Source organism: Excalfactoria chinensis, chromosome 22 (assembly GCF_039878825.1).
Source record: "Excalfactoria chinensis isolate bCotChi1 chromosome 22, bCotChi1.hap2, whole genome shotgun sequence".
In the NCBI taxonomy this organism is placed as follows: domain Eukaryota; kingdom Metazoa; phylum Chordata; class Aves; order Galliformes; family Phasianidae; genus Excalfactoria; species Excalfactoria chinensis.
In genome coordinates, this window is record NC_092846.1 from 22,215 (window position 1) to 79,161 (window position 56,947).

The following is a 56,947-nucleotide window of genomic DNA, read 5'->3' on the forward strand; positions in this document are numbered from 1 at the left end:
TTTAACTCTCTTTCCTTTGCACACTATTCCACTATTTGTGCCCTCAGTTACATTTCCACATACCCTCAGTTATACTTCTGTATCATTAACAATTACACTTTCTTATACCATCAAAGCAGTTTGTTCCATTCCCTTCAGAACCCACAGAACAAACAATACAGTTTTTCAGTTTCCACAAACACCCTTAGTACCATATAACGTTCCTTTAGCAATCCATAGTGTTCAGTTCCTTGGGCTGTTCCACCCTTATTTTTATGGCCTTATTGCATGTTTTTCTTGATTCCCAACTTCATCTTTATCCCCTAGTTTTAATTCAGTATTCTCAAAAATTGGTACTGTCATCCAGGTTCTCTCTACCCCTGATAACTTTAAGGCCTCATTTGTTAATTTGAGTCCTGATACCTTATGGGCCAGCAATGAATGAGCTGCCCCTGTATCAACTAAAACCACAACTTCTTCACCCTCAGGTCCCACTTTTATATTTACATGGGGCTCCTGGTGGGACCAACATTTTGAAAGTCCCAGGAATTAATCTCATTGTTTTGCTACTCTTATTTAACTCATTTTTTTATTTATTTTATTTTATTTTATTTATCTCAATTAAAGATTTCATTTCCTTCTTAAAATTTCTAATTTCTCCACTAGTGAGTGGGAGTTTACATAGCATATTTGTCCTTGTCCCAGTGGGACCTCCCATAAGGGGTACACTGAGGTGTTGGTACAGCTAGTGTCCCTTTCACATTGTTTTAATTCTCTTCAGAGCCCAGCATGCCCCCCTTGTCTGTGAAATGACCCTATGTGCTTTACCATTTTCTCTTACTGGGGCAGTGCCTGTCTCCCTTTGTGCTACATTGGGGTTACATGGGGGGAGATTCTCTAGAGGGTCCCACTGATTAGGTTTGTTTTTTTGTTTGTTTGTTTGTTTTGTTTTTTTCCTAATTCCTCTCCCTCCTGGTCCCAGACTTTTTCTTTTTACTAATTACAGGCTGATTTCTTGTATCCAACAGGCAGCATATTCTGATTCCTCTTTTGAAAAGGGGTTTTGTTCTTATATATATACATATAAATTCAAGACCTGACAAACCCAAACTTCATCAGATCCATATTTGGCCAAATATTGATTTTCCCTGTAGTGGCTCTCTAGGCCATATCTGTACACAATATTTAAACAACTTTTTCCTGTCCTTTTTCCTGATTTTGGGATTTATTTATTTATTTATTTATTTATTTATTTTCTTGGGTATCTCTTTCCCTTGTGTCCCCCCCCATTACTCTGTACACACAGAACGAGGGGGAGCAATAGTTCAAAACAAATTCCGTAAAGTTAACACGTTAAAGCGGAGGTAACACAACCCTATTGTTTCTCTAATCTGAGTCTTTATCACCCTTAAACCGCGGCATTCTCTACAACAAAAGCAACAGGGTCTCGATAATAATTGTGGTTCGCCTTTGAGGACCTTTTCCACCGCCAGACTTCGTATGCGCTTCGCTAACAATTGCCGCAACGCTACCAATAATTAATAAGACAAACACACAGCAACATACAGAACATGAAAGAAACTTTTGCTTCGTCCGTCCCCGGCCGTTTCCCTCGCGGGAGGACGGAACCGCGGGTCGGGACTCCGCACTCGCCCCGCAGCTGTGCTGCGTCTCACTCACACCACACTCACACAGACTGCACAAGACCGGTCTTTACACAGTTGAAGGTACAACATTTCTCAGAAAATATCAAAGTTGTTGGTTCGACACTTAGTTCAAATGTACAGTAACAAGCGCTAATAAGAGATGTTAATAATGGCCAAATACACAACAATTCCTGCTAATACAGCTAGGAAAACCCAAGTTAGCGTTGACAGAGTATCCACTATACTTTGTCACCAACCAACAAAACCCTTAAGGGGGAGCAAAATAGCTCTCCTCGTGCACGTACGGTAATCCCGGTGGGACTCGAACCCACAGCTGAAACTGCCTTAGTGGGACCCAAACCCACAACTAGAACAGCTCAGACCGCTTCAGTGGGACTTAAACCCACAACTGAAACGGCTCAGAGACCGCTTCAGTGGGACTCGAACCCACGATCTACACGGCCTCTGATCGTGATTACACAACCAACAACCCGGGCCCTTTACCAAAGGGGAGAGCTTTACAGCTCACACCTCCTGCGTAGGACGTCTCCTCACGACTTACGGATTCCCCTGTACCCATTAAACATACCTTATCCGCTGATAGACGGTCCTTGTCTGCTCCCGCAGTGATCGGATGAGGGAAGGGAGTCCTTCCGAGAAATCTCGGGGCGCGCCAAAGGTGTCCCCTCTCTCAGCCGGTCCTGCAGCCGAACAGAGAGGGTCCCATCTGGGTCGCCAAAATGACTTGCGGAATCAAACTCTATAATCCAGAGATGGGTTATAAAGCAGGTATGTTTATTCCAGCGCTGGGTGCAAGGGGGATAGCTCCTCCAAACTTGCACACCAACTGGTAAAACCGTGATACAGATATAGGTACACCTCATGCATAGTCAATGATGTCCCGTAATTCTGATACATATTCTTTATCATGCAGACCCCCTCTTGTTATCGCCCATCTTGTCAGGGAGATGCAACTCCTCTTTTGATATTTACAACCCCTAATCCCCTCCTCGCCAGATGTCTCAGGGAGTTCTCACTCCTTATCTGCTCTCCCAGACCCACTGTCTCCATTCCTTGTTATTCTACCTAACTAAATCATTTTCTGTAAACTCCATTCCTTGTTATTCTACCTAACTAAATCATTTTCTGAAAACTACCTTTAACTATCCCCCTTCTAGCCCCCCTTTATTCTGAATTCCAGCAGAGCATCTGTTTTCTGCTTCCCTATTCAAACCCATTTCTGAAGGGAAGTGGAATAAAAAATACAACAAAATTGACACAGTATTTATTTTAATGGAAACAGACATTTTGGGGGCAATCCCACAGGGACAAAGCAGAGCGAGACCGTGTCACTATGTGACATTGTCCTCAAAATCCCCATTTGAGACCTCTGGAAGACTCCAGGAACCCCTGGGGAGCCCCTAGTCACCTTGAAACCCCTCTGGGACATCTCCAGACCCTTCCAGAGGATGACATGACCCCTTGAACCCACCTGAGGACCCACTGAACCCTACAGGATCATTCCGGGATATCTCCAGACCCTTCTGTATGAATCCAGGGACACCCTGGACCCATGTAGGGACCCTCTGGATGCCCCAAACCCCTCTAGAACATCTCCAGATTCTATTGCATGACTCCTGGGGTGGATAGGGGAGGTTGTTGGAGGGAGAAAGGGGTTAGTGAGGCTTCTGTGGGGTGCACAGGGAGTCTGGGGGAGACCTAAGGATGGTACTGGGGGGATGGAGAGTGGGGTCTCGATGGGGTCGAAAGAGAGTCTGGGGGGGAACTTGGTGGGTTTTTGGGGAGTTGGACTCGATGATCTCTAAGGTCCCTTCCAACTCGCACGATACTGTGATACTGTGTGATACTGCGTTTGTGAGAGGGAAAGGAGGGAACGGAGTCTCTACAAGGCAGAAAGGGCATCTGGGGCCTGAGGGAAGGGTGGGAGAGGAGAGCCAGGGGCTGTTTGGGGCTTCTATTGGGCAGAAACAAGGTCTGGTGAGAGGTCACGGCCTCACTTCCGGGCCGCGGCGTCAGAGCGCGGTCGGGAGGAGCGGGCTGTGCGCTGCGAACGGGGTCGGGCCTCGGTGCGGGGGCACGGAGGGGCTGCCGGGGGAGGAGCTGGCGGCGCTGCCGGCACCCAGAGGCGGCTCCCGGGCGGCTCCACGGTCTCGCTGCAGAGTCGGCCGGCCGGCCCCAAAAGCCTGGAGGCAGAACCTGAGCCGGCCCGGATCGTGCGGGGCGGCTCCGGCCGTGCTGGGCTGCGTAGAAATTATCATAGATTGGTGACAAAATGGTATTTCGGAGAGCAAGCGTCTTATTACGCAGAAAAGATGAAATTTGTGTTGCGAATGTCTTCATATGGGGATGAAAAGCGGTGTTTTGTGAGGAAAAAGGCTTTTTTTTCCGGGAAAAGGTGTGATATGTTGGTGAGATCACTTTATTTCTGGGATGAAAAGACATATTTGAGGGAAAAGTGTCTAGATTTTAACATAAATTGTTCTTAAGGAGAGAAATTGTCATTTTGGAGAGAATAACGGGAATTCTGAGGAGAAACATCGTATTGTGCAGAAAAGAGTAAGATTGTGTAGAAACTGTCTTCTTTTGGGGATGAAAAGCAGTGTTTTGGGGAGAAAATGTCTTTTTGGTGGGATCAAGTGTGATATTTAACAGAAAATGTTTTATTTCTTGGATAAATTGTGATATTCGGGGGGAAAATGTCAAAGTATTGACATGAATTGATATCAAGGGGAGAAACTGTCATATATTGGAGACAAAAAAGGGTATTTTGTGGAGAAAGTGTCACATTGCACTAAAAAGATGAATTTTGTGTAGTTTATGTCTTCTTCTGGGGATGGAAATCAGCATTTTGGGCAGAAAAAAAGTCTTTTTCCTGGGATAAAGTGAGATACTATGGTGAGATCAATTTATTTCAGGGTTAAATAGTGATATTTTCAGGAAAAATGTCTAAATTTTGACATAAATTGATAATAAATGGTGAAATCATTGCATTTTTAATATTAAAATATTTTGGTGAGAAATCATCTTATTGTGCTAAAAGAGGAATTTTTTGTGAATAAAATACTTTTTTGGGAATGAAATGCATTGTTTTGAGGAGAAAATGTCTCTTTGGTGAGGTCAGTCTATCAGAGAAAACTGGTTATTTCCGGGATCAAATTGATATTCTAAGGAAAAATGTCTATATTTTAACATAAATTAAGGTTAGGGGGAGAAATTGTCAAGTTTTTGAGACAAAACTGCGTGTTTGGGGGTTAAAGCATCATATTCTGCTAAAAAGAGGAATTTTGTGTAGAAAATGTCTTATTTTGTGGATGAAAAGCAGTGTTTTGGTGAGAAAATGTCTTTTTGGTGGGATAGAGTGTGATATGTATCAGAGAACATGTTTTATTACTGGGATACATTGTAATATTCAGGGGGGAAATGTTGAAATGATGAAAAATTCATATTAAGGAGAGAAATTGTCGTTTTGGAGAAAAAACAGGAAATTTTGGAGAGAAAGCCTCATATTGTGCTACAAAGAGTTATTTTGTGTCAAAAATGTATTCTTTAGGGATGAATATTAGTGTTTTGAGGAGAAAATGCCTCTGGTGAGGTCAAGTCTGATATTTATCAGAGAAAATTTGTTACTTCTGGGATAAATAAATGATGGGAAAAAATGTCTAAATTTTGACATAATTGGATGATAATTGGAGAAAATGTCATATTTTGGAGGCGAAAATGTGAATTTTGTGATGAAAACATCATCTTATGCTAAAAAGAGGATTTTTGTGTAGAAATAGTCTTCATTTGGGGATGAAAAGCAGTGTTTCGGGGAGAAAATGTATTTTTCCTGGGATAAAGATTGATACTTAAGACATTTTCTCTGTTAAATATCACTCTTGATCCCACCATAAAGACATTTTCTCCCCCAAATACTGCTTTTCATCCCAAAAAATTAGACATTTTCTACACAAAACTCTTCTTTTTAGCATAATATGACGCTTTCAACTCAAAATATGAATTTCTGTGTCCAAAATATGACAGATTCTCCCTTAACATCAATTTATTTTGAAATTTAGACATTTTTCCTTAGAATATCAATTTTTATCCCAGAAACAACAAATTTTCTCCAACAAATATCACACTTGATCCCACCAAAAAGACATTTTCTCCCCAAAACACTGCTTTTCATCCCCAAAAGAAGACAGTTTCTACACAAAATTACTCTTTTGCACAATAGGATGCTTTCTCCCCAGAATAATTTTTTCTCTCCAAAAATACAGTTTCTCCCTGTAATATCAGTTTAAGTCAAAATTGGGACGTTTTTCACCCTAATATCACTATTTATCCCAGAAATTAAACATCTTCTCTCATGAGTATCTCTCTTTATCCCAGCAAATAGAAATTTTCTTCACAATATCCTCCTTTTCATCCCCAAAAGAAGATATTTTCACCACAGAATGACACATTTCATCACTATATTCTTGAAATACAAGAAGGAATTTACAGAGCAGCAGCTATGGAGCAAGATAATGACTTCACAGAGCAGCAGCTGCGGAGCAGGATAAACAGCATAAGAACCAAGGACACCTCTAGGAAAAGAATGAATGGATCGTGGCTTTGAAGGGGGTTTAGGGTTCTTATTGCAGTAGATTTCCTCCAAATAGCATGTGTGTTTTTTGAACATCCTCGTCTGTCTGCTATAAAAGTACAGCTTTTCAGGCAAAAAAGGGAAGCGTGATTTAAACGCTGGCGGAAGTCATAACTTCAGCCATCTTTGCTGACAACACCTTCCAAGCCAAGCCGTTGTATGATTCTGCATGTCTATGATGCAAGCAGCAGCCCCACGCAGCCCCGGTGCAGCGCATCACAAGAGCAGCAGCCTGCGGGGAGCCGCCACCCGGAATCACAGAGCCGTGAGGTCACAATGCCCCGTCCTATGGCTGTGCTGAGCTGTGCCATGAGCTCACAAGGCCTGGCCGCAGGCTTGGCTCTGTGTGACACTCACTGTGGCTGCAGCGGTGGTGTTGGAAGCATGGTGCAAGTGTGGGGGGCCATGGACCCCATGGGCCCTGCCCGCCTTGTCCTCTTCCTCCTCTTGGTGGCCATGAGTTTCCAGGAGAGCTGTGCTGCTCCGTGGCGAGCACCGGGAGCAGGTGGGTGGGTAGAGCTGGGACCCAAACTGAGCAGCGCTGGCAGCAAGAAGTCGGGCTGTGTCCCCACGGCCCTGTACTACACTTCCCTGGGGCCTGCCTTCCACGGGGGTGTTGTTGGCTAGGGGGTGATGGGCAGCACTGCGGGAGCCGGGCAAGAGCCCGTGGCTGCGCTGCTCCCCAGGGCCGGCTCCATCCATGCCGGGCTGTGGCTCTGCTCATTGCTGGCTGGAGCACAGCCTTTATCCTGGGAGATGCCCGGGGAGAGTTGAGAAGAGGCGTGCTGGGCGTGCACGAGCATTTCTGCTTCAGGCTCATGGCACTCCCCAGAGATGAATCCCAGTTTCCAAGCCAGAGCCCCAGTCCACAGCCCAGGGGAAGAGACAGGTGTGCTTTCCTCCAGTGCCTCAGTGTGACCTTCCCGTACATCAGAGGCCTCCCAGGAAGAAAGCCCTGGGGGGCTGCATCTTCTTCCCCGTCATCTGCGAGAGATGTGGCACGTGGCCTGGAGAGAGCACTGCATACGCTGCCAGGTGCCAGCCTACGGCTCATCCCGTCCACCCCGCAGCTTTGGAAATCATGACCTGAGTTATTCATCCAGTTACTGAGGGAGAAGGAGATCACACCATGGAGCTGGAACTTCTCACATCTGTTCTTGATTCTAGATGATGAGCTTGGTGCTCCCTTTCCGGATGATCCTTTGGATCCGAACTTCATGCCTGTGCCTGGGGGACAACCCAGGGGTAAGTTGTGAGCGTCTGTTTCCTTGGAGGCTGAACCGTTCCTGCTCTCACGGTTCACCTGGGTGCAATTTGACTGAAGATCCTCTCCGGGTCTTCCAAGCCTGTTTGTGCCTGGAAGGGCTTCCACAGATGAGCCATGAGTACTATGTCTCTCGGAGAGCTGCCACGTTTCAGTGGGAAGCATACCGCTGCCCCTCTGCAGCCGAGGGAGCCCAGACCTTTTTTAAGTAATAAATAAGTAATTAAGGAATAGGCTTCCCAGAAAAGTGGTTAAATCACCATCCCTGGATGTGTTTAAGAGCCATTTGGATGTGGTGCTCAGGGCTATGAGTTAGCAGAGCGTTGTTAGAGTTAGGGTTCTATGGTTAGGCTGCGGTTGGACTTGATGATCTTCAAGGTCATTTCCAACCTGGGTCATTCGATGATTCGGGCTGTGGCATTCCCCAGCCCACCACCAGACCCTACAGGTCACTCAGGGAAAAGGAGGCCCCCACATGTGCCGGAAGCTCTCCTCACCTGTGTCTGATCTCAGTTCTGCCTGCAGGCCCTGCTGGTGAATCAGCAGAAGAGAATCCTGCCTATGATCCCGAGGGCGACGCTGGAGGTAAATCAGCAGGCTTCATTTCCTCGATATTTGTTCATATTTGGCTGGGACAGTTCATCGAGGGTTCCGCCTTTCACCGGCCAGAGGGTTCTTCTGCCCGAGAAGCGTGGATGGTCATCGTTTCTTGGGAGCTGTCAGCATTGTGTTGGCTTTGTCTGCGTATCTCTGAGGTCTCCCAGTGAGAAACTCTCAAGGGGCCAAATGGTCTTCCATGAGGTCCCTGAGAATTGTTTCCCACGGCCTGGAGAAAGTATTTGGAAAGCTGTGGAATGCCAGCCAGCAGGTCACCTGGCCTCTGTGCAGCTTTGGAATTTCCCCCCCCCCCCCCGCCCCGTGTCATCACCTGAGCCACTTCCAGCACTGCAGCTCACTAAGGAAACGAGAGATGGGCACACGCAATGGGAACATTTCTCCTCTATGCGTGATGACAGCTGTGTCTGCAGGCAGTGGCTTACCAAAGCCTAGGTTTACCCCGCTCCGTGCGGTTGAGTTTAGAGCAGGGGTGAACTCCAGGAGGGCGTTCCTCTGGGCAGCTCCGCACAGCATTTGTTAAGTACGATGGTGAGGCCCCTGGAGGCAGCCAGGAACTGTTTCCGAGGCGCTCCCGTGCGGAAGGGAGAGAACAGTGTTGTGAAGGAATCCCTGGCTTTAACTGCATCCTGCGTCCTTCTGGCCGAAAGGATGCTCAGTAGCAGTTGCTCTGTCCTGCGTTTGTTTGCAGATGTGACCAGAGGAGGCGATCCAGGTTATCCTCTGATTTCCAGAACGGAGACTCTGTCGGATGGCGCAGGTAGGTCATAGCTTTGAAATTCTTCAGAGAGCTTTTGCTGCCCGTTTCAGTGCCATCTCATGGCACGATCCCCTGTACGCTCTGCTACTCAGTGATGCTGTAGTGTGTGACTGAAACTTTTTGTGGGTCTTTGGTTGCAGAAGTGCCCCCAGTGTGGGCCTTGCCCGGTCATCCGTTTCCTCCTGCGCTGGAGCCCAGCTGGAATCCCAGCAGTGAGTAGTTTGTCTTCACTGACTTGGCTGAGTCACCGCTGATCTTCAAGACTTCATGCACAAGATATTTAACTTCATACGTTCTGTTAAGGTCGGGAAAGAGAAGAGGATGAAGCCAAAAGTGGAAAACACTCCCAGGGCTCATCCCGGCTCCTGAAGCAGCTGCTGAAGGAAATGAAGAAGGCAGAGCGTGGTGGGTATACTTCAGTCTGTTCACTGTGGGACCTGGGAAGCTGAGGTCTGACGTACGTGTGTGGGCAGGCTGTAGCCTGCACAGCAGGAAGGGATGGCTCAGAGCCGTGCTGCAGCCGTGTTCCATGTAACACCTTGCAGGTGCTGTCAAGCACCAGAGCTGGTCTGCACCCAGCCAAGAGCCAGAGGCAGCTGCTCCCCCAGCACAACCATTACTTGTCAGAGCTGCTTTGTGCACGTGACATCCCAATCCTACTGCCCTGCTTTCTTTCTAAAGGAACGGACCAAGAAACTGAGCAGGGTTCACGGCAGGAAGGCGGATATCCCACTCTGCCGGTCCCGGACAGAGGAACGCAGGCAGCAGCAACAACTGGCATGCCAGGTAATTTCTGTCCCGTGATCATGTGGTGTCACTAACCAGAGTCACTGCGTGCCTGCAGGCTCTTGCTGCCAGCTCTTGCACACCAGGTCAGCAGCCAGAGCTGAGCGTGTGAGCACAGAGCAGATGTCAAAGAAGCCAGGGCTGGCTCTCTGAAAATGGCTGGCCTTAGTGGGGTGTGGAGAGTTGTTCCAGCAGTGTGCCAGAGAAGGTACTTGCAGACCTCTGTGACGCTGCTCAGCTCCCACCGCTCCCGGATCCCAGAGTTGTGAGCGAAGCCACCTGAGGGTGATGAGCAGGGTCCTGCGTGGTAGGAGCCTGCAGGAGCGTTTCTCCCCTGGGCTGGCTCTGGCTGTGCCCTGTGCTGGCTGAAGCCTGACCTTCAGCCTGGGGGGCGTCCCACAGGAGAGCTCAGGACACGCACGCCGGGGAAAGCGTGAGGGATTCTGCTCTGTAGCTCTCCCCACAGACCAAGCCCAGACCCCAGGGTACAGCCCCAGCTCTCGGCCCAGAGGAGGACACGGGTAGTGCCTGTGCAGCCTCTCCCTACCCAGCGAGAGGTGGAAGCAATCCTTCTTGTCCTCCGGTGCTTCGGCACCAGAGACGGAGGCACCCACTGACAAAAAAGACCTCTGGGGTCCGTGAAGCACACTGAGAGATCATCTGTAGCGCAGCTGAAGGTAATGTGGGACATTGTCTCGTTTCTTCCAGGGATGAATGCAGGCGAAAGCACAAAGGCTGGTGCTCACAGACCTGGGCGGAAGCGCCACGTTCCGGTGATGGTCTCAGCGGTGCTGCTGCCTGTGCTGGTGCTGGCCGTTGGTGCTGTGATATGGCTGTGCAGAAACTACCTGTGAGTTGGCCTTTCCCCAGAACACCTGATTGCTGCATTTGGCAATGGAGCATTTGTGGTGCCAGGATCCTGGGCGGCCAAATCGGCTGCTGGCAGTACACTGCCAGGACTCAGGTTGCAAAGTCTTTCAAGTTTCCCCTTATTTCCTGTCAGTGAGTAGTGCTTTCTGAAACTCATTCTCACAGAGTGCGCAAGAGGGAAAAGAGAGCAGCAGAAGAAGAAGCTCCTCCTGATAGCAACGAGGAGATGGTTCCAACTGGAGATGAGAGCTGGGAAAGGCAACAAGACTCTTGCCCAATCGAACAAGAATCTCAGCAATAGTTCCAGTCCGTTCCATTCTGCCACTGGAGAGGCCAGAAGTCTTCCAAGTTTTATTTTATACTAAAAACAAACAATCCAACAACCGTCCCACCCCCCCCTTCCTCCCTCCCTCCCCCCCCCACCCCCCCAAAAAAAAACAACACAAAAAAACCAAAAAAGAACAAAAACCCAACAAAAAACAACCCACCCTCAATAAAACAAAAAAACCCCCAAAAATTAGAATCTCAACGCTGTTCTTTTTCTTGGGTACACTGAGGTGACGCTTCTTCTAGCTGAGACTTTGCAATGAGTTTGTGTCACGCAGTTCTCTCTAGAGCTCACTCGGTGACAGCGGGAACAAACCCGGGCAATACAGTCCCCTTCCCCACCTCCCCTCTGATGCTGTAAAGCACAAGCTGTCCCAGCCATGACCTGCCTCTGACATGCTCAGCCTGCAGGGAGAAGATCTGCCTGCGTGTCTGCAGGCTGTGCTCACTTTGCCAGGCACAAGGTTCAGTCCAGAGCTCAGCTCAGTTTACCTACAGCAGAAATCCAGGCTCTGCCAGCCCTGCTGCAGAAACACTGAAGTCCCGTTCTTGCAGTGTCACGCAGTTCTCTAGATCGATCCATGACATTGACAGGAGGGCAGTAGGCCCGTGGGCCCCTCGGGCCCCTAAAATGTGAAGGGAAAAGGGAAAAGGGGTAGGGAGTTGGGAGCTGGGCTGTAGGGAGCAAGCAGCAGTCTTTCTTGCTTACTATGATATCGGAATGCAAGATAACACAATATAAATGACCTTCTCCTGACCCTTGTCCCTGCCTCCCCCTGTCCTCAGAGTGCAGCCACCTGCTCTTGAGGAGGGTAAAGAACTGGGATAATTTATACTTGCTTATCCTGGCACAGTCTGTGGGCCGCTAAGAGAAATCCCTGCATTCCCAAAAACAGAGACAAAAAGGGACAGGCAGAGGAGTGCCTAGTGAAGATGGAACGATGCTTTCAGCTGTGGTTGCTATGGCTGGATACAACCGACCACCCAAGGCTGAGCACGCTCTCCTGTCTCAGCCCCAGTTCTGGAAATAGCCAGAAGAGCAAGTGTTCTCTTGCCTTCCTTTACTGCTGTGAGCCATTCTGAAATGCACGTTATCAATAGAGCAAAATATCAATTTTTAGCCCCAAAATAAAATTCCTCCCTTAAATAGCACTACTTATCCCCAAAATAGGGCATTTTCTACACACACACACACAGACAAACACACACACACACACACAAAACAAAACAAAACAAAAAAAACCCCAAACCATTTTCTGCTGTAAATATCTTCTTTAATGCATTTCTTTGGAGCTGTTTGCCTTTGGAAGACAGTGCTGGCCTGTGACCAAAACCTCACTCCAGCTTTGTATAGAAGAACTGGGGAAACAGTACCATCGTCCCCTGTGAAAAGCAGGATGCAGGTGGGCACCTCCCTTTCTGCTGAGATCCCCAAACCAGAGGCTGCCACTCTAAAGAGAGCTAACTCCACCTCTGTTGGACTTACAAATAAGTTGGGACAGTCGCCATTGGCTTTGACTTAACAACACCTGATGACCCATCACTACTGAAGATCAACATCTGGACTCCCATGGTAGCGACCATCTCTCTCTTGTTTCCTACAAAGACTGCTTGCTTTTATTTCCAACTTTTTCTATTGCCCGTCTTCCCTTCCACATCTCCCTAAACAACTTGATTTGCAATAGACTGGACGGGCTAACATTTAACTCCTTGTGTCTCAATCTCTCCGTCGGGTACACGTATATTAAAAGAACCTCCCTCTCACTCTGATAGTAGGAGCGAGAGAGTGTCGCCTCCCTGAAGAAAAGCAGAGGTAGAGGGACAATGGGGACTCCTCCTTCCGAGACCCCTTGGCTCTGACAGACAGGGTGCCTGCATTTCTTGGAGCCTCGGGTCTCAAGTCAAGGCAGCATTTGAAAGGCGTAGCTGTGCGTGAGGCTGGGCCTGGGCTGGAGATGAGACTGTTCCCTTCCAACCTGCAGCTCCATGAGATCCCGGGTGGGAAGAGAAGGGCTTTTTGGGAGACTCGGGTATAGCTGAGGAGCAAAACACTGCAGCTAATCAACTTGGGAAGGGACAAAGAGAGGCAGAGAAACGGCTGCCTCCCTTCAGTGCTCTGACCTGAAGGCACCCCCGGGGTTTGCATCTGGGCACAGAACTGCCCTGTGTTTGGAGAAGAGTCTGCCTTCTTTGTACAGAAACCCATCGGCTGTTGGACTGCGTGGAAAGAGATGGAGTAAAATACAATCAAGGCCTTGCAGAAATCGGTCCTTTGCTGCGTTCTGGCCATTGGTGCGCTGAACAAGCCCCACAGGGATGCACTTTCTCCCTGAAACACAGGCCCCAAGGGAAACAATTGCAGCTCCTCACTTAATAGAAGGATCTGCATTCTCTTCCAAACTGTACTTTGAGTAAACACTAGTCCTGCGTCCAAACAGATCGTTAAGGTGCCATGTTGCAATTGAAAATCCAGACCCTGGCTTTGGAAGCCAAAGAGAAGCCAAAGTCTGCTCCCCGACTCCCACCCCGGTCAGGCCCTCAGGCAGCCATCTTAAGAGGGCATGGCTGTGCTCCTGCCAGGCAGGCCGTACCCAGCGGTGAACGTGGCACCGGGAGGGGTGGGATGGGGCTGCCTGGAGCCCCCACTTCACACGGCTGTCCCCTCCTCAGCCCTCAGGAGAGCCGCAGCTCAGCCGGCGAGCTGTGTGTGGGAAAGGCTGTGTCACAGCCAAGGGTCCTGGCTCGGGGCTGCAACATGTGCCTCTTCTGAGCAGTGCAGTGCTGAGCATTGCTCCAGGAACAACGGGCAGTTACTGGGAACATTTCAGAAGCAAGAAGGAGAAGGCCAGAGGCCTGGAAACATGGCCTGTGGAGGAGCTGCCCTGAGCACCCGAGCGCTGAACTTCCAGCACTCAGCGCTCACTCAGCGAGAGCAGCTGCTTTGGACCGGCCCGGCCAGAACCGGAGCCAGAGATCTCAAGGCAGGAGCGGCCTTGGAGCTTCACACTGTGCCGCCGTGCAGCAGATGGCAGCAGAGGGGCAGCCTGGTGGAGTGCGCTCTGAGGAGCTGTCACCTTGCAACAAGGAGCAGACAGCAAGGAGCCTCGTGCTTCTGCTTAGAAATAGAGAGGCAAAGTCCTCAGCACCAAAACACACGGGATCACACAACCACCAAGGTTGGAAAAGACCTCCAAGGTCATCCAGTCCAGCTGTTCACCTGCCACCACCATTTCCCACTAAGCCACGTCCCTCAGAACCACATCTAAACGTTCCCTGAACACCTCCAGGGATGCTGACTCCAGTCCCTCCCTGGGCCGCCCGTCCCAGTGCCCAGCCACTCTTTTGGAGAAGTTTTTCCTAATATCCAGCCCAAAACACCCCTTGTTGCTTTCAAGGTTCTTTCATTTCTTCACAGAGTTGCTCAGAATCGTCGCCTGGGAGGATGCGAACCTAATGAGGTTCAGTAAGGTGAAGTGCAGGGTGTTGGGCCTGGGTCGGGGCAGTCCCAGGTATACGTACAGCCTGGGAGAGGACACGGTGACACGGCCACCACCATCAGCTTTGCACTGTCACCAGCTCAGAACAACCTGCGCCAGCGGGAGTGACCCGCTGTCACCTTCGCTATGATGGAACGTGCCACTCCCCACCTCACTGTGCTCACAGCTACTGCTTGGTCTCCAGAGATGCTCAGCAAGGGTCGATGAGTGTCAGTGGGTGCCACGTTTCCATTTTACTTGTGCTGTGTGCAGGAGGTTTGATTGGGCAGGACCAGCTTGATGCTCAGATCCCTGAGCACTGGCTACCCAGGTGGCCTTTGCTACACGTGCGTCCCAATGTCTGTCTGTCTCAGCGCCCATTGCCCTCGTTGTAGTTGTTAACAGCACTGCACTGTTTGATTTTCCCAGAGGCTGTGCATGATGTGATATATGCACTCGATGCCGCACTCTTTGGCCCAGGTGGTTATGAGATTGTTTTGGAAACGAGCCCCGTTGTCTGACTCCGTTCTATCTGGGGTGCCGTGTTGCCGCAGGATTTGCTTTTCCAGGTCCCAGATAGTATTTCAAGCAGTGGCATTGGGCACGGGAGATGTTTCCAGTCATGTGGTCGTTCCTTCCGCCACTGGAGTTTGTGGGAGTTCATGGGAGTGTGATACAGCCCACCTGCCAGGCCTTTCAGGTCCAACCTGAAGGGTCAGCACCGGCCACGGGGCCTGAAGCCCCAATCAAGCAGGGCAGCACCAACCCGAGGGCCTAAAATCACGGCCTGAAAGGCTGGCAGCAGTCATAGAATCATACCCTAGTATCATAGAATGGACTGGTTTGAAAAAGACCACAATGATCATCTGGTTTAAAGAGGGGGGCCATATGCTGGATCGCCATCCCCCAGACCAGGCTGCCCAGAGCCGCATCCAGCCTGGCCTTGAATGCCTGCAGGGATGGGGCATCCACAGCCTCCTTGGGCAACCTGTTCCAGCACGTCACCACCCGTGGCGTGAAAAACTTCCTCCTAAGATCCAACCTAAACCTCCCCTGACTCAGTTTAAAACCATCCCCCTTTGTCCTATCACTGCCCACCCTCGCAAACAGCCGTTTCCCCTCCTGTTTATACGCTCCCTTCAAGTATTTGAAGGCCGCAGTGAGACCGCATGGAGTCATCCAAACTGAGAGGAATAATATAAGGGCATTTATTGAGAGCTTTCTTAACAACTAACAACCAATTGGGGGTAACATTGGCTAATGGGCCAATTATGATGAAGAAGTGTTAGAGGCCGTTATTGTAGGCCATGGCTGCTTTGAGGAGTTAAAGAATGAAAGAAGACCAAGAGAAAAGACAGAAAACGGGGAAAGAGGGACAGACAGGCAGCAAAGCGAGGCGGTTCAGCGCTGGTAGATCCAGCCACGTCCTGCTGTCAGGTGCGGATCTTCAGTCTGATGGGCCGTCGGAGGTTTGTTCTTCAGCTGACAGCGACTCCCGATGACAGTGCAGACTGATTTCCAACAAGTCCAACGTGGTGGCACTCAGCCGCCTGCCAACACTGCCCCACTGCTGTGCCTGTGAGCCCCTGGGGGCAGGATCACAGGAGAGGCTCCTTCCATGGGGACAGAGCCCTGTCCCCTGCCCCACTGCGTAGCCCTGAGCTGGGAGGGGTTATTGAGCTGGGTGGTCAGATGGGCAGCAGCCCATCACAGACCACACGCAGGGTCCTGCTTGCAAAGTACACCACGTAAGCGTACATTGACTGGGGCAGCACCCGCAGCAGGAGCCGATAGAGCAGCTCCTGGTCATAGAGCCGGGCGTAAAATAGGGCAGAGCCCAGCACGGCAATGAGCAGCAGCTGGAGACAGACGAAGATGAGGCAGATGGTCCTGTGGGGCAAAAGAGGGCCGGGAATGAGGCGTCCCTACCCCATGGCAGCACAGCCCCACACGGTGCCACAGGGGCTGTTTGGGAGCCCCGCTGGCTGCAGAGGGGTCCAGGCCATCAGCCCACTGCCAGGAGCACGGCTGCTGGTAGCGGCACACAGGGCAACAAAGGGATACTCACTGCATCCAGAAGGAGAGCCCACATCTCCTCGCCCGCTCCTTCTTCTCCTGTAGGTGAAGATGGGGCAGGGATGGTGGTCAGGGCCTGCTGCGCAGCTGGAGTTCATGCAGGACTTGGGAGCCCAGCAGCGCAGCAGCACAGCGCCAGTGCTGCAGGGAGCCCTGTGTGCGGAGAGATCCCCGTTGCATGGGGTGAGGGTGCCGTGCGTTCTGTACCTGACCAGCTGTGCCTCCACCAGCTCCGGCAGCACAGCCCCAGGCACGCGCTCTGCCTCCAGCTCCATCCGATGCTGCTGCCTGTGGGCAACAAGGCTTGGTTGGAGGCTGCCGGCCTCTGCCACCGCGGTGGCTCCCCAGCAGTGTGTGCCCACCCCAGGGCTGGGACGGGGCTGCTCTGCCACGCCAGGCAGCGAAGAGAACCCGAGCCCCGACCCCAGCAGCGCTGCAGTCCCACTGCAGCAGAGAGCCCCGTGTGCAGGCGTGGGGTGCAGGGCCCCGTCCCACTCACCAGGCACCCTCCAGCTCCAGCTCCTCCCGCTCCTCTCGCAGGCGCTGTTCCTCCCGGCGCAGCACCTGGCAGACAAAAGCGTGAGCGTCTGCTGCAGCTCTCCTCCAGGTCCACAACATGGAGTGGGCAGCCCTGCTCCCCTCGCCCCTCCGCACTACCTGGATCTCCTCTGTCTCAGCCTTCAGCTGCTCCTCCAGCTGGGCAATGAGCTGCTTCTCCTGCAAGACAACGGGTGTGCCACGTGGGGTGGCTGCGCTGGGACCCATGGACCCAAGGGACTGGAACCAAGGTCCTCCTGCACAGCCAGGAGCCAGGTATAGCTTACATATATATATGTATTATATGTATTACATATATATATACATATATATATTCCACTACAAATAGTGGAATAGTGTACAAAGGAAAAAGGGTTAAAGAGAAAGTGAGTTTGGTATGAGAGGAATCCCCCTGCACTGTTTCCCCTCATTCCCCCCCCCTTGAACTCCCCCACCCCCCGCAAGAACTCTTGGAGTGAGAGAGAGCCGGGGACAGAAACTGCTGCTGTAAACAACGAAGGGGGAGGTGGAGAGTACGGGGCAATGGAAGTGAAAAGAGCCTTCATGTGCAGAGATCTAGGAAACCTGAAATCCCGGTATTAGCACTGGACACCTCTGGAGAGAAGGAGGTGAAAGTGAGATAGGATGTTAGTAGTTTATGTAATGATGAGAGTTTGGAAAGTGAGAAAGTTTGGGACAGACACAGGCTGAAGAAAGCAAGGACTGGCAAGGTATAGCAGGGATGTCAGGACTGAAGAGAGGTGAACGATATGAAAACAAACCAAACGCAAACTGACTGACAAACAGGTAGTAAGGGAATTGGGAATAAGAACAGCTGTTACTGTTATGGTGCTAGAATAGGGCTGTAGGACCCAGAGATCCCCTCAGGGAGAGGTGATGGGGTGGGGGCTTGAAGAGCCCAGGGAGGGCTCGACCCCACTGGAAGGAAAGCAGTGTGCAAACTGCAATGGGAAATTGCATCTAGGGAAGCAGGATAAAGAGCTTTATTTTCTGGTGGATATGGGTGCTTCTTACTACTCATAGAAGGTTTTGTAACAGTAGTAGAAGCTACTGCCCAACAAGAAAAGGATTTTTTATTTATTTATTTATTTATTTTGGATCAATTAAATATAAGCTAAGAAAACAAGTAGGAATACAGAAATTCTTGTACCTGCCAGGCTACTCTGGCAAGAAATTTAATAAAACTGGAGCTAAGGGTGCAATGATATTGACTGATTAAAAACTGTAACTCTGGCTTTAACACAAACTGGGCAAAACAATGTTGTACCCCCAGGAGTTACAGCAATCCCAAATATGATGCACTTAGGGGTGTGGGCATCAGCACCAAAAATGAAGCCCTAAACAGAAGTTAAATGCAAGAGCTTGCCCAGTCAGGGTAAAGCGGTGCCCTATGAGGATATGTAACTGTAGAAGGATAAAAGAAATAATAGATAACTTTTTGGAGTCTGGATTCCAATTTTGATAGCAAGTGCTGTAGTTTGGTATGAGACTTGAGGGCAAGTAATAGAATTGTTGAATGGATACACTCAGTGGTGACAAATCCATGCACTTTATTAACCAAGTTAAGGAATGAATAGGTGGAATTTTCCTTCTGGATTTGAAGCATGTCTCTTCTGCCTGGTTTGGCCAAAGGAAGCCTAAGGTTATTTGCCTTTGAATACAAAAGCCCTAATATGGGGAGAAGAGTCTTGGTTAACCTGAACAGTGTTACCCAGGGTTGCAAGAACAGCTTTATGACGGTCAACTCGTGAGCCTGAGACCTGGGATCCTCCATCCCAGGGTGGAACTTTACTGCAGCACGTGGATGCCACAGCAACAAAAGAGAACTGTGCAATGGACTGTGAGTTTGCTGAGTTTCTTGGTTTACAGAAAGCACAACTAACTCAACAGCAAGTGACATATTTGGGATATGGGATTACAGCTGGACTTTGAACCTTAAGGACTGCCAGGAAAGAAGCCATCTGCCAAACCCCTGAGCCACAGACTGCCAGGGAACTCCATACATTCCCAGGAATGACAGGATGGTGCTGACTGTGGATACACAGCTATGGACTGATCGTTAAGCTCCAGACAGCTTGATGAAGTGAGTAAGGGATGGCCAGGGTGCCTGAGGGCGGTGGCTGCACTGGTGCTCAATATTCAAGCAGCCTGTAAATCTACATTGGGCCAAAGAATCCCAGTTTTAATATCTCATACAGTGTTTACTGTATTGGAGGCAAAAGGGGAACATTGGCTCTCACCCCAAAGATCCCTGAAATACCAGGCCCGTCCTGATAGAGCAGAATGTTGTAGAAATAATTGTAACTAATATTGTCAAGCCAGTATCTTTCCTTAGCGGAACTCCTGCAGAACCAGGACTACATGACTGCTTTGAAACAACTGAAGCTGCACATTTCAGATGGTCAGTCGGACCTGAAGGACCAAACCCTTAGAAGATGCAGAAGTTCCTGGTTTACTGACAGCTGCAGTTTTGTGAAACAAGGAGACTGTAAGGCAGGATCCAGTCCCCGGCTTGAAATAGGTGAACTAGAGATTTCAGAGATGATGTTTGTGCTTATAGTCCTTGGATCCTGGTCAGTAGCAGTTACTGCATATCCTGCCTTACAGAAATGAACGGGCGCCCGTTGCCCGGGCTTGCCCTCGCCACGACTGCGCACGCGCAGAGCAGGCGGCCGGCGTGCGCGCCGCCGTCCGATCGCCCCTCCTGCCGAGCTTTAAGTGACAGCCGGGACAGCCAATCGGCTCTGCAGGGCGGGAACGCGGCTCTCCCGGAAGAAGGGCGACAGCGAAAGCCAATAAGATGGCCGAACGGGGAAGGGCTGGCCAATAGGAGGGCTGGAGGCCGTGCCGGGGGAGGGGCGTGCGGGAGGCCGTGCCGGGCCGCAGCCTGGGCCTGCTGTGCGTCGGTCTGTCCGGCGGTGCCGCCCGGCGTGCGCTGCTGCTCCGGGCCGCGCGTGCCGGGGAAACGTCTCTTCCTTCTGTGGAAGCCGCCGAGCGCCTCGGCCTGCACTCTGTCATAAATACGCGGCGATGAGCGGCTCGGTGCGCACAGGGCGGCCAATCCGCTGCTGGGACGGCACTGCCGCTGTCAGACCGCGTCCGAAGTCGCGGTCCCTCCGGCTGTGAGCTCCCTCCGAGGACGAGCAGGCCGCCATCAGGTCTCCGCAGCGCCTTCTCCGGGCCGCACGAGCCCGACGATCTTGACTTGCGGAATCAAACTCTATAATCCACTTTAACCCAGTGTGTTTCTCAAGAGCTGTGTGTATGTATGTCAAGGTTCCAGCCTGGTACAGCCTAGAACTGAGACTGATGGGCTGGAGGCACCCACAGACCCACACACCAGGGAAGGGGCTTACTCATTCAGCACCTCAGCTTTCTCTTCATCTGTTGGAACCAGCTCTCCTTTTAAATTTACCAAGAAGGTACACCCATTTTGGCCTGTCTCTTCTGGCCAATGTGCCTGTAGAATGTCTTTTTATTGTTTTTCACATCCCTCGCCAGGTTCAGTTCTGCCTGCGCCTTGGCTTTCCTGATCCCATGCCTGCAACTCCAGACGGCATCCCTGTATTATTCCTAGGTGACACAGCCTTGTTTCCAGAGCTTGTACGCCCCTTTCTTGGCCCTCAGTTCACTCATCGGGTCCTTGCTGAGACATGGCGGTTTCCTACGTCATCTGCCCACCGTCTTATTCAGAGAGATAGAGACCTCTTGTGCTTTCAGGAGGGTACCTTTGAAGAGTAGCCAGCTCTCCTCAACATCCTTGTCGTTAAGGACAGCACCCCAGGGGATCTTGGCCAACAATCCATTGAGTAGCTTGAAGTTTGCTCTTCTGAAGTTCAGGGTCCTGGCCCCATTCTTTGCCAGGCCCACAGCCCTCGAGATCACAAACTCGACCAGGGCATGGTCACTGCAGCCCAGGCTGCCTCCAACCTTGACGCCTTTGATGATCTCCTCAGCGTTGGTGAGCAGCAGGTCCAGCAACGCTTCATCTCTGGACAGTCTGTCCACTACCTGGACCAGAAAGTTATCATCAATGGATTCCATGAGCCTTCTGGAGCTCTTGCAGCTCGCCGTGTGGTCTTTCCAACAGATGCCAGATGGTTGAAGTCCCCCATTAGGACGAGAGCCCGTGAGCATGACGCCTCCCGCATCTGGAGCAAGAAAGCCTCGTCAACAGCCTCCCCTCGATCAGGTGGCCTGTAGTATACCCCTAACACCAGGTGACCTTTATTAATCTCATCTCTAATTCTAACCCACAGGCTCTCAATCTGTTCCTGACGGTTGAGATCACACTGATCACACTGATTACCTGGATGAACCTCAGCAATTTTCACATTCCCAGTAGCACTAAAAGAACAGAAGATTTGAAAGTGTAAAAGCATTGCCTACTTGAAAAAATAAACATCATCGACATAGAATCATCATAGTCACCAAAGTTGGAAAAGGCCTCCAAGATCATCCAGTCCAACAATCAGTTCATCACCAATATTTCCCACTAAAACATGTTCCTCAGTATAATGCCTAAACATCTCGTGAACACCTCCAGGAATGATGGCCAATCACCTTTCTGGGCAGCCCATTCCAGTGCCTGACCATTCTCTCAGAGAAGAAATGTTTCCTAATATATTTCCAACAACTTAGCCTAGATGCCAGTAATAAAAGGTAAATAAACATACTAGAGGCAGAAAATTTGCAGTATTGACGTTTTACCTTTTATGCCATGCTTTTCACATGAAAAAAATCCATTTGCATTGAGCTTACTATATAGTCTGCTTACCTTTCACACTTAGGTAGCAACTTACTATTAGAAATCAAAATGTTCTTCATGAGGCAAAAGAGTCATTGGTATGCCACTTGCATTTGTTTCTGTCAAGATCTGCATAGGTTACATGCTCTAAGGCTGCTGTGTTTCCTTAGCCTCATGTGACTGCTGGGAGCTGTGCAGCTGACACCCTTTGTAAGCTTAGAAAATTCCTCCTATTCATCAGTATACCTTTCATCCTCCTGCATCTCCTTGTTTTTGCCTTCACGGAGAAAGACAGATCTCCATCATTAACTCATTATTATAAACTCAGAGGAAGCTCCTTGCTATTGGATTGAGATTTCTACTCTCTCTTGCTCCAGAATCACAGCAAAGCGGGGTCTCTTTTACATCTACAGTAAGATCAGGAATTTCTTGCCTGAGCAGAACACTCAATCTCCCTTAAGCACTGGAAAACATATGTACCGCCCAGCTGTTAGTAGCCTGGTCTGTAACACTCATCAGAGGTCTTACAAGAATATTTGTGAATGACATCTGAGAACGGCTCAGCTTTTCGCGCAGCACCCACCACAATTAATTTGAGCACTGCACACTGCTGCACTGTCCTGTCTACGTCTAATGTGTGTGTCATCTCATTTAACTAAGTTTAAGTCACAGACGTCTGTGTGTATAGTAAAGGTTTGGCCCTGTCGACGGTTTACAGGCTGGTTTGTCCCAGTTCCATGACTGGTGGAGGGGAGGGATTCCGCAAAATCTGTGCCTCCAGAAAAGGGAAACAGGACTGTGGGAATACAAGAAGGAATTTACAGAGCAGCAGCTATGGAGCAAGATAATGACTTCACAGAGCAGCAGCTGCGAAGCAGGATAAACAGCATAAGAACCAAGGACACCTCTAGGAAAAGAATGAATGGATCGTGGCTTTGAAGGGGGTTTAGGGCTCTTATTGCAGTAGATTTCCTCCAAATAGCATGTGTGTTTTTTGAACATCCTCGTCTGTCTGCTATAAAAGTACAGCTTTTCAGGCAAAAAAGGGAAGCGTGATTTAAACGCTGGCGGAAGTCATAACTTCAGCCATCTTTGCTGACAACACCTTCCAAGCCAAGCCGTTGTATGATTCTGCATGTCTATGATGCAAGCAGCAGCCCCACGCAGCCCCGGTGCAGCGCATCACAAGAGCAGCAGCCTGCGGGGAGCCGCCACCCGGAATCACAGAGCCGTGAGGTCACAATGCCCCGTCCTATGGCTGTGCTGAGCTGTGCCATGAGCTCACAAGGCCTGGCCGCAGGCTTGGCTCTGTGCGACACTCACTGTGGCTGCAGCGGTGGTGTTGGAAGCATGGTGCGAGTGTGGGGGGCCATGGACCCCATGGGCCCTGCCCGCCTTGTCCTCTTCCTCCTCTTGGTGGCCATGAGTTTCCAGGAGAGCTGTGCTGCTCCGTGGCGAGCACCGGGAGCAGGTGGGTGGGTAGAGCTGGGACCCAAACTGAGCAGCGCTGGCAGCAAGAAGTTGGGCTGTGTCCCCACGGCCCTGTACTACACTTCCCTGGGGCCTGCCTTCCACGGGGGTGTTGTTGGCTAGGGGGTGATGGGTGGCACTGCGGGAGCCGGGCAAGAGCCCGTGGCTGCGCTGCTCCCCAGGGCCGGCTCCAGCCATGCCGGGCTGTGGCTCTGCTCATTGCTGGCTGGAGCACAGCCTTTATCCTGGGAGATGCCCGGGGAGAGTTGAGAAGAGGCGTGCTGGGCGTGCACGAGCATTTCTGCTTCAGGCTCATGGCACTCCCCAGAGATGAATCCCAGTTTCCAAGCCAGAGCCCCAGTCCACAGCCCAGGGGAAGAGACAGGTGTGCTTTCCTCCAGTGCCTCAGTGTGACCTTCCTGTACATCAGAGGCCTCCCAGGAAAAAAGCCCTGGGGGGCTGCATCTTCTTCCCCGTCATCTGCGAGAGATGTGGCACGTGGCCTGGAGAGAGCACTGCATACGCTGCCAGGTGCCAGCCTACGGCTCATCCCATCCACCCCGCAGCTTTGGAAATCATGACCTGAGTTATTCATCCAGTTACTGAGGGAGAAGGAGATCACACCATGGAGCTGGAACTTCTCACATCTGTTCTTGATTCTAGATGATGAGCTTGGTGCTCCCTTTCCGGATGATCCTTTGGATCCGAACTTCATGCCTGTGCCTGGGGGACAGCCCAGGGGTAAGTTGTGAGCGTCTGTTTCCTTGGAGGCTGAACCGTTCCTGCTCTCACGGTTCACCTGGGTGCAATTTGACTGAAGATCCTCTCCGGGTCTTCCAAGCCTGTTTGTGCCTGGAAGGGCTTCCACAGATGAGCCATGAGTACTATGTCTCTCGGAGAGCTGCCACGTTTCAGTGGGAAGCATACCGCTGCCCCTCTGCAGCCGAGGGAGCACAGACCTTTTTTAAATACTGGAATAGGCTTCCCAGAAAGGTGGTTAAATCGCCATCCCTGGATGTGTTTAAGAGCCATTTGGATGTGGTGCTCAGGGCTATGAGTTAGCAGAGCGTTGTTAGAGTTAGGGTTCTATGGTTAGGCTGCGGTTGGACTTGATGATCTTCAAGGTCATTTCCAACCTGGGTCATTCGATGATTCGGGCTGTGGCATTCCCCAGCCCACCACCAGACCCTACAGGTCACTCAGGGAAAAGGAGGCCCCCACATGTGCCGGAAGCTCTCCTCACCTGTGTCTGATCTCAGTTCTGCCTGCAGGCCCTGCTGGTGAATCAGCAGAAGAGAATCCTGCCTATGATCCCGAGGGCGACGCTGGAGGTAAATCAGCAGGCTTCATTTCCTCGATATTTGTTCATATTTGGCTGGGACAGTTCATCGAGGGTTCCGCCTTTCACCGGCCAGAGGGTTCTTCTGCCCGAGAAGCGTGGATGGTCATCGTTTCTTGGGAGCTGTCAGCATTGTGTTGGCTTTGTCTGCGTATCTCTGAGGTCTCCCAGTGAGAAACTCTCAAGGGGCCAAATGGTCTTCCATGAGGTCCCTGAGAATTGTTTCCCACGGCCTGGAGAAAGTATTTGGAAAGCTGTGGAATGCCAGCCAGCAGGTCACCTGGCCTCTGTGCAGCTTTGGAATTTCCCCCCCCCCCCCCGCCCCGTGTCATCACCTGAGCCACTTCCAGCACTGCAGCTCACTAAGGAAACGAGAGATGGGCACACGCAATGGGAACATTTCTCCTCTATGCGTGATGACAGCTGTGTCTGCAGGCAGTGGCTTACCAAAGCCTAGGTTTACCCCGCTCCGTGCGGTTGAGTTTAGAGCAGGGGTGAACTCCAGGAGGGCGTTCCTCTGGGCAGCTCCGCACAGCATTTGTTAAGTACGATGGTGAGGCCCCTGGAGGCAGCCAGGAACTGTTTCCGAGGCGCTCCCGTGCGGAAGGGAGAGAACAGTGTTGTGAAGGAATCCCTGGCTTTAACTGCATCCTGCGTCCTTCTGGCCGAAAGGATGCTCAGTAGCAGTTGCTCTGTCCTGCGTTTGTTTGCAGATGTGACCAGAGGAGGCGATCCAGGTTATCCTCTGATTTCCAGAACGGAGACTCTGTCGGATGGCGCAGGTAGGTCATAGCTTTGAAATTCTTCAGAGAGCTTTTGCTGCCCGTTTCAGTGCCATCTCATGGCACGATCCCCTGTACGCTCTGCTACTCAGTGATGCTGTAGTGTGTGACTGAAACTTTTTGTGGGTCTTTGGTTGCAGAAGTGCCCCCAGTGTGGGCCTTGCCCGGTCATCCGTTTCCTCCTGCGCTGGAGCCCAGCTGGAATCCCAGCAGTGAGTAGTTTGTCTTCACTGACTTGGCTGAGTTCAAGACTTCATGCACAAGATATTTAACTTCATACGTTCTGTTAAGGTCGGGAAAGAGAAGAGGATGAAGCCAAAAGAGGAAAACACTCCCAGGGCTCATCCCGGCTCCTGAAGCAGCTGCTGAAGGAAATGAAGAAGGCAGAGCGTGGTGGGTATACTTCAGTCTGTTCACTGTGGGACCTGGGAAGCTGAGGTCTGACGTACGTGTGTGGGCAGGCTGTAGCCTGCACAGCAGGAAGGGATGGCTCAGAGCCGTGCTGCAGCCGTGTTCCATGTAACACCTTGCAGGTGCTGTCAAGCACCAGAGCTGGTCTGCACCCAGCCAAGAGCCAGAGGCAGCTGATCCCCCAGCACAACCATTACTTGTCAGAGCTGCTTTGTGCACGTGACATCCCAATCCTACTGCCCTGCTTTCTTTCTAAAGGAACGGACCAAGAAACTGAGCAGGGTGCACGGCAGGAAGGCGGATATCCCACTCTGCCGGTCCCGGACAGAGGAGCGCAGGCAGCAGCAACAACTGGCATGCCAGGTAATTTCTGTCCCGTGATCATACGGTGTCACTAACCAGAGTCACTGCGTGCCTGCAGGCTCTTGCTGCCAGCTCTTGCACACCAGGTCAGCAGCCAGAGCTGAGCGTGTGAGCACAGAGCAGATGTCAAAGAAGCCAGGGCTGGCTCTCTGAAAATGGCTGGCCTTAGTGGGGTGTGGAGAGTTGTTCCAGCAGTGTGCCAGAGAAGGTACTTGCAGACCTCTGTGACGCTGCTCAGCTCCCACCGCTCCCGGATCCCAGAGTTGTGAGCGAAGCCACCTGAGGGTGATGAGCAGGGTCCTGCGTGGTAGGAGCCTGCAGGAGCGTTTCTCCCCTGGGCTGGCTCTGGCTGTGCCCTGTGCTGGCTGAAGCCTGACCTTCAGCCTGGGGGGCGTTTCACAGGAGAGCTCAGGACACGCACGCCGGGGAAAGCGTGAGGGATTCTGCTCTGTAGCTCTCCCCACAGACCAAGCCTAGACCCCAGGGTACAGCCCCAGCTCTCGGCCCAGAGGAGGACACAGGTAGAGCCTGTGCAGCCTCTCCCTACCCAGCGAGAGGTGGAAGCAATCCTTCTTGTCCTCCGGTGCTTCGGCACCAGAGACGGAGGCACCCACTGACAAAAAAGACCTCTGGGGTCCGTGAAGCACACTGAGAGATCATCTGTAGCGCAGCTGAAGGTAATGTGGGACATTGTCTCGTTTCTTCCAGGGATGAATGCAGGCGAAAGCACAAAGGCTGGTGCTCACAGACCTGGGCGGAAGCGCCACGTTCCGGTGATGGTCTCAGCGGTGCTGCTGCCTGTGCTGGTGCTGGCCGTTGGTGCTGTGATATGGCTGTGCAGAAACTACCTGTGAGTTGGCCTTTCCCCAGAACACCTGATTGCTGCATTTGGCAATGGAGCATTTGTGGTGCCAGGATCCTGGGCGGCCAAATCGGCTGCTGGCAGTACACTGCCAGGACTCAGGTTGCAAAGTCTTTCAAGTTTCCCCTTATTTCCTGTCAGTGAGTAGTGCTTTCTGAAACTCATTCTCACAGAGTGCGCAAGAGGGAAAAGAGAGCAGCAGAAGAAGAAGCTCCTCCTGATAGCAACGAGGAGATGGTTCCAACTGGAGATGAGAGCTGGGAAAGGCAACAAGACTCTTGCCCAATCGAACAAGAATCTCAGCAATAGTTCCAGTCCGTTCCATTCTGCCACTGGAGAGGCCAGAAGTCTTCCAAGTTTTATTTTATACTTAAAACAAACAATCCAACAACCGTCCCACCCTTCCCTTCCTCCCTCTCCCCCCCCCAAAAAAAAAACCAAAAAAACCAAAAAAGAACAAAAACCCAACAAAAAACAACCCACCCTCAATAAAACAAAAAACCCCCCCAAAATTAGAATCTCAACGCTGTTCTTTTTCTTGGGTACACTGAGGTGACGCTTCTTCTAGCTGAGACTTTGCAATGAGTTTGTGTCACGCAGTTCTCTCTAGAGCTCACTCGGTGACAGCGGGAACAAACCCGGGCAATACAGTCCCCTTCCCCACCTCCCCTCTGATGCTGTAAAGCACAAGCTGTCCCAGCCATGACCTGCCTCTGACATGCTCAGCCTGCAGGGAGAAGATCTGCCTGCGTGTCTGCAGGCTGTGCTCACTTTGCCAGGCACAAGGTTCAGTCCAGAGCTCAGCTCAGTTTACCTACAGCAGAAATCCAGGCTCTGCCAGCCCTGCTGCAGAAACATTGAAGTCCCGTTCTTGCAGTGTCACGCAGTTCTCTAGATCGATCCATGACATTGACAGGAGGGCAGTAGGCCCGTGGGCCCCTCGGGCCCCTAAAATGTGAAGGGAAAAGGGAAAAGGGGTAGGGAGTTGGGAGCTGGGCTGTAGGGAGCAAGCAGCAGTCTTTCTTGCTTACTATGATATCGGAATGCAAGATAACACAATATAAATGACCTTCTCCTGACCCTTGTCCCTGCCTCCCCCTGTCCTCAGAGTGCAGCCACCTGCTCTTGAGGAGGGTAAAGAACTGGGATAATTTATACTTGCTTATCCTGGCACTGTCTGTGGGCCGCTAAGAGAAATCCCTGCATTCCCAAAAACAGAGACAAAAAGGGACAGGCAGAGGAGTGCCTAGTGAAGATGGAACGATGCTTTCAGCTGTGGTTGGTATGGCTGGATACAACCGACCACCCAAGGCTGAGCACGCTCTCCTGTCTCAGCCCCAGTTCTGGAAATAGCCAGAAGAGCCCAGTGTTCTCTTGCCTTCCTTTACTGCTGTGAGCCATTCTGAAATGCACGTTATCAATAGAGCAAAATATCAATTTTTAGCCCCAAAATAAAATTCCTCCCTTAAATAGCACTACTTATCCCCAAAATAGGACATTTTCTACACACACACACACAGACAAACACACACACACACACACAAAACAAAACAAAACAAAAAAAACCCCAAACCATTTTCTGCTGTAAATATCTCCTTTAATGCATTTCTTTGGAGCTGTTTGCCTTTGGAAGACAGTGCTGGCCTGTGACCAAAACCTCACTCCAGCTTTGTATAGAAGAACTGGGGAAACAGTACCATTGTCCCCTGTGAAAAGCAGGATGCAGGTGGGCACCTCCCTTTCTGCTGAGATCCCCAAACCAGAGGCTGCCACTCTAAAGAGAGCTAACTCCACCTCTGTTGGACTTACAAATAAGTTGGGACAGTCGCCATTGGCTTTGACTTAACAACACCTGATGACCCATCACTACTGAAGATCAACATCTGGACTCCCATGGTAGCGACCATCTCTCTCTTGTTTCCTACAAAGACTGCTTGCTTTTATTTCCAACTTTTTCTATTGCCCGTCTTCCCTTCCACATCTCCCTAAACAACTTGATTTGCAATAGACTGGACGGGCTAACATTTAACTCCTTGTGTCTCAATCTCTCCGTCGGGTACACGTATATTAAAAGAACCTCCCTCTCACTCTGATAGTAGGAGCGAGAGAGTGTCGCCTCCCTGAAGAAAAGCAGAGGTAGAGGGACAATGGGGACTCCTCCTTCCGAGACTCCTTGGCTCTGACAGACAGGGTGCCTGCATTTCTTGGAGCCTCGGGTCTCAAGTCAAGGCAGCATTTGAAAGGCGTAGCTGTGCGTGAGGCTGGGCCTGGGCTGGAGATGAGACTGTTCCCTTCCAACCTGCAGCTCCATGAGATCCCGGGTGGGAAGAGAAGGGCTTTTTGGGAGACTCGGGTATAGCTGAGGAGCAAAACACTGCAGCTAATCAACTTGGGAAGGGACAAAGAGAGGCAGAGAAACGGCTGCCTCCCTTCAGTGCTCTGACCTGAAGGCACCCCCGGGGTTTGCATCTGGGCACAGAACTGCCCTGTGTTTGGAGAAGAGTCTGCCTTCTTTGTACAGAAACCCATCGGCTGTTGGACTGCGTGGAAAGAGATGGAGTAAAATACAATCAAGGCCTTGCAGAAATCGGTCCTTTGCTGCGTTCTGGCCATTGGTGCGCTGAACAAGATCTATCGGCCCCACAGGGATGCACTTTCTCCCTGAAACACAGGCCCCAAGGGAAACAATTGCAGCTCCTCACTTAATAGAAGGATCTGCATTCTCTTCCAAACTGTACTTTGAGTAAACACTAGTCCTGCGTCCAAACAGATCGTTAAGGTGCCATGTTGCAATTGAAAATCCAGACCCTGGCTTTGGAAGCCAAAGAGAAGCCAAAGTCTGCTCCCCGACTCCCACCCCGGTCAGGCCCTCAGGCAGCCATCTTAAGAGGGCATGGCTGTGCTCCTGCCAGGCAGGCCGTACCCAGCGGTGAACGTGGCACCGGGAGGGGTGGGATGGGGCTGCCTGGAGCCCCCACTTCACACGGCTGTCCCCTCCTCAGCCCTCAGGAGAGCCGCAGCTCAGCCGGCGAGCTGTGTGTGGGAAAGGCTGTGTCACAGCCAAGGGTCCTGGCTCGGGGCTGCAACATGTGCCTCTTCTGAGCAGTGCAGTGCTGAGCATTGCTCCAGGAACAACGGGCAGTTACTGGGAACATTTCAGAAGCAAGAAGGAGAAGGCCAGAGGCCTGGAAACATGGCCTGTGGAGGAGCTGCCCTGAGCACCCGAGCGCTGAACTTCCAGCACTCAGCGCTCACTCAGCGAGAGCAGCTGCTTTGGACCGGCCCGGCCAGAACCGGAGCCAGAGATCTCAAGGCAGGAGCGGCCTTGGGGCTTCACACTGTGCCGCCGTGCAGCAGATGGCAGCAGAGGGGCAGCCTGGTGGAGTGCGCTCTGAGGAGCTGTCACCTTGCAACAAGGAGCAGACAGCAAGGAGCCTCGTGCTTCTGCTTAGAAATAGAGAGGCAAAGTCCTCAGCACCAAAACACACGGGATCACACAACCACCAAGGTTGGAAAAGACCTCCAAGGTCATCCAGTCCAGCTGTTCACCTGCCACCACCATTTCCCACTAAGCCACGTCCCTCAGAACCACATCTAAACGTTCCCTGAACACCTCCAGGGATGCTGACTCCAGTCCCTCCCTGGGCCGCCCGTCCCAGTGCCCAGCCACTCTTTTGGAGAAGTTTTTCCTAATATCCAGCCCAAAACACCCCTTGTTGCTTTCAAGGTTCTTTCATTTCTTCACAGAGTTGCTCAGAATCGTCGCCTGGGAGGATGCGAACCTAATGAGGTTCAGTAAGGTGAAGTGCAGGGTGTTGGGCCTGGGTCGGGGCAGTCCCAGGTATACGTACAGCCTGGGAGAGGACACGGTGACACGGCCACCACCATCAGCTTTGCACTGTCACCAGCTCAGAACAACCTGCGCCAGCGGGAGTGACCCGCTGTCACCTTCGCTATGATGGAACGTGCCACTCCCCACCTCACTGTGCTCACAGCTACTGCTTGGTCTCCAGAGATGCTCAGCAAGGGTTGATGAGTGTCAGTGGGTGCCACGTTTCCATTTTACTTGTGCTGTGTGCAGGAGGTTTGATTGGGCAGGACCAGCTTGATGCTCAGATCCCTGAGCACTGGCTACCCAGGTGGCCTTTGCTACACGTGCGTCCCAATGTCTGTCTGTCTCAGCGCCCATTGCCCTCGTTGTAGTTGTTAACAGCACTGCACTGTTTGATTTTCCCAGAGGCTGTGCATGATGTGATATATGCACTCGATGCCGCACTCTTTGGCCCAGGTGGTTATGAGATTGTTTTGGAAACGAGCCCCGTTGTCTGACTCCGTTCTATCTGGGGTGCCGTGTTGCCGCAGGATTTGCTTTTCCAGGTCCCAGATAGTATTTCAAGCAGTGGCATTGGGCACGGGAGATGTTTCCAGTCATGTGGTCGTTCCTTCCGCCACTGGAGTTTGTGGGAGTTCATGGGAGTGTGATACAGCCCACCTGCCAGGCCTTACAGGTCCAACCTGAAGGGTCAGCACCGGCCACGGGGCCTGAAGCCCCAATCAAGCAGGGCAGCACCAACCCGAGGGCCTAAAATCACGGCCTGAAAGGCTGGCAGCAGTCATAGAATCATACCCTAGTATCATAGAATGGACTGGTTTGAAAAAGACCACAATGATCATCTGGTTTAAAGAGGGGGGCCATATGCTGGATCGCCATCCCCCAGACCAGGCTGCCCAGAGCCGCATCCAGCCTGGCCTTGAATGCCTGCAGGGATGGGGCATCCACAGCCTCCTTGGGCAACCTGTTCCAGCACGTCACCACCCGTGGCGTGAAAAACTTCCTCCTAAGATCCAACCTAAACCTCCCCTGACTCAGTTTAAAACCATCCCCCTTTGTCCTATCACTGCCCACCCTCGCAAACAGCCGTTTCCCCTCCTGTTTATACGCTCCCTTCAAGTATTTGAAGGCCGCAGTGAGACCGCATGGAGTCATCCAAACTGAGAGGAATAATATAAGGGCATTTATTGAGAGCTTTCTTAACAACTAACAACCAATTGGGGGTAACATTGGCTAATGGGCCAATTATGATGAAGAAGTGTTAGAGGCCGTTATTGTAGGCCATGGCTGCTTTGAGGAGTTAAAGAATGAAAGAAGACCAAGAGAAAAGACAGAAAACGGGGAAAGAGGGACAGACAGGCAGCAAAGCGAGGCGGTTCAGCGCTGGTAGATCCAGCCACGTCCTGCTGTCAGGTGCGGATCTTCAGTCTGATGGGCCGTCGGAGGTTTGTTCTTCAGCTGACAGCGACTCCCGATGACAGTGCAGACTGATTTCCAACAAGTCCAACGTGGTGGCACTCAGCCGCCTGCCAACACTGCCCCACTGCTGTGCCTGTGAGCCCCTGGGGGCAGGATCACAGGAGAGGCTCCTTCCATGGGGACAGAGCCCTGTCCCCTGCCCCACTGCGTAGCCCTGAGCTGGGAGGGGTTATTGAGCTGGGTGGTCAGATGGGCAGCAGCCCATCACAGACCACACGCAGGGTCCTGCTTGCAAAGTACACCACGTAAGCGTACATTGACTGGGGCAGCACCCGCAGCAGGAGCCGATAGAGCAGCTCCTGGTCATAGTGCCGGGCGTAAAATAGGGCAGAGCCCAGCACGGCAATGAGCAGCAGCTGGAGGCAGACGAAGATGAGGCAGATGGTCCTGTGGGGCAAAAGAGGGCCGGGAATGAGGCGTCCCTACCCCATGGCAGCACAGCCCCACACGGTGCCACAGGGGCTGTTTGGGAGCCCCGCTGGCTGCAGAGGGGTCCAGGCCATCAGCCCACTGCCAGGAGCACGGCTGCTGGTAGCGGCACACAGGGCAACAAAGGGATACTCACTGCATCCAGAAGGAGAGCCCACGTCTCCTCGCCCGCTCCTTCTTCTCCTGTAGGTGAAGATGGGGCAGGGATGGTGGTCAGGGCCTGCTGCGCAGCTGGAGTTCATGCAGGACTTGGGAGCCCAGCAGCGCAGCAGCACAGCGCCAGTGCTGCAGGGAGCCCTGTGTGCGGAGAGATCCCCGTTGCATGGGGTGAGGGTGCCGTGCGTTCTGTACCTGACCAGCTGTGCCTCCACCAGCTCCGGCAGCACAGCCCCAGGCACGCGCTCTGCCTCCAGCTCCATCCGATGCTGCTGCCTGTGGGCAACAAGGCTTGGTTGGAGGCTGCCGGCCTCTGCCACCGCGGTGGCTCCCCAGCAGTGTGTGCCCACCCCAGGGCTGGGACGGGGCTGCTCTGCCACGCCAGGCAGCGAAGAGAACCCGAGCCCCGACCCCAGCAGCGCTGCAGTCCCACTGCAGCAGAGAGCCCCGTGTGCAGGCGTGGGGTGCAGGGCCCCGTCCCACTCACCAGGCACCCTCCAGCTCCAGCTCCTCCCGCTCCTCTCGCAGGCGCTGTTCCTCCCGGCGCAGCACCTGGCAGACAAAAGCGTGAGCGTCTGCTGCAGCTCTCCTCCAGGTCCACAACATGGGGTGGGCAGCCCTGCTCCCCTCGCCCCTCCGCACTACCTGGATCTCCTCTGTCTCAGCCTTCAGCTGCTCCTCCAGCTGGGCAATGAGCTGCTTCTCCTGCAAGACAACGGGTGTGCCACGTGGGGTGGCTGCGCTGGGACCCATGGACCCAAGGGACTGGAACCAAGGTCCTCCTGCACAGCCAGGAGCCAGGTATAGCTTACATATATATATGTATTATATGTATTACATATATATATACATATATATATTCCACTACAAATAGTGGAATAGTGTACAAAGGAAAAAGGGTTAAAGAGAAAGTGAGTTTGGTATGAGAGGAATCCCCCTGCACTGTTTCCCCTCATTCCCCCCCCCTCGAACTCCCCCACCCCCCGCAAGAACTCTTGGAGTGAGAGAGAGCCGGGGACAGAAACTGCTGCTGTAAACAACGAAGGGGGAGGTGGAGAGTACGGGGCAATGGAAGTGAAAAGAGCCTTCATGTGCAGAGATCTAGGAAACCTGAAATCCCGGTATTAGCACTGGACACCTCTGGAGAGAAGGAGGTGAAAGTGAGATAGGATGTTAGTAGTTTATGTAATGATGAGAGTTTGGAAAGTGAGAAAGTTTGGGACAGACACAGGCTGAAGAAAGCAAGGACTGGCAAGGTATAGCAGGGATGTCAGGACTGAAGAGAGGTGAACGATATGAAAACAAACCAAACGCAAACTGACTGACAAACAGGTAGTAAGGGAATTGGGAATAAGAACAGCTGTTACTGTTATGGTGCTAGAATAGGGCTGTAGGACCCAGAGATCCCCTCAGGGAGAGGTGATGGGGTGGGGGCTTGAAGAGCCCAGGGAGGGCTCGACCCCACTGGAAGGAAAGCAGTGTGCAAACTGCAATGGGAAATTGCATCTAGGGAAGCAGGATAAAGAGCTTTATTTTCTGGTGGATATGGGTGCTTCTTACTACTCATAGAAGGTTTTGTAACAGTAGTAGAAGCTACTGCCCAACAAGAAAAGGATTTTTTATTTATTTATTTATTTATTTTGGATCAATTAAATATAAGCTAAGAAAACAAGTAGGAATACAGAAATTCTTGTACCTGCCAGGCTACTCTGGCAAGAAATTTAATAAAACTGGAGCTAAGGGTGCAATGATATTGACTGATTAAAAACTGTAACTCTGGCTTTAACACAAACTGGGCAAAACAATGTTGTACCCCCAGGAGTTACAGCAATCCCAAATATGATGCACTTAGGGGTGTGGGCATCAGCACCAAAAATGAAGCCCTAAACAGAAGTTAAATGCAAGAGCTTGCCCAGTCAGGGTAAAGCGGTGCCCTATGAGGATATGTAACTGTAGAAGGATAAAAGAAATAATAGATAACTTTTTGGAGTCTGGATTCCAATTTTGATAGCAAGTGCTGTAGTTTGGTATGAGACTTGAGGGCAAGTAATAGAATTGTTGAATGGATACACTCAGTGGTGACAAATCCATGCACTTTATTAACCAAGTTAAGGAATGAATAGGTGGAATTTTCCTTCTGGATTTGAAGCATGTCTCTTCTGCCTGGTTTGGCCAAAGGAAGCCTAAGGTTATTTGCCTTTGAATACAAAAGCCCTAATATGGGGAGAAGAGTCTTGGTTAACCTGAACAGTGTTACCCAGGGTTGCGAGAACAGCTTTATGACGGTCAACTCGTGAGCCTGAGACCTGGGATCCTCCATCCCAGGGTGGAACTTTACTGCAGCACGTGGATGCCACAGCAACAAAAGAGAACTGTGCAATGGACTGTGAGTTTGCTGAGTTTCTTGGTTTACAGAAAGCACAACTAACTCAACAGCAAGTGACATATTTGGGATATGGGATTACAGCTGGACTTTGAACCTTAAGGACTGCCAGGAAAGAAGCCATCTGCCAAACCCCTGAGCCACAGACTGCCAGGGAACTCCATACATTCCCAGGAATGACAGGATGGTGCTGACTGTGGATACACAGCTATGGACTGATCGTTAAGCTCCAGACAGCTTGATGAAGTGAGTAAGGGATGGCCAGGGTGCCTGAGGGCGGTGGCTGCACTGGTGCTCAATATTCAAGCAGCCTGTAAATCTACATTGGGCCAAAGAATCCCAGTTTTAATATCTCATACAGTGTTTACTGTATTGGAGGCAAAAGGGGAACATTGGCTCTCACCCCAAAGATCCCTGAAATACCAGGCCCGTCCTGATAGAGCAGAATGTTGTAGAAATAATTGTAACTAATATTGTCAAGCCAGTATCTTTCCTTAGCGGAACTCCTGCAGAACCAGGACTACATGACTGCTTTGAAACAACTGAAGCTGCACATTTCAGATGGTCAGTCGGACCTGAAGGACCAAACCCTTAGAAGATGCAGAAGTTCCTGGTTTACTGACAGCTGCAGTTTTGTGAAACAAGGAGACTGTAAGGCAGGATCCAGTCCCCGGCTTGAAATAGGTGAACTAGAGATTTCAGAGATGATGTTTGTGCTTATAGTCCTTGGATCCTGGTCAGTAGCAGTTACTGCATATCCTGCCTTACAGAAATGAACGGGCGCCCGTTGCCCGGGCTTGCCCTCGCCACGACTGCGCACGCGCAGAGCAGGCGGCCGGCGTGCGCGCCGCCGTCCGATCGCCCCTCCTGCCGAGCTTTAAGTGACAGCCGGGACAGCCAATCGGCTCTGCAGGGCGGGAACGCGGCTCTCCCGGAAGAAGGGCGACAGCGAAAGCCAATAAGATGGCCGAACGGGGAAGGGCTGGCCAATAGGAGGGCTGGAGGCCGTGCCGGGGGAGGGGCGTGCGGGAGGCCGTGCCGGGCCGCAGCCTGGGCCTGCTGTGCGTCGGTCTGTCCGGCGGTGCCGCCCGGCGTGCGCTGCTGCTCCGGGCCGCGCGTGCCGGGGAAACGTCTCTTCCTTCTGTGGAAGCCGCCGAGCGCCTCGGCCTGCACTCTGTCATAAATACGCGGCGATGAGCGGCTCGGTGCGCACAGGGCGGCCAATCCGCTGCTGGGACGGCACTGCCGCTGTCAGACCGCGTCCGAAGTCGCGGTCCCTCCGGCTGTGAGCTCCCTCCGAGGACGAGCAGGCCGCCATCAGGTCTCCGCAGCGCCTTCTCCGGGCCGCACGAGCCCGACGATCTTGACTTGCGGAATCAAACTCTATAATCCACTTTAACCCAGTGTGTTTCTCAAGAGCTGTGTGTATGTATGTCAAGGTTCCAGCCTGGTACAGCCTAGAACTGAGACTGATGGGCTGGAGGCACCCACAGACCCACACACCAGGGAAGGGGCTTACTCATTCAGCACCTCAGCTTTCTCTTCATCTGTTGGAACCAGCTCTCCTTTTAAATTTACCAAGAAGGTACACCCATTTTGGCCTGTCTCTTCTGGCCAATGTGCCTGTAGAATGTCTTTTTATTGTTTTTCACATCCCTCGCCAGGTTCAGTTCTGCCTGCGCCTTGGCTTTCCTGATCCCATGCCTGCAACTCCAGACGGCATCCCTGTATTATTCCTAGGTGACACAGCCTTGTTTCCAGAGCTTGTACGCCCCTTTCTTGGCCCTCAGTTCACTCATCGGGTCCTTGTTGAGACATGGCGGTTTCCTACGTCATCTGCCCACCGTCTTATTCAGAGAGATAGAGACCTCTTGTGCTTTCAGGAGGGTACCTTTGAAGAGTAGCCAGCTCTCCTCAACATCCTTGTCGTTAAGGACAGCACCCCAGGGGATCTTGGCCAACAATCCATTGAGTAGCTTGAAGTTTGCTCTTCTGAAGTTCAGGGTCCTGGCCCCATTCTTTGCCAGGCCCACAGCCCTCGAGATCACAAACTCGACCAGGGCATGGTCACTGCAGCCCAGGCTGCCTCCAACCTTGATGCCTTTGATGATCTCCTCAGCGTTGGTGAGCAGCAGGTCCAGCAACGCTTCATCTCTGGACAGTCTGTCCACTACCTGGACCAGAAAGTTATCATCAATGGATTCCATGAGCCTTCTGGAGCTCTTGCAGCTCGCCGTGTGGTCTTTCCAACAGATGCTGTTACCTTAATCAAGTAACCTTAAGGAATCACGTCCTTTGTAATGTGCTTCCGACGGCCCCGTGGCCAAGTTACGCACTGCTTACACCAATGTGGTGGGTGGTAAAATGGCGTTTAATTAACCTCGTGAGTCCCTTATATAGGGCTCCTATTTCATCTAATACATATGCATTACTGAGCATGGGAAGACCTATCGCGTTACAGCACGAGATCTCGCTGATGCCTAATACAACATTTCCCCCTCCCCATGCTCAATAAAGTCATGTCCCGTTACAACGCGAACGCTAGTCCTAAACCTAATATATAAAAATGTTAGTCTCCATATAAATCTAAAATATATAAGTTATCTAAAAAGTGAGGTAGACAAGCTACAATTCATGCAGAGGTAGGTAGTGCAATGTCTAATAATATTAGTGGTTTTCTAATTATTATATCCAAGGCATCTTGGGTTTATACAGTTCCTTCTTCTTCTTAAAGCTTATCATATATCCGTTGGCACTCCATTTTGTCATTAAATATTCTTTCTATCATACGCTGTAAACAACCCAAATAGTCCATCCAGCCAGCTGCCGAATGCATCATCAATTGCAATTTTCTTGGTATGCTCTTGCATCCACTCCAACTTCTTATGAATTGAATCACTGTGGTCGCTCAGATTGAAGCAGCACATACTAAACGGTGATGAGGCTGACTGTAAACTCAGGCAGAAATCTTTCTGCCTAGTTCGATTAGACCATGTGACCCAAATATTTTCTGGTTGTGACATGAGATGAGCACCCTCTCCCCCTGTAACAAACACAAATACATAAAAACACACAACAAGCGATACAACAAATGTCCTTCTCGTAGGTACAAGCAGTGGTTCTTTATCTGTTCCTTTCTTCTTTCCTGAAGAGTCACTTCGCGGTTGCGGCTGGCGGGTTCCCATCCATGACCCAGCTTCCCGCAGGCTTGGCATTTTTCTCTAACCTTATACCGTCTCTCTGGAGCTGTACACTGGTTCTTGTAATGACCTATCTGGCCACATTTAAAGCAGGGGTTCTTAGATTGATTATTTTGTGCGGTCATAACCGAAAGCCATGCCTTTGTCAGGCCATCACTGGGCAATGGTGTTGCTTGTTGTTTGTCCAGCACATACTTAATAATTTCACCCGGAGTCTCCAGATCATCAGGAGCCGCCCGAATGATATCTCTAATATTCTGATGAGACTTTTGCTTAAGACAATCTTTTATAACGGAAGATAATGCTTCCTTAGGTAGTTCTGATCCTTCTACTGCCTGTATCAATCGATTGGCAAATTCAGAGAATGTTTCTGAGGGACCCTGCTTTATCTCTGACCACGGGGAAACAGGTTCTGCTTTTCTTACAAAGTTTCTAAAAGCAGTAGAAGCCGCCCCCGTGGAGGCAAGTAATTCTCCCGGACGGAGGAGCCTAAGCTGCTTCTCTGCAGATCCAGCCAGATCTGCATCCGTTCCTAAAAGCCTCATTAAACTAGTTTTCGGATCTCCCTCCTTCCCATTCGCTGGGTGGTTCGGATCACAAGCAGTCTGTGCTACAACAGCCTTAAGTTGTACCGTCCACTCCTCCTTCCACACAGTAAACTGTACTGGTTCAAGGACAACTCTCATAAGGCTTTCAATATCATATGGCAGTAGGGGACCCGGGGCCATAAGAGCCTCAAAGGTACTCATAGTCATCGGGGACCTCAAGCCCTTTTTCTCAATTGCCTCTATAAACCGAGTCACTGCTTTCGCTTCCAAAGGCACCCAAACTGGTCCTTTCTTCTGGACGACTATCGGAAACACCGCCCAGTCCCGTTCCTTAAGCCCCAACCCTCTCATTGATTCACGGATATCCGACCAATCGGTGGGCTTGCGAGAATCCTCTCGCTCCTCCCTCCTCCGGGGAGACGCGACCAATTGGGTGGGGGTAGGCGGAACCTTTCGTTCCTCCTCTTTTTCCTCCCCCTTCTGGGGAGGCGGGACCGACAGGGCAGGGGTAGGCATTTCCTTTCTTTCCGTCCCTCTCTCCTCCCCCTTCTGGGGAAACGGGACCGGCAGGGTGGGGGCAGGCAATTCCTTTCTCTCCACCCCTCTCTCCTCCCCCTCCTCGGGAGATAAGACAAACGGGGTGGGGATAGGCAATTTTCTTTCCTCCGCTTTTTTCTCACCCTTCTCGGGACGAGATCCCTCCTCCGGAGGTGGGTCTGGGGGTGGCTCAACGCCTCCACGGCGCGCCTCCCCACACGACTCTCCCTCCCTCGGACAAATTCCATCCCCCTCAGGCGAGTAAAAGCTTTGCAAAGAGGGGTATAGGCGGGGATAATATGGTGGCGCCTCCCCAGATGACACAACTTCCGCCTTCTCTTCCGGAGTTGTTTCGGGCGCGGCCATGGCCATTGTGAAAACGGCCGGCGTGGCCGGCGCCATTTTGGGTGCAAAGTCGCCGCCAGAAAGCGATTCCTCCGCACCCCCCGGGACCCCGGACGTCCCAGTATCCAGACCAAAAACCCCAGTCGCGATGGCCTGGACTTGTTTCTCCTCCTTAGCGGCTTTAAGAGCACCCAGGACCAAACCCCAGGTTTTTAACTCCTCCGCTTTATACTCGTGCATTGCTCTATGGAGCATGGCAGCGGTGAAAGAATCCCACCGCTCCGAATCGAGCAGATTACTAGGGGAGGGTAAAATCTGCGCCACCTCCAAACAGGAGATGACGGCAGCTATATCCTTCTTAGAAGGAACATTTCTAACGCAGTGAGTTTTACAAACTCGTGATACTACCTTAATGACGGAATCCATTGTTTTTTCTGGTGCGCGACACCGTACGTCCTTGCACCCTTTGTATATACTCGAGACCTGTAGTCCCGCAGTCTTCCACGGTCCTCGTTTTCTTACGACCGAACCGCAGGTAGCAGCTGCTTCAATTTCCGCCCACCGAGGCGCTTCTACGGGATCTAACCGTAGGACATGCGTCCGCCACGCAGTTAGCCGTCGCACACTACCCCCAGGACGTGCCTCAGAGAGGGCACCAAATGTTACCTTAATCAAGTAACCTTAAGGAATCACGTCCTTTGTAATGTGCTTCCGACGGCCCCGTGGCCAAGTTACGCACTGCTTACACCAATGTGGTGGGTGGTAAAATGGCGTTTAATTAACCTCGTGAGTCCCTTATATAGGGCTCCTATTTCATCTAATACATATGCATTACTGAGCATGGGAAGACCTATCGCGTTACAGCACGAGATCTCGCTGATGCCTAATACAACAAGATGCCAGATGGTTGAAGTCCCCCATTAGGACGAGAGCCCGTGAGCATGACGCCTCCCGCATCTGGAGCAAGAAAGCCTCGTCAACAGCCTCCCCTCGATCAGGTGGCCTGTAGTATACCCCTAACACCAGGTGACCTTTATTAATCTCATCTCTAATTCTACTAACCCACAGGCTCTCAATCTGTTCCTGACGGTTGAGATCACACTGATCACACTGATTACCTGGATGAACCTCAGCAATTTTCACATTCCCAGTAGCACTAAAAGAACAGAAGATTTGAAAGTGTAAAAGCACTGCCTACTTGAAAAAATAAACATCATCGACATAGAATCATCATAGTCACCAAAGTTGGAAAAGGCCTCCAAGATCATCCAGTCCAACAATCAGTTCATCACCAATATTTCCCACTAAAACATGTTCCTCAGTATAATGCCTAAACATCTCGTGAACACCTCCAGGAATGATGGCCAATCACCTTTCTGGGCAGCCCATTCCAGTGCCTGACCATTCTCTCAGAGAAGAAATGTTTCCTAATATATTTCCAACAACTTAGCCTAGATGCCAGTAATAAAAGGTAAATAAACATACTAGAGGCAGAAAATTTGCAGTATTGACGTTTTACCTTTTATGCCATGCTTTTCACATGAAAAAAATCCATTTGCATTGAGCTTACTATATAGTCTGCTTACCTTTCACACTTAGGTAGCAACTTACTATTAGAAATCAAAATGTTCTTCATGAGGCAAAAGAGTCATTGGTATGCCACTTGCATTTGTTTCTGTCAAGATCTGCATAGGTTACATGCTCTAAGGCTGCTGTGTTTCCTTAGCCTCATGTGACTGCTGGGAGCTGTGCAGCTGACACCCTTTGTAAGCTTAGAAAATTCCTCCTATTCATCAGTATACCTTTCATCCTCCTGCATCTCCTTGTTTTTGCCTTCACGGAGAAAGACAGATCTCCATCATTAACTCATTATTATAAACTCAGAGGAAGCTCCTTGCTATTGGATTGAGATTTCTACTCTCTCTTGCTCCAGAATCACAGCAAAGCGGGGTCTCTTTTACATCTACAGTAAGATCAGGAATTTCTTGCCTGAGCAGAACACTCAATCTCCCTTAAGCACTGGAAAACATATGTACCGCCCAGCTGTTAGTAGCCTGGTCTGTAACACTCATCAGAGGTCTTACAAGAATATTTGTGAATGACATCTGAGAACGGCTCAGCTTTTCGCGCAGCACCCACCACAATTAATTTGAGCACTGCACACTGCTGCACTGTCCTGTCTACGTCTAATGTGTGTGTCATCTCATTTAACTAAGTTTAAGTCACAGACGTCTGTGTGTATAGTAAAGGTTTGGCCCTGTCGACGGTTTACAGGCTGGTTTGTCCCAGTTCCGTGACTGGTGGAGGGGAGGGATTCCGCAAAATCTGTGCCTCCAGAAAAGGGAAACAGGACTGTGGGAATACAAGAAGGAATTTACAGAGCAGCAGCTATGGAGCAAGATAATGACTTCACAGAGCAGCAGCTGCGAAGCAGGATAAACAGCATAAGAACCAAGGACACCTCTAGGAAAAGAATGAATGGATCGTGGCTTTGAAGGGGGTTTAGGGCTCTTATTGCAGTAGATTTCCTCCAAATAGCATGTGTGTTTTTTGAACATCCTCGTCTGTCTGCTATAAAAGTACAGCTTTTCAGGTAAAAAAGGGAAGTGTGATTTAAACGCTGGCAGAAGTCATAACTTCAGCCATCTTTGCTGACAACACCTTCCAAGCCAAGCCGTTGTATGATTCTGCATGTCTATGATGCAAGCAGCAGCCCCACGCAGCCCCGGTGCAGCGCATCACAAGAGCAGCAGCCTGCGGGGAGCCGCCACCCGGAATCACAGAGCGGTGAGGTCACAATGCCCCGTCCTATGGCTGTGCTGAGCTGTGCCATGAGCTCACAAGGCCTGGCCGCAGGCTTGGCTCTGTGCGACACTCACTGTGGCTGCAGCGGTGGTGTTGGAAGCATGGTGCGAGTGTGGGGGGCCATGGACCCCATGGGCCCTGCCCGCCTTGTCCTCTTCCTCCTCTTGGTGGCCATGAGTTTCCAGGAGAGCTGTGCTGCTCCGTGGCGAGCACCGGGAGCAGGTGGGTGGGTAGAGCTGGGACCCAAACTGAGCAGCGCTGGCAGCAAGAAGTCGGGCTGTGTCCCCACGGCCCTGTACTACACTTCCCTGGGGCCTGCCTTCCACGGGGGTGTTGTTGGCTAGGGGGTGATGGGTGGCACTGCGGGAGCCGGGCAAGAGCCCGTGGCTGCGCTGCTCCCCAGGGCCGGCTCCAGCCATGCCGGGCTGTGGCTCTGCTCATTGCTGGCTGGAGCACAGCCTTTATCCTGGGAGATGCCCGGGGAGAGTTGAGAAGAGGCGTGCTGGGCGTGCACGAGCATTTCTGCTTCAGGCTCATGGCACTCCCCAGAGATGAATCCCAGTTTCCAAGCCAGAGCCCCAGTCCACAGCCCAGGGGAAGAGACAGGTGTGCTTTCCTCCAGTGCCTCAGTGTGACCTTCCTGTACATCAGAGGCCTCCCAGGAAGAAAGCCCTGGGGGGCTGCATCTTCTTCCCCGTCATCTGCGAGAGATGTGGCACGTGGCCTGGAGAGAGCACTGCATACGCTGCCAGGTGCCAGCCTACGGCTCATCCCGTCCACCCCGCAGCTTTGGAAATCATGACCTGAGTTATTCATCCAGTTACTGAGGGAGAAGGAGATCACACCATGGAGCTGGAACTTCTCACATCTGTTCTTGATTCTAGATGATGAGCTTGGTGCTCCCTTTCCGGATGATCCTTTGGATCCGAACTTCATGCCTGTGCCTGGGGGACAACCCAGGGGTAAGTTGTGAGCGTCTGTTTCCTTGGAGGCTGAACCGTTCCTGCTCTCACGGTTCACCTGGGTGCAATTTGACTGAAGATCCTCTCCGGGTCTTCCAAGCCTGTTTGTGCCTGGAAGGGCTTCCACAGATGAGCCATGAGTACTATGTCTCTCGGAGAGCTGCCACGTTTCAGTGGGAAGCATACCGCTGCCCCTCTGCAGCCGAGGGAGCACAGACCTTTTTTAAGTACTGGAATAGGCTTCCCAGAAAGGTGGTTAAATCGCCATCCCTGGATGTGTTTAAGAGCCATTTGGATGTGGTGCTCAGGGCTATGAGTTAGCAGAGCGTTGTTAGAGTTAGGGTTCTATGGTTAGGCTGCGGTTGGACTTGATGATCTTCAAGGTCATTTCCAACCTGGGTCATTCGATGATTCGGGCTGTGGCCTCTCAAGGGGCCAAATGGTCTTCCATGAGGTCCCTGAGAATTGTTTCCCACGGCCTGGAGAAAGTATTTGGAAAGCTGTGGAATGCCAGCCAGCAGGTCACCTGGCCTCTGTGCAGCTTTGGAATTTCCCCCCCCCCCCGCCCCGTGTCATCACCTGAGCCACTTCCAGCACTGCAGCTCACTAAGGAAACGAGAGATGGGCACACGCAATGGGAACATTTCTCCTCTATGCGTGATGACAGCTGTGTCTGCAGGCAGTGGCTTACCAAAGCCTAGGTTTACCCCGCTCCGTGCGGTTGAGTTTAGAGCAGGGGTGAACTCCAGGAGGGCGTTCCTCTGGGCAGCTCCGCACAGCATTCGTTAAGTACGATGGTGAGGCCCCTGGAGGCAGCCAGGAACTGTTTCCGAGGCGCTCCCGTGCGGAAGGGAGAGAACAGTGTTGTGAAGGAATCCCTGGCTTTAACTGCATCCTGCGTCCTTCTGGCCGAAAGGATGCTCAGTAGCAGTTGCTCTGTCCTGCGTTTGTTTGCAGATGTGACCAGAGGAGGCGATCCAGGTTATCCTCTGATTTCCAGAACGGAGACTCTGTCGGATGGCGCAGGTAGGTCATAGCTTTGAAATTCTTCAGAGAGCTTTTGCTGCCCGTTTCAGTGCCATCTCATGGCACGATCCCCTGTACGCTCTGCTACTCAGTGATGCTGTAGTGTGTGACTGAAACTTTTTGTGGGTCTTTGGTTGCAGAAGTGCCCCCAGTGTGGGCCTTGCCCGGTCATCCGTTTCCTCCTGCGCTGGAGCCCAGCTGGAATCCCAGCAGTGAGTAGTTTGTCTTCACTGACTTGGCTGAGTTCAAGACTTCATGCACAAGATATTTAACTTCATACGTTCTGTTAAGGTCGGGAAAGAGAAGAGGATGAAGCCAAAAGAGGAAAACACTCCCAGGGCTCATCCCGGCTCCTGAAGCAGCTGCTGAAGGAAATGAAGAAGGCAGAGCGTGGTGGGTATACTTCAGTCTGTTCACTGTGGGACCTGGGAAGCTGAGGTCTGACGTACGTGTGTGGGCAGGCTGTAGCCTGCACAGCAGGAAGGGATGGCTCAGAGCCGTGCTGCAGCCGTGTTCCATGTAACACCTTGCAGGTGCTGTCAAGCACCAGAGCTGGTCTGCACCCAGCCAAGAGCCAGAGGCAGCTGCTCCCCCAGCACAACCATTACTTGTCAGAGCTGCTTTGTGCACGTGACATCCCAATCCTACTGCCCTGCTTTCTTTCTAAAGGAACGGACCAAGAAACTGAGCAGGGTGCACGGCAGGAAGGCGGATATCCCACTCTGCCGGTCCCGGACAGAGGAGCGCAGGCAGCAGCAACAACTGGCATGCCAGGTAATTTCTGTCCCGTGATCATACGGTGTCACTAACCAGAGTCACTGCGTGCCTGCAGGCTCTTGCTGCCAGCTCTTGCACACCAGGTCAGCAGCCAGAGCTGAGCGTGTGAGCACAGAGCAGATGTCAAAGAAGCCAGGGCTGGCTCTCTGAAAATGGCTGGCCTTAGTGGGGTGTGGAGAGTTGTTCCAGCAGTGTGCCAGAGAAGGTACTTGCAGACCTCTGTGACGCTGCTCAGCTCCCACCGCTCCCGGATCCCAGAGTTGTGAGCGAAGCCACCTGAGGGTGATGAGCAGGGTCCTGCATGGTAGGAGCCTGCAGGAGCGTTTCTCCCCTGGGCTGGCTCTGGCTGTGCCCTGTGCTGGCTGAAGCCTGACCTTCAGCCTGGGGGGCGTCCCACAGGAGAGCTCAGGACACGCACGCCGGGGAAAGCGTGAGGGATTCTGCTCTGTAGCTCTCCCCACAGACCAAGCCCAGACCCCAGGGTACAGCCCCAGCTCTCGGCCCAGAGGAGGACACGGGTAGTGCCTGTGCAGCCTCTCCCTACCCAGCGAGAGGTGGAAGCAATCCTTCTTGTCCTCCGGTGCTTCGGCACCAGAGACGGAGGCACCCACTGACAAAAAAGACCTCTGGGGTCCGTGAAGCACACTGAGAGATCATCTGTAGCGCAGCTGAAGGTAATGTGGGACATTGTCTCGTTTCTTCCAGGGATGAATGCAGGCGAAAGCACAAAGGCTGGTGCTCACAGACCTGGGCGGAAGCGCCACGTTCCGGTGATGGTCTCAGCGGTGCTGCTGCCTGTGCTGGTGCTGGCCGTTGGTGCTGTGATATGGCTGTGCAGAAACTACCTGTGAGTTGGCCTTTCCCCAGAACACCTGATTGCTGCATTTGGCAATGGAGCATTTGTGGTGCCAGGATCCTGGGCGGCCAAATCGGCTGCTGGCAGTACACTGCCAGGACTCAGGTTGCAAAGTCTTTCAAGTTTCCCCTTATTTCCTGTCAGTGAGTAGTGCTTTCTGAAACTCATTCTCACAGAGTGCGCAAGAGGGAAAAGAGAGCAGCAGAAGAAGAAGCTCCTCCTGATAGCAACGAGGAGATGGTTCCAACTGGAGATGAGAGCTGGGAAAGGCAACAAGACTCTTGCCCAATTGAACAAGAATCTCAGCAATAGTTCCAGTCCGTTCCATTCTGCCACTGGAGAGGCCAGAAGTCTTCCAAGTTTTATTTTATACTTAAAACAAACAATCCAACAACCGTCCCACCCTTCCCTTCCTCCCTCCCTCCCCCCCCCCCAAAAAAAAAACAACACAAAAAAACCAAAAAAGAACAAAAACCCAACAAAAAACAACCCACCCTCAATAAAACAAAAAAACCCCCAAAAATTAGAATCTCAACGCTGTTCTTTTTCTTGGGTACACTGAGGTGACGCTTCTTCTAGCTGAGACTTTGCAATGAGTTTGTGTCACGCAGTTCTCTCTAGAGCTCACTCGGTGACAGCGGGAACAAACCCGGGCTATACAGTCCCCTTCCCCACCTCCCCTCTGATGCTGTAAAGCACAAGCTGTCCCAGCCATGACCTGCCTCTGACATGCTCAGCCTGCAGGGAGAAGATCTGCCTGCGTGTCTGCAGGCTGTGCTCACTTTGCCAGGCACAAGGTTCAGTCCAGAGCTCAGCTCAGTTTACCTACAGCAGAAATCCAGGCTCTGCCAGCCCTGCTGCAGAAACACTGAAGTCCCGTTCTTGCAGTGTCACGCAGTTCTCTAGATCGATCCATGACATTGACAGGAGGGCAGTAGGCCCGTGGGCCCCTCGGGCCCCTAAAATGTGAAGGGAAAAGGGAAAAGGGGTAGGGAGGTGGGAGCTGGGCTGTAGGGAGCAAGCAGCAGTCTTTCTTGCTTACTATGATATCGGAATGCAAGATAACACAATATAAATGACCTTCTCCTGACCCTTGTCCCTGCCTCCCCCTGTCCTCAGAGTGCAGCCACCTGCTCTTGAGGAGGGTAAAGAACTGGGATAATTTATACTTGCTTATCCTGGCACTGTCTGTGGGCCGCTAAGAGAAATCCCTGCATTCCCAAAAACAGAGACAAAAAGGGACAGGCAGAGGAGTGCCTAGTGAAGATGGAACGATGCTTTCAGCTGTGGTTGCTATGGCTGGATACAACCGACCACCCAAGGCTGAGCACGCTCTCCTGTCTCAGCCCCAGTTCTGGAAATAGCCAGAAGAGCCCAGTGTTCTCTTGCCTTCCTTTACTGCTGTGAGCCATTCTGAAATGCACGTTATCAATAGAGCAAAATATCAATTTTTAGCCCCAAAATAAAATTCCTCCCTTAAATAGCACTACTTATCCCCAAAATAGGACATTTTCTACACACACACACACAGACAAACACACACACACACACACAAAACAAAACAAAACAAAAAAAACCCCAAACCATTTTCTGCTGTAAATATCTCCTTTAATGCATTTCTTTGGAGCTGTTTGCCTTTGGAAGACAGTGCTGGCCTGTGACCAAAACCTCACTCCAGCTTTGTATAGAAGAACTGGGGAAACAGTACCATCGTCCCCTGTGAAAAGCAGGATGCAGGTGGGCACCTCCCTTTCTGCTGAGATCCCCAAACCAGAGGCTGCCACTCTAAAGAGAGCTAACTCCACCTCTGTTGGACTTACAAATAAGTTGGGACAGTCGCCACTGGCTTTGACTTAACAACACCTGATGACCCATCACTACTGAAGATCAACATCTGGACTCCCATGGTAGCGACCATCTCTCTCTTGTTTCCTACAAAGACTGCTTGCTTTTATTTCCAACTTTTTCTATTGCCCGTCTTCCCTTCCACATCTCCCTAAACAACTTGATTTGCAATAGACTGGACGGGCTAACATTTAACTCCTTGTGTCTCAATCTCTCCGTCGGGTACACGTATATTAAAAGAACCTCCCTCTCACTCTGATAGTAGGAGCGAGAGAGTGTCGCCTCCCTGAAGAAAAGCAGAGGTAGAGGGACAATGGGGACTCCTCCTTCCGAGACCCCTTGGCTCTGACAGACAGGGTGCCTGCATTTCTTGGAGCCTCGGGTCTCAAGTCAAGGCAGCATTTGAAAGGCGTAGCTGTGCGTGAGGCTGGGCCTGGGCTGGAGATGAGACTGTTCCCTTCCAACCTGCAGCTCCATGAGATCCCGGGTGGGAAGAGAAGGGCTTTTTGGGAGACTCGGGTATAGCTGAGGAGCAAAACACTGCAGCTAATCAACTTGGGAAGGGACAAAGAGAGGCAGAGAAACGGCTGCCTCCCTTCAGTGCTCTGACCTGAAGGCACCCCCGGGGTTTGCATCTGGGCACAGAACTGCCCTGTGTTTGGAGAAGAGTCTGCCTTCTTTGTACAGAAACCCATCGGCTGTTGGACTGCGTGGAAAGAGATGGAGTAAAATACAATCAAGGCCTTGCAGAAATCGGTCCTTTGCTGCGTTCTGGCCATTGGTGCGCTGAACAAGATCTATCGGCCCCACAGGGATGCACTTTCTCCCTGAAACACAGGCCCCAAGGGAAACAATTGCAGCTCCTCACTTAATAGAAGGATCTGCATTCTCTTCCAAACTGTACTTTGAGTAAACACTAGTCCTGCGTCCAAACAGATCGTTAAGGTGCCATGTTGCAATTGAAAATCCAGACCCTGGCTTTGGAAGCCAAAGAGAAGCCAAAGTCTGCTCCCCGACTCCCACCCCGGTCAGGCCCTCAGGCAGCCATCTTAAGAGGGCATGGCTGTGCTCCTGCCAGGCAGGCCGTACCCAGCGGTGAACGTGGCACCGGGAGGGGTGGGATGGGGCTGCCTGGAGCCCCCACTTCACACGGCTGTCCCCTCCTCAGCCCTCAGGAGAGCCGCAGCTCAGCCGGCGAGCTGTGTGTGGGAAAGGCTGTGTCACAGCCAAGGGTCCTGGCTCGGGGCTGCAACATGTGCCTCTTCTGAGCAGTGCAGTGCTGAGCATTGCTCCAGGAACAACGGGCAGTTACTGGGAACATTTCAGAAGCAAGAAGGAGAAGGCCAGAGGCCTGGAAACATGGCCTGTGGAGGAGCTGCCCTGAGCACCCGAGCGCTGAACTTCCAGCACTCAGCGCTCACTCAGCGAGAGCAGCTGCTTTGGACCGGCCCGGCCAGAACCGGAGCCAGAGATCTCAAGGCAGGAGCGGCCTTGGGGCTTCACACTGTGCCGCCGTGCAGCAGATGGCAGCAGAGGGGCAGCCTGGTGGAGTGCGCTCTGAGGAGCTGTCACCTTGCAACAAGGAGCAGACAGCAAGGAGCCTCGTGCTTCTGCTTAGAAATAGAGAGGCAAAGTCCTCAGCACCAAAACACACGGGATCACACAACCACCAAGGTTGGAAAAGACCTCCAAGGTCATCCAGTCCAGCTGTTCACCTGCCACCACCATTTCCCACTAAGCCACGTCCCTCAGAACCACATCTAAACGTTCCCTGAACACCTCCAGGGATGCTGACTCCAGTCCCTCCCTGGGCCGCCCGTCCCAGTGCCCAGCCACTCTTTTGGAGAAGTTTTTCCTAATATCCAGCCCAAAACACCCCTTGTTGCTTTCAAGGTTCTTTCATTTCTTCACAGAGTTGCTCAGAATCGTCGCCTGGGAGGATGCGAACCTAATGAGGTTCAGTAAGGTGAAGTGCAGGGTGTTGGGCCTGGGTCGGGGCAGTCCCAGGTATACGTACAGCCTGGGAGAGGACACGGTGACACGGCCACCACCATCAGCTTTGCACTGTCACCAGCTCAGAACAACCTGCGCCAGCGGGAGTGACCCGCTGTCACCTTCGCTATGATGGAACGTGCCACTCCCCACCTCACTGTGCTCACAGCTACTGCTTGGTCTCCAGAGATGCTCAGCAAGGGTCGATGAGTGTCAGTGGGTGCCACGTTTCCATTGTACTTGTGCTGTGTGCAGGAGGTTTGATTGGGCAGGACCAGCTTGATGCTCAGATCCCTGAGCACTGGCTACCCAGGTGGCCTTTGCTACACGTGCGTCCCAATGTCTGTCTGTCTCAGCGCCCATTGCCCTCGTTGTAGTTGTTAACAGCACTGCACTGTTTGATTTTCCCAGAGGCTGTGCATGATGTGATATATGCACTCGATGCCGCACTCTTTGGCCCAGGTGGTTATGAGATTGTTTTGGAAACGAGCCCCGTTGTCTGACTCCGTTCTATCTGGGGTGCCGTGTTGCCGCAGGATTTGCTTTTCCAGGTCCCAGATAGTATTTCAAGCAGTGGCATTGGGCACGGGAGATGTTTCCAGTCATGTGGTCGTTCCTTCCGCCACTGGAGTTTGTGGGAGTTCATGGGAGTGTGATACAGCCCACCTGCCAGGCCTTACAGGTCCAACCTGAAGGGTCAGCACCGGCCACGGGGCCTGAAGCCCCAATCAAGCAGGGCAGCACCAACCCGAGGGCCTAAAATCACGGCCTGAAAGGCTGGCAGCAGTCATAGAATCATACCCTAGTATCATAGAATGGACTGGTTTGAAAAAGACCACAATGATCATCTGGTTTAAAGAGGGGGGCCATATGCTGGATCGCCATCCCCCAGACCAGGCTGCCCAGAGCCGCATCCAGCCTGGCCTTGAATGCCTGCAGGGATGGGGCATCCACAGCCTCCTTGGGCAACCTGTTCCAGCACGTCACCACCCGTGGCGTGAAAAACTTCCTCCTAAGATCCAACCTAAACCTCCCCTGACTCAGTTTAAAACCATCCCCCTTTGTCCTATCACTGCCCACCCTCGCAAACAGCCGTTTCCCCTCCTGTTTATACGCTCCCTTCAAGTATTTGAAGGCCGCAGTGAGACCGCATGGAGTCATCCAAACTGAGAGGAATAATATAAGGGCATTTATTGAGAGCTTTCTTAACAACTAACAACCAATTGGGGGTAACATTGGCTAATGGGCCAATTATGATGAAGAAGTGTTAGAGGCCGTTATTGTAGGCCATGGCTGCTTTGAGGAGTTAAAGAATGAAAGAAGACCAAGAGAAAAGACAGAAAACGGGGAAAGAGGGACAGACAGGCAGCAAAGCGAGGCGGTTCAGCGCTGGTAGATCCAGCCACGTCCTGCTGTCAGGTGCGGATCTTCAGTCTGATGGGCCGTCGGAGGTTTGTTCTTCAGCTGACAGCGACTCCCGATGACAGTGCAGACTGATTTCCAACAAGTCCAACGTGGTGGCACTCAGCCGCCTGCCAACACTGCCCCACTGCTGTGCCTGTGAGCCCCTGGGGGCAGGATCACAGGAGAGGCTCCTTCCATGGGGACAGAGCCCTGTCCCCTGCCCCACTGCGTAGCCCTGAGCTGGGAGGGGTTATTGAGCTGGGTGGTCAGATGGGCAGCAGCCCATCACAGACCACACGCAGGGTCCTGCTTGCAAAGTACACCACGTAAGCGTACATTGGCTGGGGCAGCACCCGCAGCAGGAGCCGATAGAGCAGCTCCTGGTCATAGTGCCGGGCGTAAAATAGGGCAGAGCCCAGCACGGCAATGAGCAGCAGCTGGAGGCAGACGAAGATGAGGCAGATGGTCCTGTGGGGCAAAAGAGGGCCGGGAATGAGGCGTCCCTACCCCATGGCAGCACAGCCCCACACGGTGCCACAGGGGCTGTTTGGGAGCCCCGCTGGCTGCAGAGGGGTCCAGGCCATCAGCCCACTGCCAGGAGCACGGCTGCTGGTAGCGGGGCACAGGGCAACAAAGGGATACTCACTGCATCCAGAAGGAGAGCCCACATCTCCTCGCCCGCTCCTTCTTCTCCTGTAGGTGAAGATGGGGCAGGGATGGTGGTCAGGGCCTGCTGCGCAGCTGGAGTTCATGCAGGACTTGGGAGCCCAGCAGCGCAGCAGCACAGCGCCAGTGCTGCAGGGAGCCCTGTGTGCGGAGAGATCCCCGTTGCATGGGGTGAGGGTGCCGTGCGTTCTGTACCTGACCAGCTGTGCCTCCACCAGCTCCGGCAGCACAGCCCCAGGCACGCGCTCTGCCTCCAGCTCCATCCGATGCTGCTGCCTGTGGGCAACAAGGCTTGGTTGGAGGCTGCCGGCCTCTGCCACCGCGGTGGCTCCCCAGCAGTGTGTGCCCACCCCAGGGCTGGGACGGGGCTGCTCTGCCACGCCAGGCAGCGAAGAGAACCCGAGCCCCGACCCCAGCAGCGCTGCAGTCCCACTGCAGCAGAGAGCCCCGTGTGCAGGCGTGGGGTGCAGGGCCCCGTCCCACTCACCAGGCACCCTCCAGCTCCAGCTCCTCCCGCTCCTCTCGCAGGCGCTGTTCCTCCCGGCGCAGCACCTGGCAGACAAAAGCGTGAGCGTCTGCTGCAGCTCTCCTCCAGGTCCACAACATGGGGTGGGCAGCCCTGCTCCCCTCGCCCCTCCGCACTACCTGGATCTCCTCTGTCTCAGCCTTCAGCTGCTCCTCCAGCTGGGCAATGAGCTGCTTCTCCTGCAAGACAACGGGTGTGCCACGTGGGGTGGCTGCGCTGGGACCCATGGACCCAAGGGACTGGAACCAAGGTCCTCCTGCACAGCCAGGAGCCAGGTATAGCTTACATATATATATGTATTATATGTATTACATATATATATACATATATATATTCCACTACAAATAGTGGAATAGTGTACAAAGGAAAAAGGGTTAAAGAGAAAGTGAGTTTGGTATGAGAGGAATCCCCCTGCACTGTTTCCCCTCATTCCCCCCCCCTCGAACTTCCCCACCCCCCGCAAGAACTCTTGGAGTGAGAGAGAGCCGGGGACAGAAACTGCTGCTGTAAACAACGAAGGGGGAGGTGGAGAGTACGGGGCAATGGAAGTGAAAAGAGCCTTCATGTGCAGAGATCTAGGAAACCTGAAATCCCGGTATTAGCACTGGACACCTCTGGAGAGAAGGAGGTGAAAGTGAGATAGGATGTTAGTAGTTTATGTAATGATGAGAGTTTGGAAAGTGAGAAAGTTTGGGACAGACACAGGCTGAAGAAAGCAAGGACTGGCAAGGTATAGCAGGGATGTCAGGACTGAAGAGAGGTGAACGATATGAAAACAAACCAAACGCAAACTGACTGACAAACAGGTAGTAAGGGAATTGGGAATAAGAACAGCTGTTACTGTTATGGTGCTAGAATAGGGCTGTAGGACCCAGAGATCCCCTCAGGGAGAGGTGATGGGGTGGGGGCTTGAAGAGCCCAGGGAGGGCTCGACCCCACTGGAAGGAAAGCAGTGTGCAATCTGCAATGGGAAATTGCATCTAGGGAAGCAGGATAAAGAGCTTTATTTTCTGGTGGATATGGGTGCTTCTTACTACTCATAGAAGGTTTTGTAACAGTAGTAGAAGCTACTGCCCAACAAGAAAAGGATTTTTTATTTATTTATTTATTTATTTTGGATCAATTAAATATAAGCTAAGAAAACAAGTAGGAATACAGAAATTCTTGTACCTGCCAGGCTACTCTGGCAAGAAATTTAATAAAACTGGAGCTAAGGGTGCAATGATATTGACTGATTAAAAACTGTAACTCTGGCTTTAACACAAACTGGGCAAAACAATGTTGTACCCCCAGGAGTTACAGCAATCCCAAATATGATGCACTTAGGGGTGTGGGCATCAGCACCAAAAATGAAGCCCTAAACAGAAGTTAAATGCAAGAGCTTGCCCAGTCAGGGTAAAGCGGTGCCCTATGAGGATATGTAACTGTAGAAGGATAAAAGAAATAATAGATAACTTTTTGGAGTCTGGATTCCAATTTTGATAGCAAGTGCTATAGTTTGGTATGAGACTTGAGGGCAAGTAATAGAATTGTTGAATGGATACACTCAGTGGTGACAAATCCATGCACTTTATTAACCAAGTTAAGGAATGAATAGGTGGAATTTACCTTCTGGATTTGAAGCATGTCTCTTCTGCCTGGTTTGGCCAAAGGAAGCCTAAGGTTATTTGCCTTTGAATACAAAAGCCCTAATATGGGGAGAAGAGTCTTGGTTAACCTGAACAGTGTTACCCAGGGTTGCGAGAACAGCTTTATGACGGTCAACTCGTGAGCCTGAGACCTGGGATCCTCCATCCCAGGGTGGAACTTTACTGCAGCACGTGGATGCCACAGCAACAAAAGAGAACTGTGCAATGGACTGTGAGTTTGCTGAGTTTCTTGGTTTACAGAAAGCACAACTAACTCAACAGCAAGTGACATATTTGGGATATGGGATTACAGCTGGACTTTGAACCTTAAGGACTGCCAGGAAAGAAGCCATCTGCCAAACCCCTGAGCCACAGACTGCCAGGGAACTCCATACATTCCCAGGAATGACAGGATGGTGCTGACTGTGGATACACAGCTATGGACTGATCGTTAAGCTCCAGACAGCTTGATGAAGTGAGTAAGGGATGGCCAGGGTGCCTGAGGGCGGTGGCTGCACTGGTGCTCAATATTCAAGCAGCCTGTAAATCTACATTGGGCCAAAGAATCCCAGTTTTAATATCTCATACAGTGTTTACTGTATTGGAGGCAAAAGGGGAACATTGGCTCTCACCCCAAAGATCCCTGAAATACCAGGCCCGTCCTGATAGAGCAGAATGTTGTAGAAATAATTGTAACTAATATTGTCAAGCCAGTATCTTTCCTTAGCGGAACTCCTGCAGAACCAGGACTACATGACTGCTTTGAAACAACTGAAGCTGCACATTTCAGATGGTCAGTCGGACCTGAAGGACCAAACCCTTAGAAGATGCAGAAGTTCCTGGTTTACTGACAGCTGCAGTTTTGTGAAACAAGGAGACTGTAAGGCAGGATCCAGTCCCCGGCTTGAAATAGGTGAACTAGAGATTTCAGAGATGATGTTTGTGCTTATAGTCCTTGGATCCTGGTCAGTAGCAGTTACTGCATATCCTGCCTTACAGAAATGAACGGGCGCCCGTTGCCCGGGCTTGCCCTCGCCACGACTGCGCACGCGCAGAGCAGGCGGCCGGCGTGCGCGCCGCCGTCCGATCGCCCCTCCTGCCGAGCTTTAAGTGACAGCCGGGACAGCCAATCGGCTCTGCAGGGCGGGAACGCGGCTCTCCCGGAAGAAGGGCGACAGCGAAAGCCAATAAGATGGCCGAACGGGGAAGGGCTGGCCAATAGGAGGGCTGGAGGCCGTGCCGGGGGAGGGGCGTGCGGGAGGCCGTGCCGGGCCGCAGCCTGGGCCTGCTGTGCGTCGGTCTGTCCGGCGGTGCCGCCCGGCGTGCGCTGCTGCTCCGGGCCGCGCGTGCCGGGGAAATGTCTCTTCCTTCTGTGGAAGCCGCCGAGCGCCTCGGCCTGCACTCTGTCATAAATACGCGGCGATGAGCGGCTCGGTGCGCACAGGGCGGCCAATCCGCTGCTGGGACGGCACTGCCGCTGTCAGACCGCGTCCGAAGTCGCGGTCCCTCCGGCTGTGAGCTCCCTCCGAGGACGAGCAGGCCGCCATCAGGTCTCCGCAGCGCCTTCTCCGGGCCGCACGAGCCCGACGATCTCAGCCCTTCCTGTCGGGAGAGGCTGTTCCTGGGCGATGGGGCGCCACCAAGGAGTCAGATGCAACGAGGGCATCCCCTCGTCTTCCCATTCACTGCTACCCAGAAGCGAGCAGGGGCAAGGGAAGAGCATCCCTCCACTTCTTGTCTGAGGAGAAGCGGTGCGCCGAGAGGCCTGAGAGAAGGGGGAGGATGTGGGGGGTGGGAGCTGCACCGCCACAGCTGACGCAGGCACTGCGGGCTGTAGGTGACGAGAAATCCACACGGCAAGCCTTCCTTCCACATGGGCCCAACACAGAATCACAGAATCATAGAATCACAGAATGACCCGGGTTGGAAGGGACCTCAAGGATCATGGAGTTCCTACCCCCCTGCCTGGCAGGGCCACCAAACATACACCTTTACTAGATCAGGTTGCCCAGGGCCCCGTCCAACCTGGCCTTGAACACCTCCAAGGACGGGGCATCCACAGCCTCCCTGGGCAGCCTGTTCCAGGGCCTAACCACTCTCCTAGTAAAGAACTTCCCCCTAACATTCAACCTAAATCTTCCCTCCTTCAACTTGGATCCGTTTCCCCTAGTCCTGCTATTGTCAGCCTTTTCAAAGAGTTTACTCCCCTCCTGGGTGGAGGTACCCTTCAGGTATTGAAAGGCTGCAATGAGGTCACCCCGCAGCCTTCTCTTCTCCAGGCTGAACAAGCCTAACTCCCTCAGCCTGTCCTCATAGGGGAGGTGCTCCAGCCCCCTGATCATCTTCGTGGCCCTCCTCTGGACCCTCTCCAAAATCTCTCTGTCTTTCTTGTACTGAGGGCTCCACACCTGGACACAGTACTCCAGATGGGGCCTCACAAGAGCCGAGTAGAGAGAGACAATCACCTCCCTATCCCTGCTGACCACCCCTCTCCTGATGGAGCCCAGGATCCCATTTGCCTTCCGAGCCGCCAGAGCGCACTGCTGGCTCATGTTGAGTCTCTCGTCCA

General features: G+C 52.1%; 4 protein-coding genes across 10 annotated transcripts; 3 read left to right on the forward strand and 1 right to left on the reverse strand.

The window, feature by feature from the left end:
* The first annotated feature begins 6,368 nt into the window (after positions 1–6,368).
* Positions 6,369–10,966, forward strand: LOC140261732 (uncharacterized). Of its 3 annotated transcripts, none has more exons than XM_072355491.1 (9): positions 6,369–7,311; positions 7,444–7,521; positions 8,054–8,125; positions 8,847–8,915; positions 9,056–9,127; positions 9,219–9,320; positions 9,597–9,701; positions 10,410–10,551; positions 10,737–10,966. In XM_072355491.1, the coding sequence occupies exons 1-9, from the start codon at positions 7,095–7,097 to the stop codon at positions 10,870–10,872; spliced, it is 993 nt and encodes a 330-aa protein (XP_072211592.1). In that variant the 5' UTR covers positions 6,369–7,094; the 3' UTR covers positions 10,873–10,966. The 3 variants fall into 3 exon arrangements, with proteins under 3 accessions (XP_072211592.1, XP_072211594.1, XP_072211593.1); XM_072355492.1 differs by having other exon boundaries at positions 6,370–7,311; positions 8,066–8,125; XM_072355493.1 differs by lacking the exon at positions 8,054–8,125.
* An 8,702-nt stretch (positions 10,967–19,668) lies between these two features.
* LOC140261851 (uncharacterized) lies at positions 19,669–27,409 on the forward strand. Of its 2 annotated transcripts, none has more exons than XM_072355730.1 (9): positions 19,669–23,756; positions 23,889–23,966; positions 24,485–24,556; positions 25,278–25,346; positions 25,487–25,558; positions 25,638–25,739; positions 26,016–26,120; positions 26,829–26,970; positions 27,156–27,409. In XM_072355730.1, the coding sequence occupies exons 1-9, from the start codon at positions 23,540–23,542 to the stop codon at positions 27,289–27,291; spliced, it is 993 nt and encodes a 330-aa protein (XP_072211831.1). In that variant the 5' UTR covers positions 19,669–23,539; the 3' UTR covers positions 27,292–27,409. The 2 variants fall into 2 exon arrangements, with proteins under 2 accessions (XP_072211831.1, XP_072211832.1); XM_072355731.1 differs by having other exon boundaries at positions 19,670–23,756; positions 24,497–24,556.
* Positions 27,410–31,976: 4,567 nt separating this feature from the next.
* Positions 31,977–40,781, reverse strand: LOC140261730 (uncharacterized). Of its 3 annotated transcripts, none has more exons than XR_011905763.1 (6): positions 37,525–40,781; positions 33,524–33,583; positions 33,366–33,430; positions 33,074–33,154; positions 32,859–32,905; positions 31,977–32,680 (listed from the first exon to the last, which is right to left on the reverse strand). XR_011905763.1 is itself a non-coding variant. In XM_072355487.1 (6 exons), exons 1-6 carry the CDS (start codon positions 40,315–40,317, stop codon positions 32,463–32,465), a joined length of 489 nt encoding a protein of 162 aa, XP_072211588.1. In that variant the 5' UTR covers positions 40,318–40,781; the 3' UTR covers positions 31,977–32,462. The 3 variants fall into 3 exon arrangements, 2 of the variants coding, with proteins under 2 accessions (XP_072211588.1, XP_072211587.1); XM_072355487.1 differs by having other exon boundaries at positions 40,300–40,781; XM_072355486.1 differs by having other exon boundaries at positions 32,006–32,680; positions 32,859–33,154; positions 40,300–40,781.
* Positions 40,782–40,812: 31 nt separating this feature from the next.
* LOC140261731 (uncharacterized) lies at positions 40,813–48,138 on the forward strand. 2 transcript variants are annotated; one of them, XM_072355490.1, is made up of 8 exons: positions 40,813–42,678; positions 43,581–43,658; positions 44,616–44,684; positions 44,825–44,896; positions 44,976–45,077; positions 45,354–45,458; positions 46,167–46,308; positions 46,494–48,138. In XM_072355490.1, the coding sequence occupies exons 1-8, from the start codon at positions 42,573–42,575 to the stop codon at positions 46,627–46,629; spliced, it is 810 nt and encodes a 269-aa protein (XP_072211591.1). In that variant the 5' UTR covers positions 40,813–42,572; the 3' UTR covers positions 46,630–48,138. The 2 variants fall into 2 exon arrangements, with proteins under 2 accessions (XP_072211591.1, XP_072211590.1); XM_072355489.1 differs by having other exon boundaries at positions 40,817–43,448; positions 46,494–48,136.
* Positions 48,139–56,947: the final 8,809 nt, after the last annotated feature.

What these genes read in the sequence shown, in the direction of transcription:
- LOC140261732 (XM_072355491.1), top strand. Translation starts at nt 7,095, where the DNA reads ATGGCACTCCCCAGAGATGAATCCCAGTTTCCAAGCCAGAGCCCCAGT. An exon ending in AGCACTGCATACGCTGCCAG is followed by an intron (nt 7,312 to 7,443) that starts GTGCCAGCCTAC and finishes TCTTGATTCTAG; the next exon opens with ATGATGAGCTTGGTGCTCCC. An exon ending in GACTCTGTCGGATGGCGCAG is followed by an intron (nt 8,916 to 9,055) that starts GTAGGTCATAGC and finishes CTTTGGTTGCAG; the next exon opens with AAGTGCCCCCAGTGTGGGCC.
- LOC140261851 (XM_072355730.1), top strand. Translation starts at nt 23,540, where the DNA reads ATGGCACTCCCCAGAGATGAATCCCAGTTTCCAAGCCAGAGCCCCAGT. An exon ending in TCCCGAGGGCGACGCTGGAG is followed by an intron (nt 24,557 to 25,277) that starts GTAAATCAGCAG and finishes GTTTGTTTGCAG; the next exon opens with ATGTGACCAGAGGAGGCGAT. An exon ending in AGCAACAACTGGCATGCCAG is followed by an intron (nt 26,121 to 26,828) that starts GTAATTTCTGTC and finishes CGTTTCTTCCAG; the next exon opens with GGATGAATGCAGGCGAAAGC.
- LOC140261730 (XM_072355486.1), bottom strand. An exon ending in CTGAGACAGAGGAGATCCAG is followed by an intron (nt 33,431 to 33,523) that starts GTAGTGCGGAGG and finishes TTTGTCTGCCAG; the next exon opens with GTGCTGCGCCGGGAGGAACA. An exon ending in CTGGAGCTGGAGGGTGCCTG is followed by an intron (nt 33,155 to 33,365) that starts GTGAGTGGGACG and finishes TGTTGCCCACAG; the next exon opens with GCAGCAGCATCGGATGGAGC.
- LOC140261731 (XM_072355489.1), top strand. Translation starts at nt 43,232, where the DNA reads ATGGCACTCCCCAGAGATGAATCCCAGTTTCCAAGCCAGAGCCCCAGT. An exon ending in AATGAAGAAGGCAGAGCGTG is followed by an intron (nt 45,078 to 45,353) that starts GTGGGTATACTT and finishes TTCTTTCTAAAG; the next exon opens with GAACGGACCAAGAAACTGAG. An exon ending in TGGCTGTGCAGAAACTACCT is followed by an intron (nt 46,309 to 46,493) that starts GTGAGTTGGCCT and finishes TCATTCTCACAG; the next exon opens with AGTGCGCAAGAGGGAAAAGA.